Here is a 72,089-nt window from a genome sequence, read left to right as displayed (position 1 = left end):
ACAATTATAGTAATACCTATGTATAAAGTGCTTTACATCAATCATAGATTTTTTTTCTTAAACCTCAAGTGCATATTTAATTTACACTTCTACTTATTTTTCAAGAACTTAAAATTACTCAACCAAACACAAATTTTGAAAAAGCCAAAAATTATGTCATTAATTTGAGATGGGGAATGCTACAACTACTCCACAATCTCAAGGATATGAGGGGAAATACATTGCTTGCATGTAATAGACTTTTCATGTCTATTCCTAACTGTCACGTAGGCTGTAACGCCTATGAGACCGACGGCAGACTGGATGGCCAGACGGGGCTTTAGCGTCAACGCCTTGGCCGGAGGGCCGAGGATGTGGCCATCCGGGGTTCAGTGGGAGAGGACGCCCATGCGGAGTCATGGGTGGCCAGGCTAGTGTGGACGGCAGACCACACACTATATAGCCTGGTTGGGGGATGAGGGGCAATCCTCATTCTTCCTCTATGGCTGGGTGGTGAGCCAGAGGTCGTCCCCTCTTATGGTAACGCCCATAGTGGTGTTACGAGAATCTAACATTGGTATCAGACGCCGTCCTCTCCCACTGAACCACGTAGTGGCCATCCCCGGGGTTAGGGGCAATCCTCATTCTTCCTCTATGGCTGGGTGGTGAGCCAGAGGCCGTCCCCTCTTGTGGTAACGCTCGTAGTGGTGTTACGAGAATCTAACACTAACCCTTCTTGAAATAGAAGTTTGTAGGAGGATCATTTAACATCAATGATATCTCTTGTCTAAGAAATACTAAAGGCCAATTACTCTCCATGTTGGATGAAATTGTATCATGGCCCTCCCAAAGAACAGCAACATCCACCCCATAGTAGAGTGTGTGGGATCTCGTAAATCTTGATCTAAGCTTAGCCAATCACCTCTTAAGAGTCTCCATCTTCTATACCTGAAATGCATACATAACATTTATGGAGCAATGAAGTACCTATTCATCAAAACAAAAAACATTAGTAAAACTATATTTTTAGCAGTCACGTTAATTCTAGTTATATTCATTGCAACTCACTTGAAAGTGACATCTGACGAGCATCTGACTTTGTAACTCTGCACTCAATTGTATCATCATGACAACTTCTCTTTGTATTTCATTGATCACCCAAGAAATGTGTCATCCAGCCCCATTAGTTGGACTTTTGCAAGCATATGTGATTTTAGTTTTCTTCAGTTCTTTATAAGATGCAAAAAATTAGACAAAGAAATCTAAAGAAAAAAACTAGCTCAAGCGGACATCTTTTGAGCCTATGGATGGTTTCATTGTAGCATGCACATCATTTGAGAGCTTTAGCCTACAAGCTTGAATCTGGTGGGATGTGGCCATTCAAGATTAAACAAGGAAGGGAATGGTATATTCGGCGAAGAGCCAAAATTAGCTCCTCCTGTAGGTAGAATGTGCAACGTGTCATAAAAATAGATTTGTTTGCCAAACAACTTGCTTTCTTGTTTTTGTACATTAATGTACCAATCTCACCATGGAAAACAATGATTTTTCCACTTAAACACTCCACAGACTGCCACTCTTCTAAAGTGGAAGGATACAAAGCTAGAAAACATCATGTTCAAAGCTAGAAAGTGGTAGTAGCTCTCCCTTGATATTATTGTCTTCCTCATCCACATTAAATGAAGGAGGAAAGATACAACTAGATGCAAGGTGAACACATCCCTTTAATGGTGCATCATCAATAACTCGCGTTCTTCTTGCATCATAGCCAAAGATCTTTGATGCATAAGCTAATGGTTTAAAAAATGCTTATGCACCTGGATTATTTGGATGACATATTTTTGATGTCACACTGTTTGGCATTGACTTTGTCCCCAAACCATAAAGAATGGAAGCTTCCCACTTGCCTCTTTTTCCAAAACCTTTATGATATCTACCACAGAATTATCATTTTCCAGCTGACCATATTCCCACATTGAAGCTATCTAGTAATGTCTTTAAGAATTCCAAACATCCTAATCGTAGAGCAAGATACCCATGGCCGCACTTCAAGCTCCATAGTTTTTTGAACTTCTGCTACCAACAATGCCTCACAAGTAATCCACACAAGTTAAATATAATTGTTAGCATTGGCCTATTGGTAGAACATGTGTCTTGTTCAACATGCACTACGCTTGCCAACAAATCATCTGAGGATTTTTTCATCGCTTTTTTCTCTTCTCACTCTCCACATGTTTTAGACACTGCATCATATTCTATTTCCATTGGCATATTTCCACACGGCATCTCCTATCCTCTCCATCAGCTGACTTTCATTTTTGTGCAACTCTGTATCATTGATTTCTAATGGCAAACTGACTAGCATATGATCATTAGACACATTATCTACTAGGTTTCCTTGATTTGTATTATTTTCAAGATCCATTTATTTCCACACGGCATCTCCTATCCTCACTTTCATTTTTGTGCAACGCTGTATCATTGATTTCTAATGGCAAACTGACTAGCATATGATCATTAGACACATTATCTACTAGGTTTCCTTGATTTGTATTATTTTCAAGATCCATTTATTGGATGACATCATTGTTATCATCCCCTTTGGAAACTGAGTTAAGCCTCATAATGGACATGCTAGACAAATCATCCTCTACTATTAAATGAGGCATATCACTAGGTTGAACTTCTCTCTCACCTTCTTCTACTTGAACTTCTTCGAGCTTCGTATTGTTGAGATCACTCACCTCACTTTATTTTAGCTCAGTTTGGGCTACCACCATTTCATTGTTAACTAGACAATGCACTAGCTGACTACCCATCATTTGATCACTTGCACTAACCATAGATTTGATTTTGAGTGCATTTGATTCTTTATTGGCGTCTCTTTCATCTTTGGATGCTTCCACCTCTATAAGCTCCACCACATCACCTTGTTGCACAACTGTATGTTAAGAGAATAAGACTAGTCAATCTCGATAGTCTCATAGTATCTTGAATTATATAGACAATACTAGGAAACCCTCAGTTGATATGTTCCCTTCTTAAGACAACATCCTTGGAAATAGGCCTATGACCGAGAGGCCATAGGGTCCTCCTTTTGCAGAAGGATATTTGTAGCAAGACATGGGGTTAATACCTCTTAAAGAAAAGTAATGTAGAGTCAACAACAAAGACTTTGCATTAGGCCTATGATCGAGGGGCCATAGGGGTCCCCTAATAAAATTATTTAAAGCTAGAAAGTCAACAAGGCATCCTTTATCTAACTCATTTAATAGGAGGTATGTCACTAGGCATATATAACACATGGTTTAATTTGTTTTGTAGGATAGACAAAATTATTTCATTGGTTTGTGGGATGATTGAATGAAATACTTACTTGGATAATAGAGTTGCACCATGGTGATGTAATATGTGTAATCTTTCTTTTTATAATTTGAGAATAATGAATTAAAGTACCTTGGCTCAAGTGGAAACAAGTATCATATATCAAATTATTAGACTTTTGATAAGTGATGTTCTTCATGTTGTTAAGATTCATTTTTTTTGAAATTTTGAAGACAAATAATTGAAGCAGGTTAGATGGTCACAATGGCTTTACATTAAATTAATATTGATTATAACATGTTGTTGAGTGTAATGAAAAGTGTTAAACTTATATTTGTGTGGAATGGAGATTTATTGTTGTTGGTGATTTGAAGTGGTTGTCATTGAAGCTTCAAAACAGTGTTTCTAAACACCTTAATCATTATGGCGCCTCTAACCACATGACCAATCATGTTGAGTGGTTTAGAGATATGCAAAGAATGGAAAAACCAGGTTATGTAAAAATAGTTGATGATACTGCGCATCCCATTGCGCATGTTGGTAAAGTGCCATTGTCTATGCAGGATGGCAAAATGAAATACTTGGCTGATGTACTTCGTGTTTCGAATATTACAAAGAACCTGGTTTCTGTTGGACAGATGGTTAAGCAGGGTCTGCCAAGTGAGGTTTAATCCTCAAGGATGTTTTGTGGACGACTTCAAAAATAAGTGTCGCTTGGTTGTTGCAAAGGGTAACAAAAATGGCAGGATCTTTTCTTTGGATGTGAACATGCTCGAGATAAAGGCAGCCATGTTTTCACATGGAATAGGTGTCATTGCTATTGACATATGGCACAAGCGCATTGGTCATGTGAATGTACAGCACAACTGAAGTCTATGCAGGCCCAAAAATATTGTTGCAGGTTTGCCAAAGTTTAAGGTTGATGGTATGCATAAGGTATGTGAAGCATGCCAACTTGGTAAGCAGGCTAAACATGCATGTCTGTGCAAGGCATTGGATATCATACATTCATATGTATGGGGACCGACCAAAACAGCAACAATTATAGGTTACAGGTACTATGTTACATTCATTGATGACCACACTAGGAAAGTATGGGTTTATTTCATGAAGGAGAAAAATAAGGTGTTTTCTCACTTTTAGAGATTTAAAGCCTTGGTCGAGAAGGAAAAAGGCATGCAAATAAAATGCCTAAGATCAGATGGTGGGGGAGAATATTTCTCCAATGAGCTCAGCAATTTCCTGAGAAAGTAGGGAATCAAGGGGCAATTTACGTGCAGGTACACTCCGCAACAAAATGGTGTTGCAAAAAGAAAGAACAGGCACATTACAGAAGTGGCACGTGCCTCGATGGCTGAAAAGAACATGCCACATTACTTTTGGGTAGAAGCAGTAGCAACTACTGTGCACATTATGAACAGGACACTCACTGCAATTGTTCATGGTATGACTCCTGAGCATAAGTTTACAGGCATAAGACCAGATGTGTCTCACTTGAAAGTGTTTGGGTGTATTGCATATGTACATGTTCTTGATGAAGTGAGAACAAAGTTGGATCCAAAGGCAGAGAAATGCATCTTCATTGGTTATGCTATGGAGCAAAAAGGTTATAGATGCTATAACCCTACCACTCACGTGAGATGCGAGTAAGCAGAGATGTCTTCGATGAGATGAGTAGCTGGTATGCACCAGTAGTGAAGGCAACAGAAGATGCAGAGGTAAGAAGTGTTGATGTTGCACCACATGTAGAGCGGCACAATCAGTATCAACGAAAGAGAAGGAAAAGGTAGATCAACCTTTTGTGCCTGATCCATTAGCAGATCACTCATATGTGGATGGTGACTCTAGTGGCTCTGAGCAGAGCCTTGATGAGGAGCTTGGCATTCTGTCTGTGTGGTTACTCCTGGTGTAAGGAGAACCAAGGCTGTTTTGAGGACACCTGGCAGTGATCCAGGTGTACGCAGATCTATGAGGGTTAGATATCCTGTTTTGACAGGTTAAGATATGATGGATATACAGCCCATCAGTATGCTTACATGGTAAAAGCAATACAGGAGGTTGAGCCCACTTGCTTTGAGCAGGCAATTAGAAATAAGAAATGGGAAGATGCCATGGATGAGGAGATGGTAGCATTGGAAAAGAAGTGCAACATGGGAGTTAGTGCCTTTGCCTAAGGAAAAGAAGGCAATTAAGTGGGTGTATAAAGTCAAGCACAATGCTAATGATTCAATGAGAAGGTACAAGGCAAGATTGGTTGCCAAGGGCTATGCGCAGACTTATGGCATAGACTATGAGAAGACATTCAGTCCCGGTTGCAAGAATGGCAACCGTGAGAGCTATCATTACTATGGCTGCACCAACGAAGGGTTGGTCTTTACATCAAATCGATGTAAAGAATGCTTTCTTGCATTGTGATTTGCAAGAAGAAGTGTACATGATGCAGCCACCAGGTTATGACTGTGATGCACATCCAGATTTTGTGTGCAGGTTTCGCAAAGCCTTATATGGCTTGAAGCAAGCACCTAGAGCATGGTCAAACAAAATCGGGGAGTATCTTGTTACCATTGGATTTCAAATATCCAATGCAGATTTTTCACTATATGTGAAAAAGACAGATAGAGGGATCATGCTATTAGTCATCTATGTGGATGACTTGATTATCACTGGTGATAGTGATGCAGACATACATGATGTTAAGATGCTTTTGAAGCATAAGTTTGAGATGAAGGATTTTGGTGAGCTGCGATATTTCTTAGGCATAGAGGTGGTGAGATCACCTCATGGAATTTTGCTATTAGAGAGACAGTATGTCTTGGACATGTTGTCCAAGTATGGTATGACATGATGTAAGACTTTCAGTGCCATTGGAGCTGAACACAAAGCTTTCCACAGATACAGGTGATCTTTTGGAGGACCCCAATACATACAGGTGCATAGTGGGTAGTTTCATCTACATGACCATTACAAGGCCAGGCTTGAGCTATGCTATTGAACTTGTGAGTCAGTTTATGCATGCCCCTAGAAAGCCACACTTGGATGCGGCTAGACGGATACTAAGGAACATAAAGTCCACAGTTGATTATGGACTTTTCTATGAGGCTCGTACAGAGATACAGTTGCATGGATTCACAGATGCTGATTGGGCTGGTAGTATTGCATATAGGAGAGCTAGTCTACCAGTGGTTTTATGTTCTCATTTGGGAGTGCTGCTGTGAGTTGGAGCAATAAGAAGCAGCCAATAGTTGCCTTGTCAAGTACAGAGACAGAATACAAGGGTGCTGCTATGGCAGCTTGTGAGGTAGCTTGGTTCAGAAGCTATGGGAGAGCCCGTGGGATAGGGCAATTGTCATATATTGTGACAACATGAGTAGCATACAATTGGCCAGTAACCCAGTATTGTAAGGTTCCTCCTCAACCCCTAAAGATGTATAAGTTCTCCTTTCAATCCCCTGTGATCATCCCCTTTTTCAAAATACAAGAAAACATTGTTTTCCTTGTTTTTGGCCTAGAGAGAGACAATATTCTAGAGAGAGGTAATATAGTTTTGAGATATTTTTGGACGCAAAGTTATCCTTTAAATTTAAGATAAATTCCCCTGAAATAGAAGTTAAAAAGAGTTTTCCAATATGCATTAGAAATTAATTGAATATGTGCATTAGACACCTTAGCCTAAGGGTACCCATTTTAAGAAAATTATGGATTAAGGTCCAAAGAGTGTTCTAATGGGCCAATGGGGTTAATCCAAGGGTTCGAATAAGAAAAATGTAAGAATAAAAGAAAATCCACCAAAAATGAGTAAATTCTCACTTAAGATAAAGAGTTGACTACTAGTACTTATAAAAATGGAAATTTTGACACCTCAGGAGGGTGAGTGGAGCTCATGAAGGAGGCACCTAGAATCCTCATCATTTTCCCAATTTTTAATTCAAAAAAATGAGATATTTCATCTTTCCTCTTTAAAACTAGATCAAAAAATTGGGCCTAACTAGTCCAAAACTTGTCCAAATTGGATCAAACTGAAGCTGGAAGCCTCTATATCCCAGTTGGACTTGGTTGGTGGCCTCCCTCGCCTATAAATAGAACCCCATTCCTTTGTGAGGTCTAGGGAGCTCTCCATGAATCTCTCCGGCAGGAACAGAAGGGGGGTTTTCCATGCATCAGAGTCTCTTCCAATAGCCCACACGTTTACATACGCATGGGTTTTGGTTGGGATGAGGTAGCCCCATACGTGGGACTCTCTGATGGACTCGCGCGGCATCAACAACGGCAAGAACGGGTCTCCTTCACCACTGCGTGCAAGTAAGGTAGGTGACGGATGTCTATCTCTTGGACAAGGCGCTCCCTTCCAATCACAGAATCCAGCTCTTCTTTCAATTTTCTCATGGCTATGGGATTAGCAAGGAGCTCTGCCAGCGCCCACTCAAGGGTTGTCGACGCCATGTTCGTCCCTCCTATGAACATGTCCTGCAAGAAACCCCAACATCCATAATCAAATCTACAGTCCAATTATGAACTTGCTTAATCATTGCTTAATTGCTGCTGCTACCACCCTTGAATTGATCGTATTGTTTGCTACCAATAACACGGCCTTTGTGTTGTCGTCTGTGACCATTCTTCTGTTTTCTGCATCTGACGAGCAGACCGCCGACAATAGCACGTCTAATAAGTCGCACGCATTCACCCTTCTTTCATCGATCACCTCCTGAAGGACCGCTTTCACCCTTCGCTTGCAAGTCTTCATCTCCGTCACGTAGCCTTGCAGGTCCAACCCACCCAAGAAAGGGATGTAGTCCCCCACATTGAACACGCCCATCAGGCGCACCACCTGATTCATTAGAGCAACGATGTTGTGCGAACAGTCACCTTGCGAGCAGCTATTTAGAGCCGATAGCTTGGCGAACCTCTTCCCCAACACCATTCTGCAGATAATGTTGTTCGATGCGGCTAGCAGCTTCAGACGCAGAACGATGTGCTTTCCCGCTTGCAGTCGACGGCGGCTGTCGTCAGGAATCGCCCGTGCTTTCTAGGGGCGAGGAAGGTCTTTCCGGTTTGAGTTTGGAAGAACCGCCAAATTAGTCCCTTGCCCACACATTCGTGGGAAAGGCCCCGAGTGGGAAGTCTACCTTGTGCAAGAAGTTGCTACTTTCGCTACTAGCACTCCGGAGTTCAATGCGCAGAGAGGGCAGGGGTCTCACAGCTGGTATCAGAGCTTTGTTGAAAGAAAAGCTTAAGAGTCAAAGATAAATTTTGTCAAAAATTTATAATAAAATCCTAGAAAGGTGCATTCATATGTTGTATTTTCATTCAGATTAAGCAGCCTTCATTAGTGAAGACTTATAATTGATAAATTAGATTTTATAGATGGACACCTCGTACTTATCTGGTATCCCCGACCTTACCCAAAATCAAGATATGACTGCCTTTTCTTTTGAGCATATCCTCTCCTCCTCCAAGACTCAATCGAGCAGGGAAAGTCTTGCTAATCATTTCTAGGAGCTATATTTTTTGGACCCAGTGGAGAGACGATAGCATATGTAGTTCTCAGCACAATATGTCCACGCCTATTTGTACTAATTAGCCAGAGGCTGAGTCAAAACGTCTCTTTAGCTATGGTTTTGATGAGACTAGGGGTGGTTCGTGGTGTTATACTTTATCACCTCTCACCTCAAGATTTTAGAACCACTTGTCATATTTTCAGGCTTCTCAGCCATTTTATTTCGAGGAGTAGGATTGTAGCACCAATGGCGGTAAGGGCACAATTGCATCATGGCATGTCCAATGCGCAATATCACCACTTTATGCGTATGTAATTGAGACATTGACTTTTGGAGCCATGTTGCTCTATGTATATATTACAAACCTTATGAAAATAAAGACTGTTTTCAAAAATTCTAGTTGTCTAAGTGATTGTGAACACCAGATATTGAGTTTGAAGGAATAAGTTCTATTTTCTCAGGACGTATGTCGTGGATCTATAGTAGAATGATCACATTGTTTGAATGAATTATTTTTGAACTTCTTAAGTCTTAGAATCTCGAAATGAAGTCAAATAGAAAATTTAACGATGTATCGTTTTGGCATAATCATGAGACATGCGCAACGTGGTAGACATCCAGATCCTCACACGAATGAGGATGAGCTTGACCCTGATGTTCGTAAAGCTCTACACAGATCTCAGCCAGGTCCCTTCAAGGATGAAGGGGAACACTTAGGTGAGGCTGTAGAAAAGGACGAAGGATTTCGCCAAGGCCTTTGTTTTCAAGGTCTAGCACCCTCGTCTTTCAAAAGATTCCAAACCCCACGAAGTACTTCCAACTTTCCGCCTCCTAAGAGATAGCAAGGTCCTAATCCAAACCAAGAGATGGGAAGTTTCAGAATGGAAGGAAGGCCTTTTCCTCGAAATACATTTTTTGGAACTCTGGCTCTTTCCAGGATGCAAAAGGAAGAGCTTCGAAGTGAGAACATGTGTTTTGGCTGTCAAGGTTTTGGATACCAACTCAAGGATTGCCCAACTCCTTCTATGACAATGGGGCCAGGAAAGCCAAGGTCCTAGAGTGCCAAGACCGACCCCTTCGTATCAATCTACTCAAGGTCCCTCTCGCCAAAAGTAGGGCAACCCTAGAAGAATGCCAGCTCAGCCTGCAGCCTCAATGCAGAGTAGTCTCAAGTCCCCTTCCCAAAATTGGGGAAGCGAGAGAGAGGGAGTTCCATCCCAAAACAATAGTAGCAGCCAGAGCCGCCACACGATAGCTGATGTAGTGGAGGAAGAAAGAGGACAGATTTATGCCGCCATTGAACATCAAGGGTAGAATCATCAGTTCTCAGTTTTTCAGACTCCAGCAAAGCACAAGGGTAAGCACTTTAAGATTTTGATTGATTCAGGCAGTATGCATTCTTTTATTTCCCCAGGATGTTTACGTAAGTTAGTCCTATATCAGAAAACAAGGAAACCTATGCAAGTAGAATTGGCCAGTGGGAAGATTCTTTTCACACACCATGAGAGAGACCGTATTCAGCTTAATCTAGATGGAAATGTAACAGAATGCCAGTTCAGAGTCTTACCTTTGGGAATCTATGACGGAATCCTTGGAATGAATTGGCTCCATAAGAATCAGGCTGACATTCACTGTCACAATGGAACCATCTCCTTCCTCGACCTTCACGAGAATCAAGAAGGAACTAGAATTTTTGGATCCCTAGTTTTGCAATTAGTGAAAGCTTCTAAGTTGCTGAAGGGACTCAAAAAGAAGCAAGCTGTCAACGTCATTAAAATGAATCCAGTAGACAGAAAATCCAAGGCTAAGGAACCAAAGTGGTTAAGTGAGTACGCTGATGTATTCCCAAAAGAGCTGACTAAGATGCCTCCGCGACTCGTGAAGTAGATCATGAGATAGAGCTAACCCTCGGAGCTCATTGCCCGATAGCCCAGCGTGTATACAAGATGCCAGTCCCAGAAGCCATAGAACTTAAGGAGAAGTTAAATAATTGTTAGAGCAAGGATTCGTAAGACCCAGTGTTTCACCTTGGGGTGCGCTCATTCTCTTTCAGAAAAAGAAAGATGGAATGTTAAGACTTTGTATTGATTATAGAGGATTAAATCAATTGACAATCAAAAACAAATATCCTATCCCTAGGATTGATGAACTTTTGGATTGGTTAAGTGGAACCCAAGTGTTCACAAAGATAGATCTCAAATCTGGATATTACCAGATCAGAATTAAGGATCAAGATATTCCAAAGATAGCCATCAATACTTGCTATGGGCATTATGAATTTACAGTCATGCCGTTCGGATTAACAAATGCCCCAACAAATCGCCTCATGCAGGACATTCTCAGAGACTACTTGGATGAATTTGTTCTTATTTTCTTTGATGACATCCTGGTATACTCTAAGAATGCAACAGATCATGAAGATCATGTGTGTAAAGTCCTAGAGATCCTAAGAAGCACCAACTCTTTGCAAAAAAGAGCAAGTGCACTTTCTCTGCTGACCATGTCAAATACTTGGGATTTATAGTATCTAAGGATGGGATTTCTCCTAACCCTGCTAAAATCCAAGCAGTCATAGATCGGCCAGAGCCTAAAACAGTGAAAGAAGTCAAAGGATTTTTAGGATTAACCAAGTGGTATCAAATCTTTATACCCAGGTATGCTCAGATAAGCATCCCCTTTAACTAGCCTTCTCAAGAAGAGTACCCTATTTCATTGGACCGCTATGTGTCAGAGTGCTTTTGATAAGTTAAAGACAGCCTTAATAACCAACCCTATCCTTAAATTGCCAGATTTTCCCATACACCCTTTGAAGTAGTAACAGATCCAGTGGCTTCGCCCAGGAGGTACACTTATGCAGGAAGGTCATGCAGTAGCCTATGAATCCAGAAAACTCAAAACGCATGAGAGAAATTATGTTGTCCCCATGACTTAGAGTTACTCTCAGTAGTTTATGCTCTAAAGCTATGGGTGGAGACATTATCTCTTAGAACAGAGATTCACCTTGATGATGACAGATCATCAAAGTCTGAAGTGGATCTTCACCCAAAAGGATCTCAACATGCATCAAAGAAGGTGGATGTAGACCTTGCAGGAATTTGATTTTGAGATTAAGTACGAGGGCCAGGGAAGGAAAATGTGGTAGCAGATGCACTCAGTAGGAAAGCCTCCTTGCTTGCAATAACATTGGTGTCAAATCTGTTAATCAGTGAAGCAAGAGATAAGTTCATGAAGGACAAATTCTTTGCCCCTATTGCTACCCTATGAATGGAAGAAAGCAAGACTCCTTAGGAAATGAGTCGACTTCTTGGGTACAGATTGGACGAAGGATGCATGTATTACAATAATCAGCTATGCATTCCCAATGATGAGGGAACAAAGGAAAAAATTCTAAGAGAAGCCCATCATAGCCTGATGGCTGGACATCTAGGGTTCATAAGACATACATGTCTATAAAGAAGAGCTTCTTCTGGCCAGGTTTCAAAAAGGATGTACTTAATCATGTGCGCTAGTGTTTAATATGTCAAAGAGTCAAGGCACAAAGAGTTAAGATGCCAGGAAAGCTGCATCCCTTAGACATTCCACAGATGAAGTGGGAATGTGTCAGTATGTATTTTGTTACTGGACTACAATCAGTGCAATCAAGTTACAACTCCATTTTTGTGGTAGTTGATAGACTAACCAAGGTTGCCCATCTGATTCCAGTAAAAGAAACCTACACTGCAATGGATGTTGCCAGAGTCTTCCTCAAGGAGATTTTCAGGTTGCATGGCTTACCTTGAAGGATAGTGAGCGATAGAGATCCTAAATTCACGTCAAGGTTCTGGACTGTATTCTTTGAAGCAGTGGGAAATTTCTTGGATCTCAATACATCCTATCACCCCGAGACAGATGGCCAAACTGAAAGAGTGAATCAAGTAATAGAAGATATTCTTCGGTCATGCTGTGGCACAGAACCCAAGAAGTGGTTAAGCTGCTTACATCTAGTTGAGTTTGCTTATAACACCTCTTATCTCACTGAAGTATCGAGATGAGCCCATTCAAAGCTCTGTACGGACAAGATTACCTCACACCATTAACTTGGTCCAACCCATTGATTAGGGTCGAGATGTCCAGATAGATGCTAGATGATATGGAGTAGCAAATGATGCAGTCAATCTGCAAAGATATTAAGGCTGCCTAGGATAGACAAAAGCAGTATGCTGATAAGAAAATAACGGAGAGAGTGTTTGAAGAATAAGATATGGTCTTCATTCGTGTACGACCCAAGAGAAGTTCTCTATCTCTAGGGAAGTACAAAAAGCTATCTCCAAGGTACTATGGACCGTACGCCGTTACGAAGAAAATAGGAGATCTAGCCTATGAACTTATTCTGCCTCCCCATCTCAAGGTACATAATGTGTTCCATGTCAGTTTACTTAAAAAGTATGTACCCAGCCTGAGTCATGTGCTGGATGATGAGCAGTTAACTTATCCGACTCAAGATCAGATGGAACTCCAACCCAAAGAGATCCTAGATGTTCGGGAGAAGGCTCTAAGGAACAGAGTCCTTAGAGAGTTTTTGGTCAAGTGGAAGTTCTACCCTTTAGAGGACGCCACTTGGGAAAAAGAAGATCAACTGGTAAAGGACTACCCCCACTTTGTGAGATAAGGACATCTCGCATTTTTCAAGTGTCAGAGGATGTAAGGTTCCTCATCAGCCCCTCTTAAAGATGTATAAGTTCTCCTTTTAGTCCCTTGTGATCATCCCCTTTTTCAGAATAAAAGAAAACATTGTTTTCTCTTGTTTTTGCTCTAAAGAGAGATAATATAGTTTTGAGATATTTTTGGATACAAAGTTATCCTTTAAATTTAACATGAATTTTTCTAAAATAGAAGTTTAAAAAGAGTTTTCCAATATGCATTAGAAATTAATTGAATATTGGTATTGGACACCTTAGACTAAGGGTATCCATTTTCAAGAATTATGGATTAAGGTCCAAAGAGTGTTCTAATGGGCCAATGTGGTTAATCCAAGTGTTTCAATAAGAAAACTGTAATAATAAAAGAAAATCCACCAAAAATGAGTAAATTCTTACATAAGATGAAGAGTTGACTAGTATTGGTACTTAATAGTATAAAAATGGGAATTTTGACAACTCCGGAGGGTGAGTGGAGCTCATGAAGGAGGCACCTAGAATCCTCATCATTTTTCCAATTTTTAATTCAAAAAAATGAGATATTTCATCTCTCCTCTCTCCTCTTTCAAACTAGATCAAAAAGTGGGCTTAACTAGTCCAAAACTTGTCTAAATTGGATCAAACTGAAGCTGGAATCCTCTATATCCCAGTTGGACTTGGTTGGTGGCCTCCCTCACCTATAAATAGAACCCCATTTCTTTGTATTTTTATCTTAGTGTATTTACATGCTAGTGTAATTTTCATTGTAGTGTAATTCTAGTATCCCTCTACCTTGCCTCTCCATTAGTAAAGCTTTGGAGCTTCACTAATCCTCTTCTTCTCTTGGAGATTACCCTCTTCTTCTTGGTGGCCAACCCTCTTCTTTGAGGGCTACACTTCTCCTTAAAGAATCAAGCCAAAAACCAAGGGTAAGCGTAAAACAATGATGTTTTACTCTCTTCTTGGATGGTAATCTTCTTCCCAACCTCTCTACATGCGTGGGAGGCATTCTAACTCATGGTTTCTTCTTAAAACTATGCCCTTATTGATTTATGTTGTTTAAATGAATTAATGTTAATCTCTTATGCTTAAATGTATTGTTTTTTATTTATAATCACTCTTTTTGGAAAGAATACTCACTTTTGTCGTTAAATCCTTCTTGGAAGGATAGCCTTAATTCTAGTCTCATTTTCTTACCCAAAACTCTAAGCTTAACAAGCTAGAGATGGAGATTAAACATTTTTATGATTTTTAACCTACTTAAAATGAGATTAATTTATTTAAGCTTGTTTTTATGATAAGAAAATTCATATTTAAATCATTTTATGATGAAAGAGAGCTTTTCATTTTATGATGAAAGAGAGCTTAGGATAACATTCATGTATTTATTTTCATATGGAAGCTATATTTGGATATTTTTTAACAAACAAGATGCTTAAATGCAATTATGCTTATATTTTTGTTTAGGTTTATGCATAAAGAATTTTTATATTAAAAGAGGAAGTCTCAGCATATTTTTATGCAATCGTGTTTATTCATAAATTTAATAATGCAAAAAGAGAAATTTTCATGATATTCTATGCATAACATTTTAAATGCTAAAAGAAGGATTTTTGTTACATTTTTGAATATACATTTATAGTATGTATGCATAAATGTCTAAATGTTAAAAAGAGAAATTTCTATTATATTTTAAATAGGTATATTCATGGTATGTATATACATGAATATTTTTGTTTATCTCAAAAGAGTAATTTTCATCATATCTTTAAATAGGAATATGCATAATTAATTTTGGTATCAAAAAAAGAATGTTTCATCATATTTCTATGTAGATAGTTATGGCATGTTGATGCCTAGGTTCAAATGGAGAAGAGAATATTTCTATGTGAATATTTTAATAAAATGAGGTATGCATATTTATTAAAGGATCATTTAGAAAAAGAAATATCCTTGTTAGATTCCATTATTCACGAGTAGAGTTATTTATAGTTCTATTATATCCAAAGTAGAATGAATTTTCATATTACTAGATGTTTATCCTTACGATTAGAAATCATAGTTATTTTATGAGATAAATGGAGAAATATCTTTAGGAAATAAATCTAGGAATAAATTCAAGTAATTCTGTGCTAGACCATGACCACTTGAGAAACGTGGGTCAGTAAGATGCCTGCCCATCTCTTGAATTAAAAATTAAGCCAAGTTCCCATTTCTTCAGTACGAAGAAGGGATAACTGTCTAATTTAGATAATTTTTCCTAAGACCTAAAATCGTCTAGAAATAAGTTAGAAATTCATTTTAAAATTGTAATTGATGGATCACCCGAGATACAAGATTCATGATTTTCATTGGAAGTCTGGGTTTTGACAAAAGGGTCTTGTGGAACCAGTACTAGAGATGTTTTCTCATGAAATGGTTTTCGTGAGATGAAAGTAAACTCAATGGAAAAATCCTACTTGCATAGAAACTCTGTTTTTGTAAAGGTATCTTACGCCAGAATGCTAGAGGAAGCATTTGGTTTATTGTTAATCTAAGGAGAGTTTACATTGCAACAGCCCCGGCGGGGAGCCTGCCAAAGTCTTGACCAGCCTCGGTACAGTTAAAAATGGTGTGCTTCCAGTACGATGGGCGAGGGCCGACGAAGCGATCCCTGAGTGAAGTGCTAGGACACCTAAGGAGGATCCTAGAGGGTTCTAACTAGGCGAAGCACGGGCTCGCGGTTGCAAGGACACTCATGTGTATGTCGAGGGAGATCTTCATGGATTGACGAGAAATTTATTTAAGTGAACTGGAAACTATGAAATTGGATCTCGTTGGTTGACTAACTGGTCTTCAACGGGGAGAGTCCGGATGACACTTGTTTGTAAAACAATGGAACTGGAATATTGAGAATCATGATGGAAACACTGTGGTTTTATTCCAATTTTGTCTTAAGATAGTTGAATCTGCGAAAAGGCAATTTCCTATTGGGTGCGTAAGTGGTGTCTATTTTATATTTTTGCATGAGTGTCGGCTAGGGGGCTTGGGAACTCTTTTCCACAACTAGCACTCCGGAGTTCGATGCGCAGAGAGAAAGGGGGTCTCACATCTGGTATCAGAGCTTTGTTGAAAGCTTAAGAGTCAAAGATGAATTTTATCAAAAATTAATAATAAAATCCTAGAAAGGTGCATTCATATGTTGTATTTTCATTCAGATTAAGCTTCATTAATGAAGACTTATAATTGATAAATTGGATTTAATAGATGGACACCCCATACTTATCTGGTATCCCCGACCTTACCCAAAATCAGGATATGACTGCCTTTGCTTTTGAGCATATCCTCTCCTCTGCTAGGACTCGATCGAGCAAGGCGAGTCTTGCTAATCATTTCCAAGAGCTATATTTTTCGGACCCAATGGAGAGACGACAGCATATGTGGTTCTCAGCGCAATATGTTCACACTTGTTGTAAATCAACGACAGGGGCTGAGTCAAAACGTCTCATTGAGGAAGTCTGGGTTTTGAAAAAAAGGGTCTTGTGGAACCAGTACTAGAGATGTTTTCTCGTGAAATGGTTTTCGTGAGATGAAAGTAAACTTAATGGAAAAATCCTACTTACATAGAAACTCTGTTTTTGTTGTAAAGGACTGTCATACGCCAGAATGCTGCAGGAAGCATTTGGTTTATTGTTAATCTAAGGAGAGTTTACGTTGCAACAGCGGTGGGGAGTCATCGAAGGATGTCTCTCACGGCAAAGCCTGCCAAGGTCTTGACTAGCCTTGGTACGGTTAAAAATGGTGCGCTTCCGATACAATGAGCGAGGCCCGACGAAGCAGTCCCTGAGTGAAGTGCTAGGGCACCTAAGGAAGATCCTAAAGGGTTCTGACCAGGCAATGCACGGGCTCACAGTTGCAAGGACACCCATGCTTATGTCGAGGGAGATCTTCATGGATTAACGAGAAATTTATTTAAGTGAACTGAAAACTATGAAATTGGATCTCGTTAGTTGACTAACTGGTCACGAAGAGTCCGGATGACATTTGTTTGTAAAAACAATGGAACTGGAATATTGAGGATTATGATGGAAACTTTGTGGTTTTATTCCAATTTTGTCTTGAAGATAGTTGAATCTGAGAAAAGACAATTTCATATTGGGTGCGTAAGTGGTGTGTCTATTTATATTTTTGCATGAGTGCCAGCTAGGGGGCCTGGGAACTCTTTTCCCTAGTACTCGAGACAAAACACAACCAAATTTTTATAAAGAGGGATCCCACCAATATAGTGGTTGGGCGATTGGCTAACCCATGGGCTGGATCGGCGGTGGATTCCTACAATAAAGTTCAGTTAGATTCAAGTTACGATAGTTGAAGTAAGTCACAGGGTAATTCTTGTTCTATAGGAAAGAATCAACGATTGTGCCTCAGTTCAGGGGAAAAAAGCGATGATCTCTATGAACCAAGTGCAAGTCCCTCCTTGATTCGGCAATGTGACCCGTGGGTTTGGTCGAAATAAAAAGGCTAGTTAAGACTCTTTACCCCGTTAGATAAATTTTCGTTAGAAGATTTTCCTGGAGGAATCGCCCGTGCCTTCTAGGCGAGGAAAGTTTTTTCGATTTCGGTTTGGAAGGACCACCGGATTAGTCCCTTGCCCGAACATTCATGGGCAAGGCCCGAGTGGGAAGCTCTGACCTGCGCAAGAGGTTTCTACTTCTGCTGCTAGCACTCCGGAGTTCGATGCGCAAAGAGGGCAAGGGTCTCACAAGTATATCATGTTAGAACGAAGCATATTGAGGTGCATTATCACTTTGTGAGGGAGAAGGTTCTAGCAGGAGGTGTAGATTTGGTATATGTCAGCATAGAGGATCAAGTGGCTGACATCTTCACGAAGGCATTAGGCACAGAGAAGCTCCACAGGTTTAGGAGCTTACTTGGAGTGCAGTGTGTGGAGTTGAGCTCGAGAGGGGAGTGTTGAGACAACGAGCTCAACTAGTGCTATGGCGGACATTGATGACCCACCTGGGTGATAAATTTCACATCTACACCACTGGCATGGTTGGTGAAATTATGGGTGATATGCGGCCAGTGAGATGATAGGCTGTGTGATAGCCATTTTGGATTACTAGAGACTGGCATAGTTATAGCACCAACTCATTTAGTCGAGTTCACATTATGGACCAACCCCTGTATGTTGTAGTAGTTGAGTACTAACCCATATAGTGTATACTCTTATCTTTATGTTACATTGGTTGAGTAGAGAAGAAGAAGATAGAAGAAAATTCAGCTATCTACCTCTCTTGTGTCTTGCTCTCTTGTGTATGTGTGTGTTTGCTTGCTACGGTTTGAAGCTCTCCCTCTCCCCCACATTCTCTTTACATTAACAATCACAATGTTATCGTAGATTATATCCAAATGCATATAAGACTAGGATAGAATGCTCAAAGGGCATAATGAATCTTAATGTAATCATAGATTATATCCATATGAGAACATATTGAATGCATATAAGACCACAGTAGAAGGCTCAAAGGGCATAAAGATTTTGGCTCTCACAAGGGCTCCACCTTTTATTCTAAGAAGTGGCTTACCATATGGAATGCATATAAGACCAGAGTAGAAGGCTCAAAGGGCTTAAGGATTTTGGCTCACAAGGGTATCCCTATATCCTGGCAAATGTCAATTCAAAAATACCTAGATTCCTCAAATTCCCTAAATCCTCAACTCCCCTAATTCATTAGTCCCTAATCCCAAATAATAAGTACCTAAAACCAAATTACAAACCCTAATAGTTTTGTTTGAAACACTGAAGCAATAATCAAAGAATGTAGTAGAAGCTATGATCCTCAAAACCAAATTCCTAAACTTTCCCTTAAATCTAGCAACCCTCAAACTCATGCACGCAAACCCTAAGCAAGAAAATTCAAAATTAAAACCCTAAGCAAAGAAAAACAAAACTTGAAACCTTAAACTAAAGAAGCAAAAATAAAAAATGAACATTTTGAGGGAATTGAAAAAGGGACTAAGAATTGAGTATTTAGTGAGAGATTGAATTAGATTGATCCCTCATTTAAAGTGGGTGTCCAAGCCGATGTTGGAAGTGTGGTGTACATGTTTAGGCATGCCTATTAATTGCCCATCAATTCTAGAAGAGTAGAAAGATAGAGTAAGAGGTGGTGCATCTTGCATGTAACTTAGCTAGTCAAGAAATTACGATCCCTAATTTGTTGGTTTACTAAACGACTTCACAAGCATAGCTAAAAATGGCCTAATGTATATAGTGCTGCAACAACTATCTAATTAAAAATGAGTAGTAATGATGCCTTCCCTTTTTCCACGACTTTGTTAAATCAATGCAACAGGACGCTGTTGGTAAGTGGATCATGCATTGGCTACGAGGGGCCTTTTGTTGGGGGCACACCAGAGAGCAAGGGGCACATGTGAGAATCCATATGGTTTGGGGGACATCTATGAGAGAATATTTTGAAATGTCTGTTCCTTTGAACATGTCACAAGGAGTAACCTTTTTGTTTTTTTTTTTCCAGCACAGGGTACACCCCCAACAGTTCGTTCACCCTTTTGTGGAGTGAGGGGGAGGGGTGGCGAGAATTGAACCTATGCATCCGGAGAGGAAAAAGAGGGTGCCACCTTATCCACCCGGATATTGTCCCCACCCCCAAGAGTAACCAACCTTCTTTGGTAAAGTAATTGCCATATGTTTTGGGCGGACGTGCCCCGCCCAGGGCCTCATCCGACTTCCGAGTGTGAAAAAGGCTTAAAAGCATCTCTTGCACTACAGCACAGCATTTGTAGCTATGGCTATGGAGATGGCCTCCTGTACGAGGACGTTCGTGGGGGGTTGCACTTCTTCTCTCTCTCTCCCTTCTCGCAGAGCGATCTCTACCACTTACTTTAGACCATATTCTTGCCTCTCTACCACTGCACCACCATCTCCAAGCATCCACTCTCTCGTCTGCCCCTTTTCGTCTCTGCAAGTTTCTGCAAACCCTAATTCATCAGTGAGTGGGGGGCACTTGGTATGCCGTGCGGTAGAGGGGGATTCTACAACTAGCACCAGCACTACCGCAGACGTGGATCCACCATCGCCAGAAGGAGAACAGGAAGAAGGTTCAAAGGAGTCGGTGTCTGCAGAAATCACAGAGCAAGAGAACCTCGGCAAAGCTCTGAGCCAGATGAGGCAGGAAAGGGTAGCTGCAGGTAAAGAGGAACCCTCCAAGACAGAAGAGTTCTGGAGAGGAGTTCTAGAAGAGACGCGGCTCATCGAGTGGCCCTCGCTTCAGAAGGTTTTGGGCACCACAGGCGTAGTCATGAGCATCATCGTTGGATCCTCTCTTGTATTGCTCACTGTAAATGCACTGCTGGCTCAGCTCTCTGATGCAGTTTTCAAGAATACGCCTCCTGTGTAAGATTTGATGGGAAATATTTGCCAAGCCCTTCGTCGTTGAATGATATCTTGATGTGGTGTGTTCATCCTCATATTTTAGTACTTTTTCTTGGGTTTGCTGTGGTTACTGTATTATAGTGGCTGAAGGAAGCATGGTGACATCTCTTTGTTTTTGTTTTTGAGATAACTTGAATTGAATACACACAACCTACAACTAGGTGCCTCCCTGTTTCATCCGAGGAGATTAGATCCCACGACTTCAAGGAGGCACTCGAACACTTCCACCATCTCTTTGTGAATGTTGTGCACATTGCCATATAAACACATCCCACGACTTCAAGAAGGCACTGGAACACTTCCACCATCTCTTTGTGAATGTTGTGCACATTGCATATAAACACAGTACTCAATTGTAGAGACTCATGCCTAATGTGGTCTCATCGGTTGTACATCATGTCAATACGATAACTTCTAATCCAAGCTTTAAAAATAACCATATTCACAATAAAAAGCATGGGACTCGACCTCGGTCAGTATGTCTACCACCATGCTTTCCCTCAATCTTACTCCATGACGCTTGAAGTTTAGTCAATCATTGGTCTCATCAATTCTTATTTCCCATGTGTGGAAGCATCAGATTATTGGCTCTATTCAAGATTAATTGATAAATATAATTAGCTTTCAACATGATAGATTGCAGTGGCATGGTATTGAAAATTTATTTCACGTACTCACACACTCTTTCTTTCTCGGAACATAGGTATCGATTGATTTTTAATAAACTTCGATAATGTTAATTCCAACCGTCAACTAACGTTTACATACACACTCCTTTGTTAATCTAGAAAATTGATTTTATTCAAAAGCATCCATACCACTTAAACCTTGAAATAACTTTGACAAAAATAACATTTTTTGACAGAGCTCAACCCATCTCCTTTGCCTCGTGTCGAGCTTTGGATGGGTGAAGATTCACTTCAAGCTCTTGTGATCAGTCATACAAATTGGAACCTTTGACCTAATAGGAGGTAATGTCTCCATAATCTCAATGCATGCACCACAATCAAAAGTTCAAGATTGTGAGTGATAATTCTTTTCGAGGAGGATGATGCTTTTGGAACTCATAGGTGACCGGGTGGCCATCTTGCACAAGACAACTCAATTGGCAGAACCACTCGCATTGGTAACCACCTCAAATGGCCTATTAAAATCAAGAAGCATTAATACTGGATGGCAGGCAAGAGAAATCTTAAGCTTTTCAAAAATGCTTTGGTACTCTCAGGTCCATTGAAAGGGTAGAGATGAGGGGAGAGGCAATTTGGCATATTCTTCAACAAAGATTCTATACCATCATGTCGAACCCAAGAAGCTAAGAAGCTATGAAGTTGACCAAGATGATGATTACGTGGATCTTGGACGGGTTTGGAGACAAGCCTTCATAAGAGACGACAAGGCCTAGATAACCAACCTTATCAACAAAGAAGGTGCAGTTACCTTTTCTGACATATAGCTTGTGCTTTGCGGCAAGTGTCAAGGACTTGCCTTACGTGAATCTCAAGCTCTTTCTCATCCTTAGAATACACAAGGATGTCATCAAAGAACACAAACACGAACTCATCAAGCTATTCTCTAAAAACATCTAACATTATTCTATATGAGCCTTAGTTAAACCAAAGGGCATCACCTTTAATTCATAATGCCCATAGCAACAAGAATTTAAGGTAGTCTTCAGGATATCTTCTTCTTGAATGTGAATTTGATAGTAGCCAGACTTTAGATCAATCTTTGTGAAGTACTTGGAGCCATAGAGCCTATCCAAGAGCTCGTCAATGTGGGGAGTTCTTGATGGTGCATTGATTGAGACCTTGGTAATCCACACATAGTCTCAAGGTTCCCTCCTCCTTTTTTTGAAAGAAAATGGGAGCACCCCATGACAAAACACTTGTATTCCACACATAGTCTCAAGATTGGTTCTATCCTTTTTCTAAAAGAGAATGGGAGCATTCGATGACGAAACACTTGGTTGGATGTACCCTTGTTCCATAAGCTTAGAGAGTTGCTTCTTGAGCTCAATTGCTTCTCCAGGAACTGAAATCTTATAAGCTCTTCTTGCTAGCAGGTTGAGAGCATGGTTCAAGCTCAATCTCATGACCAACCTCTCCTCTCTCTGAGATCCTCTGGAAATACATCACATACTCCTTAAGCCAGACTGGTTCAAAACCTTTAGGTTCCACCTTAGATTTATTCAGCTAGAGTACAAAATAGAAAGCCCCTTGGAAAGCCCTTTAATAAGCCGAGAAGCTTTAACGACACACAAGGGAGATTTACCTTGGATTCCTTAAGGTATCAAGGAAAGTAATAAGGCTATTCTTGCAATGGATATCCACATCATTCCTTTTAAACTAGCACATTCTTGATACTTTATTTTGTAAAGTATAAAAGAAAATAATAAGGCCAAGCTTGCAATGGATATCCGCATCATTCCTTTTGATCCAATCCATATCTAGAATACCATCAAGAGCACATAGGGTAATGAATTTAAAAGCTTGCAAGGTTGGGTAACCTGTTAAGAAGAAAAGAAACCTCATTGGTTTCTAAGTTAGAAATTTTCATATGCCTACTAGACATTTAAAAAGCACTTCAAGACATTTAGGGGAGATAAAGAAATGAGAGCTAAATTGAGAAGGTGAAAACCTTTGCCTCATAAAGCAGCCAAAAACTCGATGGATAGAGTATTCCTTGTTAGGCCCATGGGATTCCACATCCACAATGGATGTGAGCCGATTCTTTGAGCGTGATAGCATAAACCACACTCAACTTTTCCTTGCCTCAGGGATTGGGTCGAGAGTTCACAAAAGGAGCTGATTATGGCTTGTAAGGTGGAAAAATTCTAAATGGTAAACATCCAAGGGACTTTACCTTCATTTTGACAATCCAAAAAGGACTCCATTCTTCTTAAGCTCAAAGTGGCCATCCAGTAACGCTCCTTTAGGATCTCTTTGATTTGGTCCCAAGTGAGTGTGTTCTCATTGAGGCCACATGTTTGGCATGGATGGTGAACTTTCACTAGGTCTTCATGGGGCCACAAAGCTTTAGCTTTGCCATTGTAGATTTTCTCCTTTCAGTATACCTAGCTAGTTCAAAGTAATATTTGAGGAAATTTCAAGGGGCTAGCCACTCTTCCAAGGTTTCTCTAACATTGGGGGCTGGGTACCATGTAATTAGTCATAAAGGTCATCATGGATTGCTCCACTAGAATTACTTTTAGCAGCTCGTACCATATTTCAAAGTTCAACAACAAATTTAAACACGATTTAGAATTGTAAGCCTTTTTTAAAAACCACTCTAAACAAGTTTATTTACACGTGTTTACCTCTCAAAAGTCTCATTTCCTTTAACTTGATATGATTCAAAAATCCCTAAGGTCCCTAACAATCCTAAGATCTTAGGGATTCAAAATTCCCTAAGTTCTCTAAAAATGACGGGATGTGAATCTTATGCACAGAAAGGAGTTGGAGAAAGGTTACCTCCTCATAAAACCCCTAATTGTCAAAAGCTAGGTCCATGTCTATAATCCAGTAGAAGTCTACCACCTGACCTACACACAACTTTTTATTTATGCTTTTGTCTTGACCATTTTCTCGTTTGATAGTAATGTGTTTTTTGGTGCACAACACGGAATTCCTTGAGCAAGGACTTCATTTACAAAATGTGTTGCTTCATTTCAACTATTTCTAGTGAGCAATTGAAACTACTATACACTTTTTTGTAAAGGAACTTTACGGTAGATCTCACACCTACTTTTTTGTAGCTTTAACCTCATCCCAATATAGCACACCTAGGTTCCCTCAGTGATTGGGCTTAAATGGTTGTTTTGAAATTACTGGCTCAGGGGCATGTGATACTTCTCTTAGACCATGGAAAACCTTTGGCATTCATTGCAGCATTTAATGAACTCTATTGCATCTCCAAAGAGTAAAGGCCACCATAGGTTAGCTTTGAGAACCTTACAAGTTGTGTTTATTGATGTGAATTGTCCTTCGGTGATGCCAAAATAGGCTTGTCAATCACGTCAACGAAATTAGCCTTGTCATGAACACATTTCCTTATTATGCATGTATTGACCCTTCTTTATAAAGCATTTTCACTATCAACTAACAGGATGTTGCCTTATTGATCAGGCATCTAGTCTTGTCCATGGTCTATTGTTACAAGATCATTATTAGCAAGAATGTGGGAGACATCTTTGCTCCACTTTAGTACATTGTCAAGGTTGAACAAAGGAGCATTGGTAAGATCATAATCCCCACTCCTAGAGGGGATTCTGTATTTGTAATTTTAGAAATGTGATGGGCATGCCAATGACCCCTTTCTCAAAAAATATAAACTTGGTAGTCAAGAGATAATGTATATACTTATTTATAGCATATAGCATGGCTAAACCCTCTCTCTTTGTTGGGTGTAATTGTGTTCACCATCATTGGATTGACTGCTAGTAGCAAAAGAAGTCATGGTGCTACACTTGATAATGCCTTCTCTAGTTTTTCACATGCCCATTGATATTTATTTGTTTAGTCAAAGACAATTAACATTTTGTACAAAGGTATGGCATATATACAAGAACATGAAGCTTCTATAATACCTTACATGACCCATGAATCTTTGTATCCTCTTATAGTTTGTGGTGGCAACTCCAAGGTCACACAAATCTTATTCTTATATGTGGAAATTCCATTCTTGGGGAGAATGTGTCAAAGGATGACTCCATGTTTAAACCAAAATTAGGATTTGAGTGGGTAAAATGATTGCGACCTCTTTAAAAACTACCTAAGGTATGCCACCTTTTCTTTTCACTTTGAGTGCATGCAAAGGTAGTATAAAATATCTCTAGGATCTTCTGATAAAGGCTATACACATTAAGCATTAAAAAGTGGCAGGGGAATTGGTCAAGCCAAATGGCATGATGCAAGTCATGATCCAATATGTGTAGGTTTCCCATTCCATAACAAAATCTTGTATTGATTTTTTGGATCAATGAGAAGCCATCCAAGAAGCTATAATTAATGATTGCCGATGTGGCAGGCAATAGTAGATAGTGATCGGATATAGTGATTGTTGATGTGGAGCAATAGTAGATTATGATCAGATGTAGTGATCACCGATGTGGCAGCATTGAACTTTTAAGGTTAATACACACTATAGAATTTATATTCTTTTTGGAAATGATCATTATGCTTGCATGGTAGCAAATAGTGATCGTCGATGTGGCATCGATGTGGCATCGATGCTAGATAGTGATCGTCAACCGATGTGGAGGCATTGACCTTTTAAGTTTAATGCACACTCTAGACTCTCTATTCTTTTTGGAAACAATCACTATGCTCAATCGCATATAATCATTGATAACCATTTGTCCTTGATAACCATTTGTCCATACTTGGGATTTTATGTGGTAGGCTCTCTACTTAGATTTCTTATGCTCAATCACATAAAATCATTGATAACCATTTATCCATACTTAGGATTTATGTGGTAGGCTCTCTACTTACATAGAGTTCTTATGCAAAATCTTATATACGAAAGAAATATATGCCTAAGCTTGTATGGAATGTAAGAAAAAAAGAGCTTATGGATCTATTCATAAACTCTAATACATAAGCTCTTTGGCATAAGAGCAAAAATCTCTATACATAAGCTCTAGGCATAAGGGTATGGAGCTCAATGTATAAGAGCGCTTATGCATAAATCTCTATGCATGCTTAATGCATAAGAGTGCCTTATGCATAGAGCTCTTACACGTAAGAGAATAGATCTCTATACTTACATATCCTTTGTATATAGAGCTCAATGCATATGATAAAAGAAGAAAATGAGGAATTTTTTCTAGATGAGTCGCTAGTTTATTGCCACACTATAAGCTCCTAGGCGGGGATGCTACACTAAGCATGTACATGGATGTGATCTCTATCCCATCCAACCATGCAAATCTTGTCCCAAGGTTCTAGGGAAGGGTGTCCATAAAGTGTGAATCCAATATTGTGAGTCCTCATGCTCATATTCTAGGTCCTCATCTTCACCATTGTTTTTTTTAAGAGATCCTTATATTAATCAAAAATTAGTAGGCCGGAGGGCTAAATTTACATGCTCATATACCAAACCAATTCTTTGAAACATGACCTTCTCCTCATAGATGAAAGTGGGGTGTAAACTATAGCAGTCCAGTAGTGAGACAGTCAAAGGGCATGCCCTCATCGCCTTAGCTACAAGGAGACTGGGGGAGACAACCTCCTGTGTGTGCAACCGGTTACACACCATCTCTCTCACTGCCTCGACCTAGGGGGTGTAACCGACTGAGAAGAGCTCTTGGCAATTGCTTACCTTAATGGGGGATCGGACTCAATGGTTCCATATGGCCTCCTCAGCTTACAGACTACACATCTCTGCGGTGATAAGGGCCTATAATCTCGAAGAAATCCCACGTGACCATGGTGTAGGAGGTAAGGGTGTTGAACCCCACCCTCCTCTCATCTATCGAGCATATCTTTTTATCAGACCATATGGCCTCCTCAGTTTGCAGAACACACATGTCTATGGTGGTGAGGACTTGTAATCTCAAAGAAATCCCACGTGACCTACCCAGGTCTAGAAGGAGGTAAGGGTATTGAACCCCACCCTCCTCTCCTCTATCGAGCATATCTTTTTATGGGTTGTCTCCATCTATGTCTCCAACCACCATGGGCTATTCAGGGTCTACTCCTCTATCTAGAGGGAGGCAAAGGCTCCTCTCTTGATGCAAGGAATATGTCCTAGATTACAATCTATAACTTCGATCCAACCTCTCTAAGCCCCGCACATCTAGGTCTGTCGTCCACTACGCTGCCATAGAGAAAGTCCCTCTGTAAAGGTGAGAGTTTCCCATATCTCCTCTATATGTGTGCCAATCCCGATGTGTTGGACCAAGCTGTCAAGGATGCATACACCCTCTGACGCTTAGGCACCAGGGGCCCTCTATGTGAAGGAGGTATATAATGGAAAATAAGTGGTGCTCTTCTGGGAGTAAAATATCCAATGAGCCCCCCATAAGTGGTGCTCTTATGGGAGTAATGAGCCCCAAACCATGCTCACTGAATCTTATGGGGAAGAACCCCTCTCTCAGGTGCACGAAAGTGATGGGCCCATCTCCATCCCCCTATACATGTTCCAAGAGATAATCCTCATTAACTAGGCATGGGGGAGTGAGGTCATGCACCCTCTTTATGGAGGGTTTTGGAAGTCAGTTTGGAAGGAGAGCAGTTGCAATCTATGCGTGGTTGAATGTGAGTCAGTGATTCTGCCCTCCACGAAGGCTCACCATGATTTAGCCCTTCTATGGGCATAGCGGTATGTCGACATCAAAGGGACTGATGGTGTCAAATGTAAGAAAACAAACAAGACCACCTCTAGTCTTGAAGAGTCGAGAGCTCCATCTTGCTTCCAAAGGCATGAGCCCCCTAGCTTCATGCAAGCCAAGTGAGAAGTGGCAACATCAATGAGTTATCTGTCCCCCCCTCCCAAATGCCAAGAGAGGGGTCTGAGTGTTTGTTCCATAATCCAACTGGCGCTAATCAGGGCAAAATTGAACGAGAACAAAAACATCATCGTATCATCATCTGGGGTAGCTTGGGAGTGATGGAAAATCACATCTAGGAGGGGACAGCCATAGTAGATGAGAACTAACTGTGCCTCCACTGGAAGGAACCTAAAGAGGCTGTAATCCATTGGGGCCCCCAAGGGGGGGTGCCAAGGGATTCTTGAGAAAGGGATGCCACACGGGATGGTGCAATCATCATCTCCATCAGGCTAGAGAACTTGTGAGTCAAATGGAAAGTTGAGTTGGATTGGATCACCAGGACGGGCCAAGGGGGCAGTGGACATGGAGGGGGGAATTGGAGAGGGGGGGAGGTGCTAGAAGAGGAGGAGAGCTAAACAAAATTGGGATGAAGGTGGGGCAAAGGCAAGAACAGAGAAGGGCATGAGGGGGGAGAGGTGCTAGAAGAGGAGGAGAGCTAAACAAAATTGGGTTGAAGGTGGGGCAAAGGCAAGAACAGAGAAGGACATGAGGGAAAGGGGGCATGAAGAGGAAGCAGGCCTTCCAAGTATCATGATGTAAGATCCTCTTCTCTTAAACATCCGTCACCATGAAAGAGGAAGGAGGCCTTCCTCTTTCATGGTGTAAGATCCTCTTCTCTTAAAAATCCGTCACCATGAAAGAGGAAGCAGGCCTTCCAAGTATCATATGTAAGATCCTCTTCTCTTAAAAATCCGTCACCATGAAAGAGGAAGGAGGCCTTCCAAGGATCATGGTGCAAGATCCTTTTCTCTCAAAAATCCATCACCATGAAGAGGAAGGAGGCCTTCCAAGGATCATGGTGTAAGGTCCTCTTCTCCCTCTCCCAAAATCCATCACCATGAATGAGTGATGGAAGATCAACCCAAAATTATTGATTTTGACATCTTGAGAAGGATGGCCAAAGGTATTGTTGTGTTCACATTGGCAAGCTTGTTGACCACAAGACTAGTATCTTCCACAAGACTAGTGTCTACAGGTATTATTGTGTTCACATTAGCAAGCTTGTTGTCCACACAACTAGTATCTACCATGAGACTCGTGTCTACCACCACGAGACACTAGTGTCTACCACGAGACTAGTGTCTAAAAGTGATGGGCTTCCCAGGCCTCCCAACATTCCTATGTTGACAGCAACACCCCCATCCAAAATTAAAGTGATCTGCTTCCCTTTATAAATGTTGTGATGAGTGCTTTGTTTTTGGCTCTGAAGGAGTGTGGCATGGATTATCTCTTTTAGCTCTTCTACATGGGCTCTTAATTTTTCATTCATCCACAATTGTGTGAATCTCTCCAAAGTTGAGAATTTCCTTGCAAAAGAGAGCTTATTTGGGACTCAAAATTCTAAGGACAAGAAGATTGTGAGGCTTTCTATGTCCCATACACGATATGTGAACTCACGTGAGGTGGTGGGCTTAGACCTATAATTTTTATAGGGGATGTGTGCTTTACCTCATAGAAAATATTATTTTTCCCAATTGGAGGCAATTTTTATAGGGAATGTGAACTATCATTGATTACCTCATAGAAATTATTATGTTGCCCAGGCAGTTACAACCTTCCTCTGAGTCTTACATCTAACAATGTGTAACGTGATTGCATCAGTTTTGGAGTTGACGGTGTGAGGAGAATCCTGAGCCCAATCCAAACACGATGTAAAGGCAAATGAAATGTACATAAGATGGAGTAAAGTGGATCCTAGGTGGCAAAAGCAATGCATGGCACAGCCAAGTGGAAATGCGCCGTCATGAAGAAAGAAAGAAAGGACAATAGAAGTGTCCACCCCAACCACAAGAATTGACTAAACCTGACATCTAGATATGTATGGAACCTTAGGGAAGAAGGGGTCGTTGTGCATGGGGTAGTTGATGGGGATGCGCAGTAGTAGTGCATGGGAGAAATAGGAGCAAGAGAGAGTAGAGTGGCATTGAGGACCTATGAATCTACATCTCTGTTGGACCTTGGTCTACTAGCCCAAGGCTTTTCTCATTTGTTCTATGCTATGTTTGATGGTGGAAGCTTGGCAGAGGGTTGTTGTAGTGTTCAAAGATACTTGTTCTTGTGGAATTGGAGGAAAGGCTTGAAGAACTCTTATTGAGACAATCCTATGTGGTTGATCCCCCTTGTTCTGGTTGCTTTCTCTCTTTTCTGTTGATATCCCAGGTCTCAGGGTTGTTGAGACAAGCTAAATTATCATCTATATACAAGAGGCTCCTTATGTTTTTTGGGAAATTATGCTTTACTTTTGTTGTCTAGTTTGATATTGTTGAAAGAATATATGTGTGAGTGAGGATCTAAGGTATGATGAATCGGGTCTGAATCAGAAAGCTTAGATTTTGAGTTAGCAAGTTTTGGCTGAATCAGACTGAGTCAGTTTTGGTGGTGTATAGATCAGTCAGATAACGTTATTAAAGAAAAGATTTGGTCTTATTTTTGAAGCTTGTGAACGTAGGTAGAAATCAGTCTGATAGATTGGGGACTGGGTGGTCTGTGTAAGGAAGCTGAGGGCTATGTCAGGTCGAGGATTAATTATTTTTGAACGTAGGTAGAAATCAGTCTGATAGATTGGGGACTGGGTGGTCTGTGTAAGGAAGCTGAGAGCTATGTCAGGTCGAGGATTAATTAGTTTGGATCAGTTAAGGGCCAATGGGAGTCAGTTGAAGGTGTATATGACACAGGTGATGGTGATGCTAGCATGAATCGGCACAATTACATGTGCGTGAGTATATGGATAGTGGTGTGGATAATGATACATGTGCTTTGTTGGATGACTCCTTGGAGGGTGTCTTTGCTTTGTTTGAAAAATATGTGGATCCAGGCGATGTCGAGAGCAGGTTGATGCCTATGTGAGTATTTCAGTGGATGATGAACTTTTGGATGCTATGAGCAGACTATGGAGTGAAGAAGCTGAGGATGCTGACCAGGAGATGCAACAGGTTGTTGATTTGGGTTGTCTAGAAGATAGTTTTCAGGATGTTGTTGGGACATTTTTTTTGTATGATGCAGAGAGTTTGAAAAAGACCCAAGACTTGGATGATGACTTGAATGCTGTGAAGAGTGAACGTAATAGTGTTCATGCAGATTCTATTTTTACAGAAATGGTTTGAGAGGGCTTATATGCTAGAAGAGAATCATCATGCTTACGTATATTTTTTTAGTACTATGTCTATGCCCAAGGTTCCTAGAGGAGGTCTAAATGAATAGATCTCAAATGATGGCAAGGTTGTGCTTGATAAAGGAGATTTATTTGATGATGGTATAGGTGTTTTACAGGGACAAATGACAGGCGAGTATGTTGAACAGGTGCTTGATGAGGCCTGTGGTCCAGGAGGTCTATGGGCTTATGAAATCTTGATAATAGTGCATAGAGTTGAGAAGAGTTTTGAGTTGGATGAAGAGCTGAGATTTGACAAGGATGGAGAGGCAAGGAGGAGGCTGGAGAGTAATTTTTCTTGGATTGAGCAACCATTTGATAGGGGAAAGCACAGAGGTTGTTTCAAAAATGTTTGCACGTGGGTGGATCAGTTCAATTAGATGGTTTTGTAGAAGGGTGTGGTACCCTTTTGATCCAGGATGGTGTCGATATGTTGGATGTTGTTGTTGATGCTGTCAGTGGAATTGTATAGGGTAGTTTTTGGAAGGGAAGAAATTGAAACACAAGAGTGTTGTGAAACACTTGAAAGTGTTTCACCCAGGGGGTTGGGAAATATGTGAGGAGAATCCTGAGCCCAATCCAAACATGATGTAAAGGCAAATGAAATGTACATAAGATGGAGTAAAGTGGATCCTGGGTGGCAAAAGCAATGCATGGTGACAGCCAAGTGTTAATGCGTCGTCATGAAGAAAAAAGAAAGGCCAATAGAAGTTTCTACCCCAACCACAAGAACTAACTAAGCTTGATGGATATGTATGGAACCTTAGGGAAGAAGGGGTTGTTTCATGGCCACCTGCAAGTAGTGAGCCAACTATTGTTGCCAGTTTTTGCAGTTAAGTGAGGAGTGGACTGCTGCATGAGTAGTATGGTTGTGGGGTAGTTAACATGGATGTGCGATAGGTGCATGGGAGCAATAGGAGTAAGAGAGAGAAGAGCAGCATTGGGGAGAGAGTTGGTGCAGAGAAGAGAGTTGAGAGAGCCAAAGGGTTTTGGTTGTTGTGTAGCATATGAGAGGAAGCTTGTTGGGAATTGTTTTGCTTGGGAGACGACACAGGATAGGATTGAGAAAGCTTGGGTTTAGCCAGAGCAGAGGATGCAAGGGAGATACACGGTCTTGTAGGAGATTGGTGCCCTATGAGCTCTGAAGTTGCATCTCTATTGGAACTAAGTCCCAACCCAAGGCTTTTCTCAATTGTTCTATGTTGTGTTTGATGGCGGAAGCTTACAGAGGGTTGCTGCAATGTTCAAAGACACTTGTTCTTATGGAATTGAAGGAAAGGCTTGAAGAACTCTCGTTGAGACAATCCTATGTGGTGGATCCCCCTTGTTCTTGTTGCTTTCTCCCTTTTATGTTGATATCCCAGGTCTCAGGGTTGTTGAGCTAGGATGAATTATCATCTATATGCAAGAGGCTCCTTATGTTTTTTGGGATGAATGGATTGATCATGATTTACTTTTGTTGTCTGGTTTGATATTGTTGAAAGAATATATGTGTAAGTATCTAAGGTATGATGAATCAAGTCTGAATCAAAAAGCTTAGATTTTGAGTTAGCAAGGGCTGAATCAGACTGAGTCAGCTGGGTGTCTGGATTAGTCAGATGACATTATTGAAGAAAATATTTGGTCTTGTTTGAAGCCTGTGAACTTGGGGCTAACAATGTGAACGTAGGCGAAAATCAGTCTTAAAATAGATTGGGGACTGGGTGGTCTGTGTCAGCTAAGGGCTATGTCAGGTCGAGGATTAATCAGTTTGGATCAGTTAAGGGACAATAGGAGTCAACTGAAGGTGTACAAGGGTAGATTTGGTCTATTTGGATTGAAGGGAAAAGTTATGTTTTTTTTTTACTGTCAGAATTTCAACCAGTTATAGCAATAGTCATAATTGCAAAGTTGAGTGGGAAAGGGTATCAGAGTCGGCTACAGTCAGCGCAGTGCTTATAGGGTTGGATCCTTGTGAGGTTTGAGTGTTGTCAGTATCTACACGTGTCAAAGGACACAGAGGAGAGGAAATCTGATCCAGCAAAGTCGGCTGAGTCAGTTTGGTCAAGAACAGTCAGATTGGAGTCAGCTATAGTTTAGTAGAGAGCAACTCAATGGTTCAGAGAGGTTCTGTGGGTAAGAACTTGAGGTGGTTAGTTGATGTTGGAGGAAGATTAGAGAGCCTGGAGGTCATTTATATGATTGGGGATAAGAGGAATATTTTTGAGTCAAATTTTAGTCTGTTTTGGGCAGCTAGGTTTGGTTTAGTTAGATCAGTGAGACAGGTGTCAAGAGTAGGTTAGCAGAGGGTCGGGAGAGTGTTCAGTGAGGCCCTAGGGTTGTGGGTCTCAGGTTAGCTGATGCTAGAGGATAGTAGAGGATCTTGAAGGACTCATATTGGACGACGTCAGTATCAGCATTCTGATTCGGTTACAGTTAGCTGTGTGTCAGGTGGGGAGGATTCAAGTCAGCAGACTATCAGAGGGAGTCAGCCGGGTCAGTTATGGGTGGGGAGGATTCCATCCAGCAGACTGTCACTCAGAGGGAGTCAGCTGGGTCAGTTATGGGTGTGAATAGTTGTTCGAAGGTGTCGGGTGAAGGGTTGAGGACAGGAGGAAGTGTATTGGTGCCCTTGGAGCTGGGATTTTGGTGTCCCGCAGTTCAGATCTCTTTACATTTTCTTCTTGTGTGTCTGAACTGCTGGTGGTGTTATAGATGCCATCACCCAGCATCCTCACAACGGCTTCAAAACTGGCTCTTTCTCACAAATTTTAAGAATTGTCACTCATCTGTACATGGCCTTTGGGTGGCAAGCTGTAAGGTTACCTTGATGATTCTATGATTTTTTCTTGAATAAGGTTTAGGATATACTTAGGCATGGTTAGTGGTTTGTACTCAACCACATGCTCAAGGTTATTGGTCTCATCATGGCCTTTGGCGAGCTCTTTCTCACACCTTTTAAGAATGATGACTCATCATTTATTTTGGCGGGATCCAAGATTCCCTTAATGGTTTTATTATTGGATCTCTTGAATAAGGTCTAGGATACACTCATGCATGGTTAGTGATTTATACTCAACCACTTGCTCAACCACTCAACCACTTGCTTAAGAATTGGCTCTAGTTTATCATGTACCTCCTTACAAGCTCTTAAGCTTGTGTTGTTCTTTCCTTCTCCAACACTCATGCATGGTTAGTGATTTGTACTCAACCACTTGCTTAAGAATTGGCTCTAGTTTATCATGTACCTCCTTACAAGCTCTTAAGCTTGTGTTGTTCTTTCCTTCTCCAACACTGGGTTGGGGTACTCTTACAATTTCTTGGAAAGCTTATAATAGTCAATTGGCTTCTTTCCTTTATCAAAATCTAGATAGACTAAGATATCTTATGTTGTTTCCCCAAAGGGAGGTAACTTGAAATATCTCATCTTGAACCACTTTGTATGGTCAAGACATTATCATCCTTAACAACTAATCACACATTCCACTTCTACATGATCTTTGATTGTTTCTTCTTTTGGACCTCTGGTTTTGGTCCTTTAGCTTTTTCTAGGGATACATTAGCCTCTTTGGGGATTGCACCTTAGTCTTCTTAGCTAGTTGCTCTAGTTGGTTGCTGTAGCTAGTTGCTTTTAGCTGGCTGCTTGAGGTTGAAGCTTGATATTTCTACTTGATTGTAGCCTTAATTGCACCTTTATCTCTTGTCCTATAGCCTTATAAAGGCACATTGAGGGGGACTATACAACAATTTCTTCTTTTACACTCAACACATTAAGGCTCATCAAAGTGGCTTATTTTTTTGCCACTGGGAGGTTTGTGGACAATCCGTGTAAGCATCTTCAAGTCTGCACTTGTACCATATGCCTCCCTAAGTGGCTAATGATTTTTCCATTGGGGGTGGCTAATGCTTTTGCCACCGGGGGGCGGGGTGCCGGGGGGGGGGGTGGGGGGTTGGGTTATCACTGTGTTCGGACAATCCTTGTGAATCTCAAATGTGCACTCGTAGCATGTGCCTCCATAAGAAATGACATTAGGGTCTAGCCGCCTAGATTCGGTAATGGATTTCAAGGAAAACTAGAAGGCATAGTCTATTTCTTGTTGTTGTATAATATCTTTGAACAAGGAAAACAAGAAGGCATAGTCGATGGTTTGGGTACATTTCGGATGTTCATATGGATAATATTCTTCATAAGACCCATATGGTGCCATGTTTTTGTGAGGACTCTTTAAACAAGGAGGCATAGTCTATTTCTCATTGTTGTACCATGTCTTTGAACAAGGAGACCAAAGGAGGCATAGTCAATGGTTTGGGTATGTTCCAGATGTCAAGATGGATTATATTGCTCATAAGACTCATATGGTTTCAAATGTCCAAATGGATTATATTGCTCATAAGTCACATAGCTCTCTTATTCAAGACTCTCAAAGTCTTGAATAGGTGTCCAAATGGATTATATTGCTCATAAGTCACATAGCTCTCTTATTCAAGACTCTCAAAGTCTTTGAGCAAGGGCACTGAGTCTTATTGTGCTGGTGTAATTTACGAAGGAAGTTCGCAGAGCTGGTAAAGTCCACAAAGGAATTGGTTAAGGTGATAATACATAAAAAGTGTAGCGAAGGCGTATTAGGTGGTCTCTCTTAGTAAGGGATTTTGGTAGGTGGCACCAAGCACTAGATTACTTGAGTATTTGTCGACTAAGGAGCAAATAGTAAAACAATTAGGCGTAACAAATGCTTTGGAAATGGTGGGAGCATAGGTTGTCATGCCAAAGTCCATCTTGTTAGGTTTCCTTTAGTACCAACAATGAGAAGTATTTTAGTTCTCATAGTGCTTGTATGATTATGGTAGTAGTAAATATAAGCAATCTTACATTTTGTTTATTCAAGTATATGTACCAAAATTATGTTTAGGGTGCTATTGGTGATGGGATAATGCTTTAATGTGTGCATCAAAAGTCAAACAATCTTACATTTAGTTTATTTGTATATATATATATATATATATATGTACCAAACTTAAGTTTAGGGTGCTATTGTTGATGAGATAATGCTTTAATGTGTGCATCAAATGTTAAGTTGTGCAATGGTCATCGTATTGTTTGTGTTCATGAAAAGGTGGTGCCGTGATGTATGTTTGTTACTGGATTTAGTTTTAGTTTTGATAGGCTTATTCAGTGCAGATTTGTTGGTTGAGCAAAATACAGTGACTGTAATTGCGACTCGGAGAAACTAGTGGTGAAAATAGTGACATGTTAGAGTTCCAACAACTAATAAAAATATAGTTATTATATATATCTCTTTTTATAAATCAATTATATAATTATTATATATGAATATAGTTGGTATATATATCTCTTTTTATAAATCAATTATATAATTATTATATATGAATATATGAATATATATATATATATATATATAGAGAGAGAGAGAGAGAGATGTGTAAGTGTGTATCATAGAAAGAGATACACACACATTTAAAAACATTAACAACCCTTTTCTATGCCACACAGGTAGCACGCAGGTCCACGACTTGTTTGTATTCATGGAAGCCACTGTTTGGGGAAAAAATAAATAAATCGCGCTGGGATTTGAAGTAGGAGCCTCTTCCATGGCAAGTGAATGTAGTTGTGGGTTTTGACCATTGAAGGGCATCAAGAAGCTACCTCGATGTTTGTTGCATCAAGGTGTACCAATGACTCAACATAAGTCATTGCATTTCATCAAGGTGTACCAATGGCTCAACATAAGTCACTGCATTTCATGCGGGGTGTCCGACTTGTGGAAGTGGCCTTGGCTGGCCTTGCCAATGTTGGCCCAATCGGTTGAGCAAGTTGTCAACCAACTCATCAATGCTCATATCCTTGACTAGAGCCCTCTCTTGTGGTGGTTGGGCTCCTCTTTATGTGGAGGCTTTTGATAATATCATCTCGTAGTATCTTTTGGTTTTTGGGTGACTTCTACATCCCTCTCTTGCAAATTGTGTACGTGGTCTATTGCCTCACAATAATATTTATAAAAGATGTAGTGCCTAGACCTATCGAAATGGTCATAAAGCCTCTCTCTTTAGACTTATTATGAATCGATCAATGGGTAGCAGGTTGTCGATCCTTTCTTAGGGATTGCAACTTAAATGGAGAAATTCAGCTCTAGTAAATGAAGTCCCGAATAGATTGTCCAATCTGTTGCTTGTTGAGGTTGTAAATTTTAGTGATGGGGCTCCATTTGGCTCCACTTAGTGAGCATTCTAGACTATAAATTTGTGTTGTGTCTCAAGATCTCGTACTACGTGCTCTTTTTTACAAGATTTAGTGATTTAAACTAATGACCTACTTTGCCTTCAATACAAAGACCAAATTCTCTTTTTTTGTGTCTTCAAGTCTCCCATGAGCTTCACAAACTTGATTGAACTTTCGCAAGTATTGAATAGAATCTCCATTTACATCAAATTTTGTCATTAGCTTTGAGACGTCTTTTATCTTTAAAATGAGAGTCTTGATTAGATATCACTTAGGGTCTAGAGAAAATCTTGAATTAACCTTCTCTAAGGACTAAAAACTTACAATAGCACCTCCAAATGCTACTTCTAATTTCTTGTTAGGGATCATTCCCTCTTATTAAACCATTCTTAGCCTTTTTGCTCAATTCCAAGGGCTAAACATTAACATTAATCCAAGGTATACATCAATGTTCTATAACTTCCTCTCTTAATTTCTAGACACAAAAATTATTGAAGACTAAAGGTTCACATAAATTCTTTAAGCTCGACTTTTATCCCAAGTCCTAGGATGGGCTTTGCATGTCCTTAAGATCCACCACGGAAATATACATAATTTTTTATTTTAGAAAGAGAGTTTCTCAAATTTCTCTTTCTTGGACTATACTCTTAATTTCTCTAAAAATAGTATATCTTTCCTAATCTTTACATGCTGATGTGTGTATGCAAAAGCAATCACTATTATTATTGCATGGGCTTTTTATACATGAACAGGGTGATTAAGAGCCTCCTATATATGCATGGAGTACTTAAGTTCATCTAGAGGCCAAGGTAGAGGTCGTTTTAAAAATAGAAATCATGGACAACAACACCACGAATCAAATGTTCAAACATGTAGAAGAGATTGCACATGTTACTTTCTTGAATCGTGTTGTGGAGTGCATGCCTATGTAGGGAGGCTTTGTTTGTGAGTGTGGAGTGTTGGGTAGAGCCAGAAAAGATAAACAAGTTATGGTTGCAGAGAAATGATAGAGATAATTAAGTTTCAATTTCAGTAAGATCTAGTAGTGAGTTGCAAGTTTTTCCAACTAAAAGCAAAGTCGCACTTGTCAACACCCCTAAGGTAGGGCACCCAATGGGATAGCTCAAAAAGACACTCCCATGGCTTCCAATGGCAGTACATCTTTAAAATAGGGACCAACATTTCATTCCAATAAACGAATGTGTTGTACGCATCTAAATCATGTGTTGGTTGTACATCATGGTTGCAACCTCTTTGTGCGCTCTTTATCTACATTATTTGGCATGACCTTAGAAAGTATCAATGCATCCTTTTGAAAAGCCTAGCATCTCCATTTATCTTTTTTTTTGTTCTAACATTAGTCTCCTACTATTTAGCATTTTCCTTCCATAGAGAATTCTTCTATGCTTGTGCACAAGACATGGTAGGGGGGGATCTTGGTTTAATCTGGCCAAAGAATATGAGCGGATGCTATGTAGGTATCTCTTGGCTACATTTGAACCCACACATATGAGAGAGAGAGAGAGAGAGAGAGAGAGGTATCGACATCGGTAGAATGCAACATGAGGACGTATACGACCAACGGTGGGACTTGAACTCGAGTGGATCATGGCCTTTATAAGGGCCCTCGCACTAGCCAATCTGCCCCACTTGTGGGTGGCAAAAAGGTAGTGCGAGGGTCCTCTTTTGTTACACACACAAAAGAGAGAGAGAGAGAGAGAGAGAGAGAGAGAGATTCAAGCTCCTACTTTTAGTTTAAAAAATACACGTTTTTAAGCTCAATTTTTATTGGGTATAAAGTTCTTTTATATTCTCATAAAAAGGCAATTTAAATCCCCGTACATACATACTCGATGCCCATCACCAATCATATATTTGACTAACTCTCAAATTTCCCACATATTCTCTTATCTGTTCATCAACACATTCTTTTTTTTTTGGGGTAAAAAACTTTGTTGTATTGCTTCACTGTACAAAGAAAGAAGCCCTTAAAAGTGAGGCAAACTTCTTGAAGAAAACGCACACAAGTTAAAAACAGTGAAAAAACAAAGCCAACTAGCCATCAATGATCTGATGCAGATGGATGCTGTCAAACAAAGAAGCAATAGTTCAACATATTCACCTTCCGAATATAGCATTAAGCAAGGAAGATTGGCCAATTTGAGGCCAAAATCTCATCCCCTTGAGCAAGCCTGAAGAAAAAACAAAGCTATCTTTGCATACTTGGAAGCTAGCAAGTATACAACATCTCATTGGATTTGAGGTATCTCATCTATCACAAGTAATAAACCACCCTAAATTGTATAACTTTGACAGTCTAAACACCCACCCTTTGTTTGTGTTCAAATGAAATCCAAGCTTTCGCCCCAAAAGATGTTAAAGCATGTCAGTGCATATGATTACACCAGGTGGCTCTTTTCTATTCAAAGAAATTACCCTCTGGGCTTCTTTTATTTCTAGCACCACGTAGCCTCTCAAAGATGCATTGTTGATATGATAACTTGCTCCTCAAGATAATCATCAAGATCACCATAAGAGCTCGCATGGCCCATCACAAAACCAAAGTGCACACACAAGAGAACTTTTTCTCTGAAGTGACCCTCCTCTTTTTTAGCTGCCTTCTTCTGCTTGGTGTTTCTCAAACCATGCCCTTTTGGTTTGGCAGTGTTGGAGGTTTAATGATCTTTCTTACCTGTTTTGTAGACAGCAGGTTTTATCTCTTGGGCTGAGGCAATGCAGTCAATGGCTTAAATCCCCTGTAGGCTCAGCCTCCCATTATTGGATGCCAGGTTGATACACTTCTGTTGGCAAACAACAACACTGATTCCCCATCTTTCTCAACTCCTTACACCTCCTTGAGTTAGTGAAGATACTCTGAAGAGAGGTACCTTTGTTGCAGCTCTTGGGAAATTTAATTTCAACTAGAAATCACTTCATAACTGCGTTGGCCGAAGTAGATAAAGGCTTGCAGCAACTTGCTCTAATTGTCTGTTCTCATAACTTTGTGGTGAATTACAGACCGTTAAATCCAAATGATATGACCGTAGATGCCTCGCCCCATTCTCCTGGCACCAAGAGCTGCAATTCTCCAATCACGTCTAGATTAGCTCTGACTCTAGCCTAACCTCCTCAGCATTGGCGTCCTGCTTGCAAGTTCTGATGTCAACATTTTGTGGCTTCTTCCCAAATCCATGAAGCCATGCTTCCTTGTCTTAACCAAGCTTTGGTAGTTTCTTTACAATATCAGCTTGGTGAACAAGTTGGTGCGGCCGGGCTTCTCAAACACTGCTTACTGGTTCTTCCTCTAAATGTTCTTGATGAGTTGAATGAGTTGGATGTCCATTCAATATTGTTGTTGCTTTTGCTGCATATGAACTCTGCACTGCATCATCCAACCGCTGCATCAACCAAAATTATGGTAACCGGGTGGAAACAAATGTCTGGTGCTGGCAATGCTGTTGCTGCTGAGAGCACCACCATCCTCTCTGATCTGCTTTAGTCTACAAACTCCATGTGAGCTTGTGCAGAATGCAGCAGCTTACTTGCACACAGTGAAAGACTACGTCAAAGAAATGCTCAAGGCAACAACAACATTTCATCAAGGAAGACAAATCTGACGTTTAACTGCCTTTGTTACTCAAAAAGACCTACAAAACTCAAATTGTAGATTTTACCACAGAAGTAAAAAGCTCCCTACTGAAGGAAAACTTAAATGTCGACTCCCTCCCCAAAAATACATAAAAATGATGTGTGTAATTCACACAGCCTACAACCCAGTGTTTTTGATACAAAGCATTTGATACTTAACCAATGCTTGATATTTTCTGCAAGCGCAGGTCCATCCTATCGCTTACGAAAATCAAAAGGCCAACTCCGTGCTACAGGTACTTGTGCAAAAAACAAGAGCCTGAAGGTATAACAGGCAGCACCATGAGCTTGACTCTCGCCAAACAAACGTCTGAGCGTACCTTCTTCCACTTGTATGCAGGCCTAAACCATAAGTTTTAATCACCAGGTTCAGCCTCTAAACAATCCATAAATCCAGTCATTGACACCCTGGCAGTGACAAGGTCATAGAAAATACATAGATACCACAAGGATGAGAATGTTAAAGAACAAGCTGACTGAGAGGAGGCATATTATATCCTAGCCCATGCAGGTGTTCGTTTGCTTTTCTTATTCTTCCAGAATGCCTTTCCACCTGCCTGCTTCTGGTCTTGAATCTCTATGTATTTCCGCTTCCTGATGATACAAAGGCACACATAATTGATGGAGTTTCTAACCAAACCCAATGGAGAGCCATTATAAATCAGTGCTTGAAAACACTAACCTGTAGGCAGTAAGTGAAGAATCCGATAGGAGTTCGTCAGCAAGTGAGCTCTTTTGTTCCTTTTTTGTCAATCTTCCCGAATAGAAATCTGCTGGACCTCCAACAACAGTTCCCACCTGGTAATAACACCACAAGACCATCAGATCTCCTGAACACAGCAAGGGTGGCAATAGGAGTATGTTTTAGGGGTACCCTCACAGAAGTCCCTTCATCAGGAAGGTAGGCCAAACCTTGTAGCCTTGTTTGGGAGGGAAGCGGCAAGCCTGATGTGAGGCTACGAACATGCACAGCCAAGTGTGACATTTGACTGCTCTAAGATTGTCAAGATTCATGGCCGAGGATGCAGCAAGGGAAAAGCTCACGCACCACTTACTACCACAACATGCCCACTTACTTCATAAACACAGGATGACACGGCATTGTTTAACTTGATATCAACCAGAGGACTCAATGGCCCATGGCATCAATAGATGTAACAAGAAGTGATAATGCATTACCTGAAAATACTTTGGCAGGCCTTTTGAATCTTCAGCTTTATAATGCCTCTTTGGATCTACAACACCACGAAGCTGCAAAAAGGAGTCCCGAGGTCAAGCAGATTATCCCCTTCATAGAATTTTGGTCATTTCATTCAAGGTATAGATGCTGGGTGGGAAGCACCTTCAAAAGCTGGAGCTCCTTCTTGAGTTCAGGAGTGATTGTTGGGGCAGATAGGTTAAACCTGCCCTCGTTAAGTGTTAGTCCACGAGGTACCAAAATGCCCCTCATAAACATCTACCTTAGAATATTTAAATGCCCCACACAAGCATTGCACATCCTTGCATTTTGAACATCAATCAAAGCTTGCTTTTTTACACACAACACACACACGTGGATCCAAAAATATGGATACAGCTCAACTATAACCACAATGCTGCATTGAAAATTGCTACAGATTTATTAAGAAAACCTTTGAATAAGAAAAAACTTTGTATGAGAAAACTGGAGATTCAATTTAATAAACAAATAAGATGTTCATTAAAAACCTTTAAATTACCAGAAACTTTGTATGAGAAACAAATGAAATGTGCACTAGATACGGGGAATTAAAAAGGCATAATGGGTTATCAAATTAACTTTAAGGTAAAATAAGTTAGGAAAAACTATATGAAAGGAACCCTAAACATCTGAAAAATATGGGATATTTGTTTGAGTACATTGAAATATAATATCTTTTGAAGAGGATAATTTAGATTAGATTACAATGTGAGTGTGTTGGGAGGGGAGATCAAAGTACTAAAGAGAGAGAGAGAGAGAGTCGTATTAACATCTTCAAAAGGCCAAAATGACTTATGAGACCATCATCATGGTACTAAAAGTAAAACTAAAAAGAAAATATCCGTGAAGCCTCAAGCTCTCACATCAGCCAAGAATATCTTGCATAGGGCGCTGCAATATAGTCATAATCACAGGGAATGGGCATTTTTAGACTTGGGAATGTCGGGGATGGTAGCATCTTCCCATTCCCATTCCCATTCCCATCCCATGTTACTCTATAGTCACAGGGAATGGCCATTCTCAATCTTTTCTGTCCCCGTTCCCTGTCCCCGTTCCACGTCCCATGTGACTATGAATATGGTACCCAACCTAGTGAGCAAGGTGGGAGAAAGTCTTGTGGTGGTGGGAAATGATGGCTCTGATCCTCTTGAGGTGACATGAGCATGGACGGAGCCACCATGTCGGGGGCATCGGGCTCTACGTAACTCGGTGGCTCTGTCTAATGTCACTCCTCTCGGCCGGGCTTCTACATTAACCTGGAAGTCAGGGAGAGTGGATGGATGATGCAAGTGGATTTGCAATTCGAGGAATTCTTATTCAGGATGGTTGACCTCTGGCTTATGAATCTCGAATGAGAGGAATTATGCAATTCTCACGTTTTATGTCTATGCCATGTAGATGGAGAGGAGCCTTTATTGTTTCAGATTTGTGAGACCATCCTAGACGACAATGGCTCTATTATTGTCATTGGTACTATGTATCAAGTGGCAACCATTATAGCGCAGGTTCAGCAATCTAGCTTCTCCCTAGACACCCTGGTGAATGTGCGGTGTACAACGCAGATTGGAAAGGCATTTCGACAAGAGGTTGCCATTGAATGTCACTTTTTGTTATAATAAATCATCTCATACTCTTGTGCAGACATATACCCTCGTCGTTGCTACCTTCACGAGCATAGTTGGAGTAAACCATACACAACCTTTCTCGCCTGATTACATCATTGATCCTTGCATCATGGTGCACTGGGAAAGGACCCCAGATGGGACAGCATGCCAAGGTACGGTACAAACATATAATTGTTCAAAATTAAGGGTGTTACATTTTTTGTGGAATTAAGCGAGATGTTTTCTTTGCAGGTGGATGTTAGTGTGTGGATATGACTTTTGGAATATCTTGTTGAAGCGTCATGAAAAAAAAAGAGCAATCCATGATCCTAGAGAGTGGTCCAAATCCTGCTCGAAATAGGCAATGGAACCTCCCCTTGATCTCATAGTATACTAGGCATTTGCATATATAATGAGCCTCTGTCTCAACCTCTATATGGCAAAGCTGGCATGTCCTATCCTCTAGTGCAGCTGCTCTCGGCCCATATCTGGCTATCTCCACTCACCTGGTGGGATGAGGTGCGGATCTGTCCAATCACACACCGCACCCCGAATGAGAGAGAGAGGAGGAGGGGGGGCAGGGGAGAAGGAAAATAGATAGAGATAGAAGAGAAAGAGGGTGGGGAGTTTTAGAGTGAGGGGGAGATTTGTGGGGCGGGGGGGGGGGGGGGGGGGAGGGAGGGGGGAGGTAGGGAGGTAGGGAGGTAAAATGACATCTTAAATATTTGTGTGTGTGTGTGTGTGTGCAGCGTAACTCGCGCCTCCTCCTGGGCAGTGTGGTATAGTAGCCACCCAGGCAAGGGGAAAATATTAGCCAACTTTTGCTTCAAAAAATAACATAAAACATACCATTTTGAACCTGCTGTATTATTTTTCTGCTTTCTGGCCAATTTATTAAGCTTCAATGGGTCCATGGGAGGTACAAATAATCCATCTTGAAGTTTTCCTTCTTTCCGCCAGATTGTATCAGGCATCCCCTTCGTGTTGCAGTTAGAGTTTCTCATTTGCACACTCAAGGTTTTAGAAGTCGGTAGCCCTGTCTCTGGAAACCACGAGTGTCCAAAACTGGTTGACCTGGAAAAAAGACACCTAAACCTTGAATGGTGTCCATAACAATTTGTTAAAAGTGGTCCAGAACAATCCTAGATATATTAAGAATCAAATGTTCAAGAGCCAGGGCATGTGTGCTGGTGGACAGACCTGGAGCTGCTGCCACTCACAAGTTGAAAACCTTTCACTGCAGCTTTTATAGAGACACTTTCTTCCTCTTCTTCCAACCCACCAATTTTTGCCTGCATTTCTTTTTGTATGCTTACCACACTGCCTCCAAAAAAATAAAAAAAGAGAAAATCTAGGCTAAACCCAATATAACAAATGAACAATGTCATCACTCAGTAGAGATCAGCAATGTTTTTGCAATAATCTAAGAATGATTTCAGCAAACCAAATGCTATGGAGTCTTACCTCGGCTCAGAAGTTTGCTGCATATGTGCCTTCATAGACCTAACAAATAGCTTTGCCATCTCCTCTTCTTCATCATCATGATCACTGTTGTCACCCTCATCCTCCTCGTCATCATTATCAACGTCTTCACTATCTTCCTCATCATTAGTGTCATCTTGATTGTTTCTAGTGTCATCATCCCTTACATGGCTAGGAGCTGCCTTCCCACATGATGCTTCCTTAGAGGCAGCTCGAACACCCTCGTTCATAGTAGCCTTAACCCTTGCACCTGCATGGAACCTGTCAAGTTTGTTTCCATCACATTCTTCCATTTTCGGTTCAACTGCCTCTCTTTCCTTGAAACTTTCACAAAGTGACTTATCATCGTGTCCTTCATTCCTGCTCACCCTTTGTTCAAACTCCCCATGGTGAACATTTCCTTGGTCTCTACCATCTCCCTCCCTTGGAGTTACAGCCTTGTCTGGTTGCAACTGCAACATTAGGCTTTTACTTTCTTGAACTCCATTTAAAAAGCTTGCACCTTCACATTCAGTAGAACCTACACTGGCATGCCTAACTTGGCCCTCATGCTCTGTGTCTTCATAATCTTCTGAACCATGGTAGGTTTCTTCAAAAAGATTCCAATTAGTTTCACCGTCCTTCTTGCTTGACTCAGCTTTCTTGCCCTTACTGCTCACTCTAGAAGCTTCAGCCTGAACATGTTTCCCTGGAGCCACTTCATTGCTAACCCCTGCAAGAACTTTGTTTTCTCTCCGATCCACTTCCATGGCATCCAACGCTTGAGCTGTTACATCCTCCGCTTGCATAGGTGACACTAACCTACGCCTTTCTTGAACTTCATTTGCAAAACCTGTGTCTTTATGATCGTTACCATGTGCAGCCAATGCACCAACATCAGTAGTGTGTACATGATCGTCGTGGATCTCATCCAGCGTAGATTCTGTGATTTCATGTTCCACTGCACCATTATGAGCGTATTCAAAAAGCTTCCGGTTAGTTTCGTCTCTCTTCTTAGCACTCATCTTTTTGCTAGATTGCATTTTCTTGCCCTTACTGCTAGCCCTGGGAACCTCCACCGGCCCAATCTTCGTCTTCTCTGCAGCAACGTCACTGGTGATGCTAGAAACATTTTCTGTAAAAACTTCAGCCGACACAATCCCATTGCTAACCCTACAACCATTTTCTGCTGTAGCTTGAGTCAACGAATTCTTATCTGAAACAACCTCACAGCTAATTTCTGCAGAAGTTTCATCCAACCCACTGTCTGCAACATTTACAGAGTTCTGCAGTGCTGCAGGAATAGATTCAATCTCATCTACTTTCTTCTTTATAGTTGAGATTACCTTGGCTTTCTTCTTGGCATCTGATGATGCTACCTTGGGAGTTGAGCTTCGCACTCTGTGTTGCCTTGCAACACTGGAAAGGGGGGTATCAAAGTCGTGGTTTTCTGCTGCGATCCTCTCCTGGCTGCCTTGCTTTTTGGCCGTTCCATTATCAATCTCTTTCTGGTCTTCATCTTCATCAGAGGAGACATGGATGGGAGTGGAAGAAAGAGCAGGCTTCTTACGGGACGACAATGGTGCACGGGGTTTGGGAGAAGGCTTCACGCTGCTAGGAGTAGATGGTAGTTGCGTGGAGCGGCCCTTCCTGGGTCGAAGCTCCATAGTTTAGCACGGCCTACAAACCTCTTGCAGAGTTCCTGCAAATCCCTTTCATTGACACTCTGGGAAAGGTGGTTTGAGAGTGACGGTTGAGTGATTATTGTAGGGAGTGCGAGTTGCGACCTGGGAGAGTGGTCTTTACTCCACACGTGTGGGATGCATATGTCGGGCGAGTGATGACCAGTGCGTGCGTGCCATGCACACATGCTGGCGACCCAAATGGAAAGCGCATGGACACACAAGGCGGCAAAGAATGCCGGTGGTGGCTGGGGGACTGGGAGTTGCAGGCTTCTGAGGAAATGAAGTGATACGAGATGAAGACAATGGGGAGAGGGAGAGAAAGAAAGCTTTGCCTGAGACTTGGTTGCAGAGGGAGACTTAATGCGTAGCCATAGAGGGTTCAGATGAGAGAACGCAAGGTATGTATGAAAGTTTCTCCGGAGCTCATTAGGAGTCAAGTTAGCCTTGTTTTTATGTGTAGTGTGATTGTGTTTTGCTCTGGGCAAGCCCCCTCCCTCTAAGGTTGATATTGGCAAATGGCTACAAGATGATATCTTCCACAACAGGGTAGTCTCTCAGGTTTTTTACCTAGGTAAGGGGTTTTTCAAAGTTCTATTTACCAAAGGGCGAGAGTTATTTACGAAAGCGTTGTTGTTCATGGGGCATAGACTTGTACATGCTAATCCATTCGACCCTCTCTTTGATGTGAATAAAAGCTTGCAAGAAGCCTGTCCTGTTTGGGTAGAAATAGTAGGCTCGCCTCCCTAGCGTAGACCTGCGCTGAGCGAGATTGCATGTGCTCTTGGGCCAATTCTGCACCTTCCGAAGATAAGACGAGAGGTCGCTAACAGTGTGTGTATCTCGTGGAATACCATGGTGGAAACCCCTAAAACCCTAGAGGTAGATTTAGGGGAGTTGGGAAAAGTTGGAGTTGAACTTGAAGTTTGGGCCATTTCTAGGCACCTGCTTTAAGTGTGGTGGCTTTAAGCATAAACCAAAAATTGTATGGGGAGGGTGCATGCAAAACCAACAAGTGAAGAGAATTCGGGGAAGCTTGTGAGAATAGCATTGTTAAGGGGAAAGGGACAAGCACAAAGGGAGTAAAAGAAGGGAAAGGGAAAGAGGCTTTAGCCAGAGAAGGGGGGAATCAGGATGAGGGAGCTTGGAGAAGAACCAAGGGAAAAACCAATCTTAGACAAGCTAAGGATGAGGCAAGAAAAGCTCTTAACAAAGGGACTGTGAGAGAAACTAGAGGGAGTAAGTCCTAAAGAAATCTGAGCCCTCTGTTGTACTCAAATCCTTTTAGCCCTCTGTTGTACTCAAATCCTTTTAGCCCTCTGGGGGATGTGGATAGTGGGACTTCCTCTGTACAAAGGTTTAATTGGCAAGTGGAGGAGGCTTGGAAGGAGATGCAGAAAGATGCTGTTGACAAAGGGGATGATGAGGAGGTGGACAAGGTTCCAGAAACAACCTTAACAGAAGTAAGTCGATAGAAATTAGTGCATGCACATGGAATGTTATTGTAAGGTTCCCCTCTTCCAAAAATAGGGGAAACACTTAAGATAGTCCACTAAATCTTATCTTGGAGAAAATTTCTTACTCATCAACACCTTGACCATGCAGAGATTCAAGGATACGATTCATAGGTAAGACCTAGTTCTATCCCGCAGGGGGAGCGTGGTCTTCTAAAAATCAAATCACCCATAGGGTAATTGATCATAATTTGGGCAACTACTAGTCTTGATTCCTAGAGACAACGCTTTTTTCCTCATCCATGCAAGGTACAGCCGCGCTGGCCTAGTCTTCTAGAATAGAATTGCCCGAGAACCTATTTATCTAACATAGGACTTTCACTTAATATGTTGGAAAGCTACCCGACTAATCGGGTCCACCCATCCGTAGGATGGTCCCGTCGGGGCATTCCATGCTCCCACTTTCCACCCTACTCACGCGTCAATTTATTTTCTAATTAATCCTACCAAATTGTTTGACATAAATAAACGTGTTTCTTAATTAAGACCTTTTTCACAAGGTTTGTTAAAACAGCCTTTTTACACAATACAATAATGCCAAGACAAGATTTATAAAAAAAAGTTTATACATGAATCAATTTCATACAAGCCAAACCGGCTCTCTTATTCTTTTCCTTTATACCGTCGATGATCTAGAATTCGACCTTCCAGCCTCTACATGCTGGGCAAAACCCTATGGGACCATACACCTCATCGTCAACCCCGCTGGGACGAGGACTCAAGCCGGCCTGTCGCCCTCTCAGGCTCCATCGCTCGATCCTCCCGCCCCTTAGAGGGATGTCTACGCACTAGGGTGGGCTAATTCACCGCACTAGTGTGGACCCTCAGAACTAGGCAGCATCACAATCACTCGCCTCAATCGGCAAACCTCATTCTCCCAATGGTATAAGGGATACCATGGGCCAACTCTAGGCCTTACTAACGTCTCCGCCGTCCAGCTACACAAGCACAAGAACAGGGCAGCGTCAAGGCAGGGAGAAGTTGTACCTGTACCTTAATTTAACTAAGATAACAACTCAACTAAACCATAGGACTAGAATCCATGTTACCTTCTTAAGAAAACAATCCTTTTCACAAAGATTTTTGCATTTCAACTTGAGATTGCGATAAGACATTCTTTATTTAAGGCATAAGCTATTGTTTAAACGAATACAAACTTTAACTAGTAAATCAATCAAATAGATCACTAACTATTAACAATTAATAGAGAAGCCGGGCCGCATTGGCTCTAAATATGTAAAAGTACTCTAAATATGACCTCTTATCACCTAAATTCGAATTTTTATTTTTGGAGATACTTATCTCTTAATAGAACTATTCTTGTCTTATTTTTTAGGATTTTTGGAGCTAATATTTTTATTCTAACACTTTCCTAATGTTGCTAGCATTATTGTCTCACTCTTCTCTAAGTACACTCTCTTTCCTTATTGAAATCTATATTAAAAGAGACACATACATATATGGCTTGGGAGAGGGACCCCCACTTAAAAGATTCGAGATGTCCTCATCTCGCGAGATGGGGTAGTATCTAAGTAAATCCTCCTCTCTTTCAAAGTGGTGTCCCCACTAGGTAGAAATCTTCTTTTATCTAAACATTGTTCCAAGTCCCTTATTTCATGTGTTTGGCTTGTTTTGTTGTGTCTCAGTGGGGAGGAAACCTTTTGAGGAAAAAATAGGGTGATCAAATTGAGAGACTGAATAGAAGGATAGACCGAAACTTTGTTTAGAGACATTTTCAAGATATATCTCATTAGTTTGCATATTACAAATTATTAAGATTATAACTCCATTAAGGTTTGAATAGTTGACATGTGAATCCCATCCATTGGATGCTTTACACTAGGACAATCATCCAAGATTTTGAACCCATCTAAGACAAACATTGGTCTCGGATGTGTAATTCCTAGAGGATCATGCTCTTAGATGTGTTAATCCCAAGATACTAGATGTGTAATTTTCATAAAACTAATCATCTCAGATGTGTCAATGCTGATAATCTTTGGATGTTTCAATCCCAAGGCACCAAATGTGTAATTCTCAAAAGAATGAAGATCTTAGATTTATTAATCCTGATTGCCTTCAAATGTGGTGCTATGATAAGTATTTGATAGTTTTAAACTTTTAATGATACTATGAAAGAAGCAAGCTCACCATTGCTCGCGTCTAAAAATCGTAAGAAATGCCAAATTAGTTGGAAGCATTGTTGTCAATCTAACCACTAGAACCAAAATCAGTTATGGGATGCCATGAAATTACACCTTCGTGAAAGGTTTTGTCCTCCTAGATTTCGAGAGGATAAAATGAGCTAATCCAAGAAAGGAAGACCCTAAAATAATACCACCAAACTTTTGTTAAACTTCTCCGATTTGCTCTAGAGATGGATGAGGTAACTCTTCTCCATCGATTCATTTGGAAGCTTAATCTACCTTTTTCATCAAGAATGTAAAACTATCGATTCATTTGGAAGCTTAATCTACCTTTTCATCAAGAATGTAAAACTAGCCAGAGACTGTGATAAAGTTTTTTTATATAGAGAGTGTCGAGAAGGACATGAGTCCTTCCCATGTTAATCAAGAAGAGGTCTCCTAATTCAAGAGGAACGTCAAGCCCACCCCTGGCTACAAGGAATCATGAGCTAGAGCAAAAATTAGGTCAAGAAATAAGGCTTATGCGAATGGCAAACTTTCTTTCCATGTTTCATTTTCAGATTCTGCATACTCCAGGAAAGAAAAATGTGGTGGCCGATGCACTATCCAGGAGGCCTTATGTTGCTGCAATCTCAGTGGCCTCTCATGAAGACTTATCTGCTATGTGAGATTTGTATCATTTGGATGCTGATTTTTGCCATATATGGACTGATTTGTTGGCTGGTCATTCACATGCCTCTTATGTTATCAACGAGGGTTATCTTATGAAGGATAATTGCCTATGTGTGGTGAAGGATTTGCGTCCAAAGGTTATGGACGAATGTCACGCTCCACCTTATGCTGGTCATAGAGGTATTATGCATACTACTCGCATGATTCAGAGATATTTCTTTTGGCCAAGCATGCGTAAAGACATTGAGGCTTATGTACGTGCATGTATCACTTGCCAACAAAAGGTGAAATTTGATAGGCAAAAACCTCCAGGTTTGCTTCAGCCATTGCCTATTCCCTCGCAACCTTGGGAAAACATTACTATGGATTTTATTATGGACTTGCCTAGATCCCAGCATGGGAATGATGCTATTTGGACCATTGTGGACAGGTTTAGCAAGCAAGCTCATTTCTTGCCCGTCAAGAAAACCATCAAAGCTGATCATATGGTAAAGCTTTTTCTTGCTAATATTTTCAAGCATCATGGTATGCCTAAATCCATTGTTGGGGATAGAGATCCCAGGACTACAAGCCTCTTTTGGAGGACTTTATTTGATAATATGGGTACTAAACTTGAGTTTTCATCAGCTTATCATCCCCAAACGGATGGCCAAAGTGAAGCTACAAATTCCGCTGTGTTGGATTTATTGAAGTGTTATGTGGCAGATCAAAAGAGTGCATGAGAGAAGTATCTTCCACTTGTTGAAGATTTGAAGTTAACTTATGCTCAACTAAAGTTTGAAAGAACTAGAGAAGCCACATGCACAAATCTCCTAGTGGCATAGCAATACAATAGAAACTATCACAATAAGATTAATGCGTTGTTGACATTTATGCTTGCCAATACAATGTGCACATGCCAATAACTGTTTAAATGGGCATCTATGAGTGGAGCTTGGTGCTGTGATTGATGGTAATCTTTTAGGATATAAATAATGTAATGTTGCTACTTTTCTAAAGGACTGCATGGCATAGCTACTATTTATGCATGAACTAACGTGTGAAAGTTCTTTGACCAACCAACTACTGGACTCTAGAATACTCTTTGTGAACATCTTAAACAACTCTAAATATTGACTCCAGGCAGAACTAAATCTAACAAATCTAATTTTTCAAGTGTATTTCAATTTTGCACAAGTGAACTATTTGGGTGAGATTCTTAACTAAATTCCCTATCCACCCCAAATCTACCCATGTTTCTAAAGTTAATTGGCCTTATTATCCTAAGTTCATGCATCCATATACCTCTCAAATGCTATGAACCTTCGAATTCCTTATTCTATACCCCCATGTAATGTGGTACTTAACAAATTGTCATGGAGAAACGTAAGGGAATCAATCCTTTACGCAATCTAACCTATGATAGCAATTTCATAATCTTAGTATCGTCTTGTAGAATAACTCTATTCATCATGCACATTTTTTCACATGAATCTTGCACCAATCCTCTTCTATTTACTCATAGAAATACTTGTTGAAATTTCTCAAATTTAGTGTACAAATATCTTGCATGTGCACCCCCAAGATACAAGCACAATTTCATAGGATGATTGTCTCAACATGTGAGGATATTCAAATCACTTCTATGGCCAATAGAGATGCTTGATTCATCCTCATATGATAAACAATAACTTGTTTTAATCCCTTGACAGTTAACCTTTGAAAAACAAATCCTAAGAACTAAGATCAACTCTGATACCACTTGTAAGGTTCCCCCCTTCCAAAAATAGGGAAAACACTTAAGATAGTCCACTAAGTTGGGTACAAATAATTACTTGACAAAGGCGATTCTTCTAGGGAGTCTACGTGTGTTTTCCTTACAATAGGCTCTCTGGATTGAATCTAGATATTTGGTGAATGGAGCATTTCCATATTGCTCATCCATGAGCAATTTAGCCAACTGGGCTAATATTCTTAGAGGCACTGAAAGGGAGAGAAGATACCTAGCTTAGGAGAGAAGGATAAATCATTCCTTAGGGCGAGCATATTCCACAAGCTCCCTAGGAATTAAATTCACCAGTCTCACTAAAAATCTCCATTGTCATTCCTATAAACCCAATATCATTACCTCCTATGAGTCTCAATGTGGCTCAACCAATATCATTACCTCCTATGAGTGTCAATGTGGCTCAACCAAATCCAGCTAACCCTTTTAATCCAACTAACCCTATCCCACTAAATCCATTTTCTCAAGCCATCGTAATTCTACCTAACACTCCTAGACCTCATAAAATTAATGTACCTTTGCTAGAATTCCTTGGATCCTTTGTGGAAGATGCTTAATGCCATATCAATGACTCCTAAGGGCTTGTTATGTTTCCCACATTGTAGAGGATGCCCATCTTATGTCACATTTCTCCACCACCTTGAAGGGTAGAGTTGTTGATTGGTATTACAAACAACATGCTCGGTCGATAGCCACCTTTACATATTTTTTAAAATTCCTCAATAAGTATAAGCCTCCTCTAACTAGCTCCAATTTGATTAAGGACTTGTCTAACTTTGGGCAACTCCCTAATGAACATGTGAAGCAATGTGCAGAGTGAGGTTAACAAATATGATGCATACCTATATGAAAGAGTTGATCCTAGCATTGTCCTTGAAATTTCCTTGGAGGGATTAAGTCCAATTATCCAAGTCTTGAATAGGTCAAGACAACCACTAGATCTTGAGCAAGTTATTACAAATGCCATTCACATAGAGAGCTCATATAAATACACATATAACCCAAACAACCCCACCTAGCACACTCCTTATCCTTCCTATGCTCCTAACCAAATGGGGGCTACAAAACAACATCAGTGATGTATTCCACTCCATAAAACCCATTTCTAGTTAATAATAAAAATCTTCTTGCTCAACTTTTACTAACATCAACTTCGGTCATCTTTGTGCCAATAATTGCACAATCTCAACCTTTATCTTCACCCTAACCTATAAACAACACACCAACTATCTCTTACTCTTCATTTTTTACTCATCAAACATGTGACACAAGAAATGAAGGGTACGAACTTTACCTTCCAATCCTAGTGACATTAAAAGCATGCTTATAAATTACATGAACCAAATTAATGAAAATCTTAAGTCTCTAGCCACCACTAGTGTGGGCTCATGAGTGAAGAGACAACAAAACCTAATGGATGCTAGGAAACTTGAGATCCAACCCACTCAGGTTGTTTGCAAGGCATGTAGGGGTCCCATAGAGTACTTACTATCACAGCAAAAGGGTTGTGTAGAGGATGCTTGTTTTCCAAAATTTAAGGATGAGAAAAGATGGAATCAACAATCCCAACCTGGTCGTCCTGTGAAACCATAGAACAAACAATGATCAATCTCATGGACTACGTTGGTCACTCCTTCAAAGGGATAATGCACATGCCACCACATTTGGGATTAAGATCCGAGAGTTTTCATTTGAGCATAAACTCCTATCCATTTCATAGATGTAGTTCCACATGAGAACACCATTAGAGTAATCACTAGGAGTGGAAAGGATACAAGGGTGATGGAGGAGTTATCCAAAGAGAAAAAGGAAAATGAAATCACACCTAATACATCCTCAACACTTGTACCCAAAGTAGAGGAAAAAAAGAAGAGGAACCCATATAATCACTTACAAAAGCAAGAGTACGACATCAAAAAGAGGGTAAGCAACACTATCCTATCTCACCATTATTCTTGATTCACTAAAATAAGGTTGTAACCTCCATGTCTATACTCCAATTCCTTCTAGAATGCCCAAAGAGTTGCTGAGAGATGAGGAATTGCTTTAGGGGGAATTGGTTAAAAAACTATAGTTCAAGTGGTGATTTGATGACCAACTCAATAAGGACAATTGTTATCCGCTTGATGGTTGAAAAACTATGATACAAGTAGTGGTGTGACAACAACCAACTCAACAACAACAAATGCCATGAAGGGTAGGAGACATGGTACTTCTATATAGTGTCAAGAACACACCAAATGAAAATTCAAGTACAAAGGCCAAGGTCCCTACTGTGTCACAAAAGTTTCTCATCAAGGTGTAGTAAAGATAGAGATCCTAGATGGGGTTGAGGCAAAAGGAAATTTCAAGGTGTAGTAAAAGAGACCGTGGATAGGGTTGAGGTAGAAGGATATTTCAATGGTAACAAGTTAAATTTTCTACTATTGGACATCTCACCCATCACATGCTCAATCACATCCACAAGAAAAATAGGAGAAGTGAGAGATTAACAATGAAAAGTGGAGGGGATGCCTTAAGGCAAATGCTCAATTAAAAAGAAGAATCAAAGAGACTAACAATAAAAATCAAAGGGGATGCCTCAAGGAAAATACTCGGCAAAAGAAGAACCAAAGAGACCATAGATCCCCAAGTGTACAGATCTTTGTACATTTAGCTGAGCTTCACGATTTGACAAAGATAGAAACAATAGTAGAACATTCTTGCCTTGAGCTAGAGTTCCCCCATAAAGTCCATTTAGTTTCGTGGGGCCAGCCTTAGTTGACATCAAGGTTAGCGACAATGTTTTGCCTTGGGACATGTGGACCTCATCATTTAACATCGGGGCTAGCCACCCACTCCTCACACCATTTTCAATGACTAGCATCACCATGATAAACAGATCCAATCCATAATCATCGGTTATTGTTGTTGTGAAGCAAAAAAATTTATCGGATTTAAACTTTGCATCTTGCAAATTATATGTGGCCCCTCAGACAATGAGAGAAAGCATCATCCTCGAAAGGGTATATGTGGATTGCAGCCATTGATTAGCTCACAAAGAAGAACTGTGATAGTCATCTTGAAAAGAAGGACTACAATGCCCGAGCTTCCCCATGGAATGGTGAAGGAGGATATCTCAAACCTTTCAACATCCCCCAAGCCTGGTACGCTTACTTGAATTGCTCGACTTGTAGCTTGGAAAATTCGAGAGTAACTCAATTGAGATATATTAATGGAGAAAATACATCAAAAACACACCATCAATTCAGGTAACCCCTAGCAAAGTTACATTGCCTCGATGCATCAACCACCCTCTCCAATCCTATTGGGAACCCAAAACCTTGTCAACAAAGATGAAGAGACCACTCCCCAAATGTCAACCTCCATGGACCCTAGGGTAGGTCACTAAGAAGAAGTGGGTACCTAATAGTACCCTAGCTAGGCAAGGTAGGTTCAACGCCCAAATAAAGACCTAGTAGCCACCATTTGGTCCAAATTATACCTTGGTGCACAAATAGGCCGAGCGGGGTGACCCATGTAAAACACACAATACTCGCTTCACCTCAATGTAGATACAATGAGAGAAAGAATCATCCTTGAAAGGGTATATGGATTGCAAACATTGATTGCATCGTCAGCTTGGAAAGAAGAACCGTTAGTCAGCTTGCAAAGAAGACTACAACGCTCGAGCTCCCCCATGGAATTGTGAATGAGGATATCCCAAACCTTTTAACATCCCAACCCTCGTCATTGTCCAACCACACACACCATCAATTGAGGTAACTCCTAACACACAATACTCATCATTATCCAACCACACACCATCTATTCACGTAGCCCCTAACACACAATAATCGCATTGCCTCGATGCATTGACCAACCCCCAAATGTCAACCTCAATAGACCCTAGGTAGGTCACGAAGAAGGTATGGTTACCTAGGAGTAACTTGGCTAGGAAAGGCATCAGGTTTAATTCCCAAGTAAAGACCTATTAGGCCACCATTTAGTCCAAAGAATACCTTGGTGCACAAATAGACCAAGTGGGATGACCCATGTAAAACACATAATACTCACATCGCCTTGATGCAGGTATAATGAGAGAAAACATCATCCTCACAAAAGGGTATATGGATTGCAGCCATTGTTGATTGCATAGTCAACTTGCAAAGAAGAACCATGATAGTCAGTTTGAAAAGAAGAACTGTAATGCTTGAGCTCCCCCATGGAATGGTGAAGGAGGGTATCCTGAACCTTTCAACATCCTAGGGCCTGTTGTCCAACCACACACCTTCAATTTAGGTAATCCCTAACACACACAATACATGCATTGCTTGGATGCATCGACCAACCCCTCTAATCCTATTGGAAATCCAAAACCTTGCCGACACAGATGAACACCACCTCCTAAATGTCAACCTCAATGGACCCTAGGGTAGGCCACTAGGTAGCTTGGGTACCTAAGTGTACCCTGGCTAGACAAGACAGGTGCAATGCCTTTGCAACTTTCCATGTTAAACCTTTTGAGCATTGCCTTGATATAATTGGGTTGCTTATACCATCACCTTGTTGTACAAACTTTATACCCAAATAGTAGTGCAAAAGACCAAGATCTGACATCTTAAAATTTGAGGCAAGGTCAACCTTGAAGGCTGTAGTTAAATCCTCAATAGTGCCTGTTCACTAGCATGTTATCTACATAGAGAATGAGAACAAGTAAATCCTGCTTGTCCTTTTTCACATATAAAGTGCTTTCCACCATAGGACTATTTTGAAATTCATGTCCAGTCAAATACGCATGAATCTTCTAGTACCAAGCTCTAGGAGCTTGTTTCACACCATATAAAGCTTTATCAAGCTTGTATATCTTCTGTTCTTGACTAGGTTGGGAAAATACAGCTAGTTAACTTACATAAACTTCTTCCTAAAGTCACCATTCAAGAACGTTGTTTGGATATCCAATTGGTGCACCTTCCATCCATGATGGGATGCCAAAGCAATAACAAATCGGATAGTGGTTATACTTGAAGTGGGACTAAAAGTTTCATCATAATCAATCCCTTTCTGTTAGGTGTAACATTTTACAACAAGTCCGGCCTTAGATCTGTCAACTTATCCATATGCCTTTCTCTTGATTTTGAAAACCCACTTAGTACCAATAGTTTTCTCTTGATTTTGAAAACCCACTTAGTACCAATAGCTTTCTTACCAAGTGCTAGATCCACTATATCCCAAGTATCATTTTTCTGAAAGGAATGAATTTCATCTTGTATATCTTTCACCCAATTTGGATCTTCCTGAGACTCTTCAAAAGACTCGAGTTCATCTACATCATGTAGATAACTAATAAAGGTAAATATCTACTGAAGACGTGTTTTGAGCACCAGATCTGGTTCTACTCTAAAAAGGAGCAAACAATTTGCTATCCTGCAAAGTGTTTCTAATCCAACTAGGCATAACCCTAGATTCATTGATTGCTAATCTTTTAGCAATTACTGCATCTTCCAGCTAATCTAAAGTTGGTGCATCAACTCCTTGAGCATTCTGCCCTTGTTTGCAACAAACAAGGATCAATAGGTAAAATTTGTCGAGAATCAAGTACATGTAATAACCCATCAAACATGTCTGGAGAATTGGCATATGCATGCTTATTGAATCCATCATTGGATGGACAAAATCCTCTGCAAAAATGACATCCCTACTAATAAAAATCTTCTTAGTGAGAGGATTGTAGACACGATAACCTTTTCTTTCAGCATTATAACCAATAAAATATATTTTACTATCTCATCAAGCTTAGTTCTACTTTGTGATGAACTCATCCTTCCATCAAGGTAGCACTAATTCCAAGATATTGATGGGTAATCGATTAGAAAGACATGGAGTGTCTGAACATGTAATGCAAAGTTTTAGTTATTGATCATTGGAGTAAACTATGGGTGGATTGTAATGCAAATTTCTAGTTTGAAGTGGGAAATCTAGTTCTTTTGTTCAATTCTTGGATGGTTTTGCATCTGGGCAAGCTCAACCTTTGATGGGCTAGGGCATACTAGATCTTTGGAAAGTTAGGCATTGGCTCTTTTGAACTAACATCATTAGATGGTGTGAAGTTGCCAAATCGAATTAATGGGTTTCGATTGAAGCCCTAACTCTGAAAGCCACCCCAACTAATCATCAAAACCTTTTGGGTTGCTTTACTATTATGTATGATAATAGTTTTAATCCATCTGTGTAATGTGTATCATGGGTGGTATGAGTAATCTTTGCACATTTAACTTGCTTAAATGTATCATTAGCATGTTAATCACTTCTCTTTACCTTCAATGTATGGGATAGATGAGATATTGCCTTAGTTTCAGTCGAGGCAGCCCCGATTAAGCGAGCGAAAAAAACCAAGCAAGGAGAGAACTGAGCAAGGAGAGGACCAAGCAAGGAGAAAATCAAGTAACATGTTCATGATATTAGTGTATTAAAATTGCACTTACAATGTCCAAAAACCATTAGCATCCTATAATGAGTTTCATGACTATTGTAAATGATTGATATCAAGTGAAGCACTTCTGGTAAAACATTCCCTCCCATCAAATTACAATGGAGCCAAACCACACCCCACCTCCAATGTAAGTCCACCTGGGACACAAAGCAAAGATAGAATACATGCAACCAAAGAGCTACATCTCTCAACACCCCCTCGTATTGGAGTACAATAAAAGCACCCTGCATAGGCACAACCCTCACTTTGAAGAGTTGTCTTAAGGGCCGATACATCAAGTCTCAAACCCCTCACCTTTGCAAATGGAATCAATCGACAAAGCGGTGTTCTAGGACTCATAAGAATGCGGAATTCTACATCTAGAGATCACATTGCTACAAATCTTCCTCACTAACATCTTCATCTAAGGTGTTACCATCATCATGAAAAGGCTTCTCTTCTTGGATAAGAATAACAAGAAGATGTAAAGTGCTCTCCTTCCCAACATGTCCAGCATCAGAAGCACTTTTCCCTAGATATAGTGTACACTCAACTTCCAAGTCCTTGAGGTTTTCTCTCAATGCTCTTTCTTGAGTAGCTTAGAACCTATCAAGGATGAATATGTATGCTTAATGTAGTTGAAGCTCATTATCCAAAGGCTCTACTCCATGATTCTTATTAGGATGCATGTCATCAAAGGAACTAATTAGGAATGGGCAAGGGTAGATAAATTGATGTATCAAGATTATTCTCTCTATTGAATGAATCTATGCAATAACAACTTTCTTAGATTGCTTTGATAATCAAGATTGTTTTATTACCCTTGGTCACCTCATGAGCTATAAATGGATGCATGATTCTTTTTAGTAATGTCTTATATTCTTTGTTTATATAGACATTGAAGCCATAATGTAATCAATGACAGGCCTTTCAGAAAATAAATCACCTTTCAAAATGATTGAAATTGAAGAGGCAAAAATGAAGTATGAAATACTCATGCAAAAAAGGGTGAATATTTCTTTCATCTGGTATAAAAGATGAAAAAGAAGATTTAAATGAATTATAAAATATTCATACATAAAGAAAAAAGGTTCGCTTTTGGAACAATTGTTTTTTTTAGGTGGACCCTTTTGGCCGTTTTACCATCCAAAAGGATTGATTGGATCATGCGTTTAGAAAGTAAACTTGCATGTCCACCCTTTCGTCCACATTCTGACCTTTTGAGCCACATTCTGCCCTTTTGAAAGAAAACTTGCATGTCCACCCATTCTGCCCTCCTGAATGAACAAAAGAGCAAAATTAGGTTGCCCTTTCCACTCCTCTTTTTTTGTTTTCCACTCGTCTTTTTTTGCAATGGTATTTCCTCATCCATGCTTGTGCTTGGTATTTTGTGTTGTTAATGTTGCTCTTAGTGTAGAATTTTCGTCGTCTTGTTAAAAAGAAAAATATTGAATAGCAAAATTAAGTCCACAGCTTACCCGAGTGTAAGAAAGACTGGAAGAGCAGATTGACATAGCACCCAAACCACAGATGAGATAGGCCCTAGCTTAACTGACATCAGAGCACAAAGAGGTCCAACTCCGGGGGGTACCGGTACCGGGCCGGAACCTTTGCATCCATACATTCTCAAACACAAAAGTCTCATAGGTTTCCTAACAAACAGGTCACAATGACATAATAATAAGAAGTAAAACATATTCCCCCACCCACCTTACCTCTACTCGCATCTCCATCACGCAAGCTTTACAACAGCACCCATGGTCTACATAGCTTTACAGCAGCTACAAGAAAGGAATACACTTACTCTTACGTTCTACACAAAGATAACCAAAGAAAACCATATACGCATCCCCCCCTGGATAGCGTATGCATCTTAAGAATGTGCTATTGAATCAACTTTGAAAAACCAATCTTCATCAAAACTATACCCATCTTCCTCTGGTTTGAAGAGGCCAATGCTACATCCGCACCAATTAAATTGGACTTGCATTTTGATACATCTTGATAATATTTACTTTCAAAATGCAAGTCCAATTAAATTGGACTTGCATTTTGATACATCTTGATAATATTTACTTTCAAAATCATCCTATGCTTTGCTGTGCGAATGCAGCAAAGTGCAAGCATGATTGGCTATTATTGCTGCAGGTGTGGCCTTAGACCCCTAGATTAGGAGGCAATGAGTGGAATAGGCAACTCTTTTCACAAAATGAGGTTGAAAAGCAACTTGCCAGAAGAACAAAAAATTCACGTGTTTATGTCTTACCGCATGTGCGTAAGGATGTAGACCAATTCTAGCAACACACACTTTGATTCAATCTTAAGAAAGATCCTGAGGAGCCATCAATCATGTTCTCCAAAAACAGTACAGTTATATTAGAGCAATCACTTTATAAATTATCAAAATTATCATGCAAATCACATCAAAACGAGCTCAATATATCTCCAAACCTTGCCTCAACAACAAATTACATAACTTTGCAAGACTAAGGTATGACAAGCTATGATAAGCCCTTTGGAGAAGCACACCGAATGAGCTGCATTCCAATGTTTCAAAGCAGCATCCACAGCTTCACCGTGGACTGGAGGTTCTAAAAAGTAGCAATTTTGATATCGTTTCCAAGGTTCAAGAGACTTATCATGATTCCTACCATGAGAGATGCTGACTGCAAAGATAGAGCCACGTGATCTTCACGTGAAGGGCCATGTCTTTGTAACCCCAAGTGGAGATTATAAGGGCAATTCCTGAGCTTTTGGCTTCACTGTGCCTACTGGATTTCTGCAGAAGGCCCCGCCTTCCCATTAGCAAGATCGATGTCACTCAACTCTTTCACTCCACTATCCACTTCTTTAGGGTCTTCCTTTAGCCTTTCAGAGGACAACTCTTCCCCTGCTCCTGAGCCTTTGCTCTGATCTTTCTTGCCTCTTACACTAGGACTACCAGTACTCTTCTTGAGGTTAGCAGCATGTTTTTTGGTTTTCAAATGATTTTCTAGCATCGTTTTGCTGGTACAAGTCACATGGCAAAGCTCGCAGACTTCACGGAAAGCTTCACTCGTCACTTTTGCCACCTCTGCAGCTGTATTTTGTGCAGCACCTGGAGATGAGGCAGGCTTACGGGGCCTCTTGGATGCAGTCACGGTCTCACCATCTTCCAGTGCACCCCGTTTCTTGCTGGCTAAAGGTGTACCATCAAGAGGGGTGTCAGCAGCTGCAACCTCCTCCTCACTCTTTTTTTTTGCTGCTTCATTCCCTTCAACTTGCACCAACCTCTCGACTGCTTTGGTAGCTCCTGCTTCATCTGTCTTCTCAACAGCTTCCGTAACTACTGCATTAACCATAATCTCAGCTGTTTCACCTGCTCCTATATCATCATTCTTCACAACTGTTTCACTTACATTCACCACAGCTCTTTCGCTTACTTCTGCATCTACAGTCGTCTCAGCTGTTTCACCTACTCCTATCTCATCCTTCTTCACAACTGATTCACTTACAGACACCACAGCTGTTTCACATACTTCTGCATCCACAGTCACCACACGTGTTTCACTCATACCTGCAGCTTCACTCATCTCTGCTGATTCGCTTACTCTTGCACCTACAGTTGTCTCAGCTGCCTCACGTGCTCCTGTATCTACCATTATCTCAGCTGCCTCGCTTACTCCTGCATCTACTTTCATCTCAGCTGCCTCATGAATTCCTGCATCTGTTATCTTCTCAGCTGCTGCTTCTACATTAGCAATTCCTTCAATAACCATGCCCACATTTTCTACTTCTGTCATGACTTGATCCTCTTGGTCAGCCTTCAATTCTTCCTCACCTCTGCTGTTCACTTTCCCAACATCCTTTTCGCTCTCCAATTGCCTTTTGTGTCTCTTTCCAGCCAGGTGCTTTTTCAGAGTCTCTACATTGTAGCAATTAATTTTACACACAGAACACCACCCAGCCCCACCCTCAGCAGGGTCTTCCTTCTGTACTGGAGACTTTGTATCAGCAGCAGCAGACCCAGGAGTCTTTGCCTCAGGAAGAAGCTTTTTCTGAGCTTGCTTTTTCACCTTGGGCCGCTACATTACAAAAGCCACCTACATCAGAAGCCGCCAATAACATGGTCTGATTCTAAAACACATCTAATCTGCCTAGAATCCCAAAACTTAAGACAAAGTACAGGCACACACAAGGGAGCTTCTTTCTATCAAGGAGGTTCAAACATTTAGAGGAAGCATAAAGCAAGTGATACAGCCACACTAGGCATGAACCATAGTAAGCTGTCTACACATGCTACTGCCTCAAGTCTATGTTTGAATCTTCATAAATACCCTGCTAAGCCTAGACTAAATAAGCTCAGCCAGATGCAGGTATCTGTGATGGCCCAAACTTCAAAGGTCATTGAGGTTAGACATAAACCTAGGGGCGACCCTGGTTAGGGACATTTATAATTACAAGTGACTTATGGGTCACTTTGGGCAAGTGAACAAGGTTTAATTGTAGGTGACTTACTGCCATAGTTGTCAGGTACGATACCGTACAATACGATACTGCACAGAAAAATACGGTACAATAATAAAAAAATTCTTATCGGACAATAAATACAGTGTTTTAAAAAAACACTTATAAACTTAGGTGTTTCCAATTACAAGATATGGAGTATTTTAAAAAGGAGGGGAGCATCATGGTACAGAGGAAGCTCAAACAGCCATAGACAAGAAAAAATAAGACATTACCCAAAAAATAATATTTTTTTATTTTAAAAAAATCCCAAATTTTTATTTTTATTTTTTTTTCAAATCCGTACAAGTCCATACGATATGGTGTCCGTACAGTATTGTGCCGTACTTTATTCCGTATGATATGAGATCATTTGCCGTACAAAAACAACTACGATTACTGCCTCATTATATAGATTCCCCACATGATAGAACAAAGACCCAAGTGTGGCTTTGGTTGTGCTCTAGCCATAAGCTTGGGTAGTTGGATCTTGTGGTGGATGGCATGGCTCAGTGTTGATGTAACCTCAGGGTCGGGCAGTGATGAGCATATCAGCCCCAATTATAGCAGTCTTTCAGTTGGCATCAGAAAGAGGCTTATACCTTTTGGCCCTCTAGGTTACGGGCACACAATGCATCAAAGACATACATTATAATTGGGTAGGCAAATATAGCTGTTTCCTTTCAAACAAAAACTGTTGGACAGGCGGTGAGAACATTCAGAAAACTGGTCCAACTGATGAGATACATTTGCCAATGTGTTTCCCATCTCCCGTTCCCATCTCCCGTCCACAAATATTGAATGCCCACAAAGATAAACCCTAGGGCCTCAGATAGTGAAAATAATGGCAGTAAACCAACCAAAACAAGAAATGTACAAAACCAACGATGGAAAAATGAACAACTTTGGAGGATGACAATATCACAATCACAAGCAACGTGAATGGTTTACACACATAAATCCTAGATCAAACTAAACCCTATAATGGCAAGAGACACAAAACCGTGCAACTAAACCTAGAATCGCAAGAGGCACATATCTACTCCTCTGCCATCCATCTGACCATGTTTGCCCATGTCCATGGTCATTAGGTAGGCCAAGAATGGCAGTAGTGAGTTGGGCCGAGTTCGGGTGGTTTGCAGCATGCCTGAACCCATGAGATGGCATCCATCCAAGCGCCATCATATAACCCTAAACTTCGGGAAAACGGCAAAAGACACCAGCTCTAGAAGGGCAAGAGACAGAATGGAACACTAGTAATGCATAGAACATAAATCTCAGCAGATCTACATGAAAGTAGAAGTGAAATAAAACCCTAGAGATGAAAGAGGCCGTACATAAATCTTCAAAATGCACGAGACAGCTTCAACCCTAGAAATGCATGGAAAATATAAACCATGACAGATTCGCGAAACCAAAAATGAAAGAGAGACAAAAACCATGCAACAAAAGATAGCCAAAGGAATTCTACACAAGATTTGTAAACCGTAAATCTGTTAACCCTAAAATGAGACAATCACGGTAGCTAACCTGTCGGGGTCGGCTCTGGTCACGGCCGACATCCATTCGCCTGCTATGAAAGTCTGGGGAGGGTCTCCAAGCTCGCTGGCGCAAAGGGATGGGGTCCCTGATTCCAGGGTGAAACCCTAGCATGCGAGGGTCGCCCATGAAAGGGGGAGGGGGTTGGGGCATCATAAAGCCAGGGCCTCCGAGGTCGCGGCCGCCGCCTCTTCCTCCGAGAGGAGGAGGACTGATGTGATGAAACTTTCGGCCCATGTGAACGAGAGGCCCGCCTCTGCTCTCCAAATGGCGAGGTCCATACGCTCGCACATCGGGGTAGGGTTCTGCAGGAGGTAGGAGGCGGGGCGGCGGCGGAGCGATCTGCGGCGGCGGGACCACTGTGGCGCCCTGTAGGGACTCGACTGTGTAGTAGCCTTGGCCAGTGGAGAGGCTGGGCATGGCGGTGGGAGCAATACCCCGCGCAACGGGGGGGCGCCCCCCGCCATCGCCCCTGCTGCTGCGAACATGGTAGTCCTGCTGGTGCATCCTGCTACCCCTCATAGGCTCCATAGCTTTTCCTATGTCCAAGCTTTATTTCCTTCTCTGCACTCTCGGGAGGAGTCGGTGACGTGCTGGGTTCTTAGCTCATCTGAAAACCCTTGCAAGTTACCCTTCTTGGAAGGGATGTCTTGGCACCAAACATGGGTGCCAAATAAGGGACTTTTCACACCATAGGAACCAACGTGTATTCCACCTTCATTGTCAACATCGTCCAGCATAGCATTGGAAAGCGTTAGCCAGCAACATGGAAAGCATACAACAGTTAGACATGCCACATTACATCGTGCTTGGCCTCACATGACGAGGTTGTGAGCTCCATTTACGAGTGTTGTCATCCCATTGCCACCCATGTGCAGGCCTCTTATTTTGTAACATTCATCCCTCGTCACTTTCGATTTCATTTGAGCATTTGTCTCTCTCTACATTTAGATCTCAAGCTTGAATCATCTGATTCTACTTTCTAAACACGGAGTTTTATACTCTCATAGTAATATAATCTCTTTTGAAATCATTTCATTTTGCCTTTGTCTCACTTGTCTCAAGTTCAACGGAAGTTGATAATGTCTCCGCAAATTCATTGGTTAACCACTCAACCACACTGTAAGATCATCTTATGCACTCCAATTTTGATCATTTCTAGTAAGGACAAACACTCCACCTAGGGTGTGAGCTAGATGCAATGTGAGTTTCTCTCAATAGACCTAATTTCTCACAAATAAATTCTTAGAATATCACTTGTAGACCATGATAGCGATCAAAGCATGATCGTAGGTAGAGTCAGCACTATACTAAGTCAAAACCTGAAGGAATAACTGTAGAAATTGATGACTTGCAATTACATAGACATGAAAGGAATTGACCTAAGCTTTTATTAGCATAGGATCAATCTAAAGGAAGATGACCTAATTTCTCACAAATAAATTCTTAGAATATCACTTGTAGACCATGATAGTGATCAAAGCATGATGGTAGGTAGAGTCAACACTATACTAAGTCAAAACCTGAAGGAATAACTGTAGAAATTGATGATTGCAATTACATAGACATGAAAGGAATTGACCTAAGCTTTTATTAGCATAGGATCAATCTGAAGGAAGATGAAATTCCTATCTGGTAGAATAGATCTAGGATGAATCCGAACTATGCAAAGCAAGTCAAGGAAGAAATAGACAAGCTGCTAAAAGCTGGATTCATCTATCCCCTATGGACAAAGTAGATTGGTTATCACCAATAGTCATTGTCCCACTGAGAGAATGGGAAGCTCTAAGTCTACATTGACCATAGGAAACTTGATATGCAACTACAATTGCTAACCCAATTCATGTTCCTTTTATGGATCCCTTATTGGGGATGTAGTGGTGGCAAGACGAGATATACTCATTTCTAGATGGACTCAATGGGTATAATCAAGCTTAGATGGCTATAAAGGATAATGAAAAAACAACCTTTATGATAGAATGGGGAGCTTCAAAATTGATGACATTTGGGTTAAAGAATACACTAGCCACATTCGAAAGGATTTTTCACAAAATCTTCTATCCGACCACCTTCATGAGGGTCTTTGTGGATGATTTCAGTGTATTTGGAAAAAATACAGATGACCCACCTAATGCTATGCCTAGAGAAATGCAAAGAGACCAAGGTTAACTTGGATCTAGCTAAGTGTGCTTTTATAACTCTTTAGTGGATCCCTACTGTTATATGCACATTATGTGTGCATATACTAGGAGGCTAACCCACATTAGGCTTGTGAGCATGGGAGCATGGGAACAAGCTCTAGTGGAGCATGGGTTAGGACTAACCTTAAGGGTTAAGGTTAGGGTCAGGCATCCACCAAGGGTCACACATGGGAAATGGAGAGTCAAGAGTCACTTGAGGGCCCTCCTATATACATACTAGGGGCATGGGGCACACTCAAGGGAGGCTTGGAGGCTTAGGTTATGGTCTCTTGTGTAGAGAACTATATCTACTCACCTACCATTTCACACTATAGCTACATGCTTATGGATTGGAGTTATACCTCTTAATAGTATGGGACATCAAGGTAAAGGTATGATGTACTTCATTATAATTCATGTGTGCATCCCTTGGGCTCGGGGGTGGTCGGGTGGATGAGTTTATGCATGACAATTATCTAGAGAGATCTTAGGGTTTTAACAATGGTATTAGAGCAATCTCTAGTTAATTGTTGTTATTTTTTCTTTTTTATTACAAATTTTGAAGTAAATTTTAATATTTACTAATATAAATATTATTTTGTTAATTTATGTTGATGATTAACACGTGGATCGTCGATATGGTGATTGGAGCGCTTATTACTACTATTCAATGGACGAATCGACGTTGCGGGGGAATTTCGTGAGTTTAATGCTATTTTTTTCTATTTTTTATGGTTTAAAATAAGCATTAATGGAAATTTTTACAAAAATACCACATATTTTACTGTAGATATTTTTGCTAGAATGGATTCCCTAAATTTCTAGAATTTTTAGGAATTTTTTTCTAATTTTTTAGAAATGTTTTGAGCATTTTTATGGTTAAAAATGTATTTTTTATACATTTTTGCTGGTTTTTCCGCGGGTATGCGATCAAATTTCTATCGATTTTCTGCTGAAATGCAGTAGGGGGCAGCATGTTGATGTATGAAATGCTCTCCCGTGTGCGTGGGACCCTCTTCGCCTCTCAAATCTGATTTTTCTCGTCTATTTTCCTCCCGCTCGTGTGAACTCCTTTTAAAAAGGATTTTTTAAATTAAACATTAATCATAATTAATATTTAATTATGATTAAGTAAAATTTTAATTAAAGCTTAATTCTCCTCTCTATTAACAGAGAAGGAGGGTGTGGAGAGTGAATGGTTTGGAGAAGAAGGAGAGAGGAGAGCCCCCAAAAAAAAATTCATAAGCTTTTTAATGAAGTTTATTAAGGTTTGATTTTTTTTATTTTTTTAAATGAGTTTTTTTAATTTTAAAAAAAAAGAGTTTTTTGAAATCTATTCAAAAAGCTTGGAAAAAAACCTGAAAAAGATGAGAAAATATGAGAATTGAGAAAAAAAAAACTCTAGAATTTTTTGAAAATTTTTTATTGGAATCTCTTGGCTTTCCGTATTTCCAAGAAACCTTTTGGCTTTCCGAATTCTAGAAAATCTTTTGACTTTTCGGATTTTGGAAACTTTTGACCTTTCACATTCTGATTTTTTTTGTCTTTTCATTTTTCTAAAACTGTTGGCTTTCCGTATTCCGGGAAAACCATTGGAATTCTGAAATTTTTTGACCATTCGTATTCTAATGCGTTCAAGGTAAATTAAAATTTTAAAAAAATTCTTAAAAATTAGTGAAAATTTAGACAAAGGTTTTTATAAATTTTTGGAAAATGTAGGGTTGGTGTTTGGCATGTGGTGTGTCCATTCAAGAGCCCCTAACCATTCAAATTCCTTTAAAAATATATTTTTTGACCCAAAAATTTTAAAAATCTATTAAAATTAAAAAATTTCATTGGATTTGAGAATTTTCGGGCGAAATTGGAGAGAACGATGGGATTCTCAGAAAAAATTAGGAAATTTCTAGAAATTATTTTTTAGAAATCTTAGAAATTGATATTTTTTAAAATACCAATGGTATTTTGACAAATTTAATTGTTGAAAATTTTCTAAAAAAATATAGGTTTGAAATGCCATAAGATAGGTTTGGTGGAAATCAAAATTATCGTATTTTGAGGCCCTATAAAATTAGGAAAATTTTGGAAAAAATAATGATAATTCTTTTTCTCAAGAATTTAATATTTATGAGGGTTATTTAATGTTGAAGTACGTTTTCTCGTGTTGACATTAGATTGATGCGGGTTATTCGCATATTATTAATACGATTATACCTTGTATTAATAGTTATTTTTGTTTGGATTAATTCTAAACAATATTTTCATGATTTTTTACCATTGTTTAGCCATTCTTTTTGGACATGTTCCTTACTTTCTTCAATGATGGCTAGAATTTACGTTCAAAGTGTGTTTCACCTTTGACACTTTTCCATGATAATTTATTTTACACTTATTTAAGTGTGGTCTATGCTTAATTTTCTAAGCCTAAGATAAATTCTATGATGGGTTAGTTGATCTGTTTGTTTTGGTGGATTTTATTGGATGTTTTCTAAGTTTTATATGGACTCATCTCAGGTTTTACCTAGATCACTTGTATCTAGGGGTTTTCTATTGAGTGTTACACACATGTGTTTCACTTGCTTACTTTGGAGTTTTGTTTGAACAACACCACATTGATGAGTTGGCCACTAATTTTAATGCTTCTTTTGGCATGATTAATGACCATTACATGACATGCATTTATTGATTTTTATGATCAACTATGGTTTTTATGGATTTGAGGAGCTTTTATGCTTTTATCCATGGTTTTATAAGGATCTTTTATAAGGATCTTTTGATCTTTTGGATAATATCATATGCTTTAAAGGTAGCATTTTTCTTCATTTTTTGCACTTAATTTTAGAGTATATTGCTTGTACTTTTGTACATATTCCAACTTGGATACCTAGTTGCTTATGTATTTAGGTGAGTTATTTTTCTACCATAACTTTATTGTGTTTATTGGGTAGTTATCATTAGAAAGGCGCCAATAATTCAATTTCTTTTCTAATGATGTACTCAGAAAAAGTTATTCCTTGATGTAGTCTCAGGCATCTAGAGACAGGTTTTAGTATGTGAAAGTCTGGGATAAGGCAAACTTATTCCTTTTATACAGGATTTTATTCATATTTCCTAGACGACATACTAGGGAGTTTCAAATTGGTAAGGTATGTATGGGTGGTATCATGGTGGTATGGGACACTAGCAATCCCTCACATATATTATCTCATAGGATAATTTGGGCTCAAGATTGTTGCTTTGCTTACATCACTTAGCATGTTGACCTCAACATTCAAAGACAATCTCATTTTCTGAATTTATTTAAAGTTATTGTGTGGGCATTCTTTAGATAAACTTCTTTTATCTATAGCTTGCATGTATTGATGAGTGTAATCTCGTCGGCATTTTCACTTGTTGAAAGCTCTTCCTTTAGAGTTCAATGAGTTTATCTTGTTATGTTTGGATTAAGGAATTTTGGATTCTTCCTTTATTGGCATTAGTTCCATCCTTTAGGTGATTTATACAGTCCACTTGATAGGTTTACGGATGAACATATGTGACTCATCAAGACGTTGACGACTCTCTATGTTGATATGGATAACTTGGGACGTCGATAATTCCATATGCAGATGTGGGTACGTCGGGGCGCCGATGAATCCTTGGTTCCTGCTGTTATAATGCCATGTTTTCCTACTTTATTCTGAATGGTTTACAACCAGGAAATTCATCGGATCTTGGGACAAAGGTTGTTGAAACTCGTACAAATTAGGCACATATTTTGTAATTTTTGATGGAATTTGCCTATAACAGTTTTAAATATACAGCTATTGGTTTTAGTCCATGCATACTTATGTATGGGTATCAACCTAGGGCACCTCTTGATGTCGGTCTTAAGGACATCGAGCTTGATGCATCAAGGGATTTCTTGTGCGATA

At 40.3% G+C, this 72,089-nt stretch overlaps 3 protein-coding genes and 1 pseudogene across 3 annotated transcripts; 1 reads left to right on the top strand and 3 right to left on the bottom strand.

Annotated features, from left to right (window-relative positions):
- Positions 1 to 7,560: 7,560 nt before the first annotated feature.
- On the bottom strand, positions 7,561 to 8,221 carry LOC147626948 (flavonoid 3'-monooxygenase CYP75B137 pseudogene; annotated as a pseudogene).
- An 11,989-nt stretch (positions 8,222 to 20,210) lies between these two features.
- On the top strand, positions 20,211 to 20,896 carry LOC147626947 (uncharacterized). Its single transcript, XM_086816115.1, has one exon. It carries the CDS (start codon positions 20,245 to 20,247, stop codon positions 20,854 to 20,856), a length of 612 nt encoding a protein of 203 aa, XP_086672241.1. The 5' UTR covers positions 20,211 to 20,244; the 3' UTR covers positions 20,857 to 20,896.
- Positions 20,897 to 41,425: 20,529 nt separating this feature from the next.
- Positions 41,426 to 47,823, bottom strand: LOC147626946 (uncharacterized). Its single transcript, XM_086815504.1, has 7 exons — positions 45,747 to 47,823; positions 45,483 to 45,602; positions 45,132 to 45,356; positions 42,802 to 42,862; positions 42,639 to 42,710; positions 42,142 to 42,257; positions 41,426 to 42,053 (listed from the first exon to the last, which is right to left on the bottom strand). Exons 1-7 carry the CDS (start codon positions 47,408 to 47,410, stop codon positions 41,951 to 41,953), a joined length of 2,361 nt encoding a protein of 786 aa, XP_086671630.1. The 5' UTR covers positions 47,411 to 47,823; the 3' UTR covers positions 41,426 to 41,950.
- A 14,503-nt stretch (positions 47,824 to 62,326) lies between these two features.
- Positions 62,327 to 66,637, bottom strand: LOC147626945 (uncharacterized). The gene is made up of 2 exons (XM_086815505.1): positions 65,990 to 66,637; positions 62,327 to 64,038 (listed from the first exon to the last, which is right to left on the bottom strand). The coding sequence occupies exons 1-2, from the start codon at positions 66,527 to 66,529 to the stop codon at positions 62,743 to 62,745; spliced, it is 1,836 nt and encodes a 611-aa protein (XP_086671631.1). The 5' UTR covers positions 66,530 to 66,637; the 3' UTR covers positions 62,327 to 62,742.
- Between the last annotated feature and the right edge of the window lie 5,452 nt (positions 66,638 to 72,089).

The sequence above is a fragment of the Cibotium barometz genome, chromosome 21 (genome assembly GCF_041138505.1).
Source record: "Cibotium barometz isolate CiBa-2024 chromosome 21, ASM4113850v1, whole genome shotgun sequence".
NCBI lineage: Eukaryota > Viridiplantae > Streptophyta > Polypodiopsida > Cyatheales > Cibotiaceae > Cibotium > Cibotium barometz.
The sequence above is the reverse complement of the archived record's forward strand: the minus strand, read 5'-3'. Positions and strand labels throughout refer to the sequence as shown.

Coding starts and splice junctions, on each gene's coding strand:
- LOC147626947 (XM_086816115.1), top strand. CDS start 20,245: ATGGCTATGGAGATGGCCTCCTGTACGAGGACGTTCGTGGGGGGTTGC.
- LOC147626946 (XM_086815504.1), bottom strand. CDS start 47,410: ATGGAGCTTCGACCCAGGAAGGGCCGCTCCACGCAACTACCATCTACT. Junction 42,863..45,131: donor AATACAGCAGGTTCAAAATG/GTATGTTTTATG, acceptor TAACGAGGGCAG/GTTTAACCTATCTGCCCCAA. Junction 42,258..42,638: donor GCCTGCCAAAGTATTTTCAG/GTAATGCATTAT, acceptor TGTTATTACCAG/GTGGGAACTGTTGTTGGAGG.
- LOC147626945 (XM_086815505.1), bottom strand. CDS start 66,529: ATGGAGCCTATGAGGGGTAGCAGGATGCACCAGCAGGACTACCATGTT. Junction 64,039..65,989: donor ACCAGAGCCGACCCCGACAG/GTTAGCTACCGT, acceptor TTTGTAATGTAG/CGGCCCAAGGTGAAAAAGCA.